Below are 66500 nucleotides of genomic sequence, written 5' to 3' on the forward strand. Positions count from 1 at the left end.
AGCGAGGAGGACGAGGAGCAACGGAGAGCCCGAGATCCAACTGGAGGGCGGTGTTCGCGTAATAGGAAGGCCAAACAGCTTCTCTTTCACTAGCGAAGTGCATGAGAACGAAGAAGAAGGAGCAAGGAGGACGAGGAACAACGGAGAGCCCGAGGTCCAACTAGAGGGCGGTGTTCGCGAAACCGGCCATCCGCAGACCTAAGCGTATGCTAGCGAGGAGCATAAACAGAGGGCGGTGTTCGCGTAATGGGCAGGCCAAGCAGCTGCTCTTTCACTAGCGAGGCATTTGAGAGTAATGTAGAAGGGGCAAGGAAGACGGGGAGCAACGGAGATCCCAAGGTCTTCACCGAAGAGGGTGTTCGCGAAACCCACCCTCTGCAAACCTAAGCGTACTCTAGCGAGGAGCGGGACAAGGATGTAGAGGGAGCAAGGAGGACGAGGAGGCACGGAGAGCCCGAGGTCCAAAAGGAGGGCGGTGTTCGCGTAATAGGCAGACCAAACAGCTGCTCTTTCACTAGCGAGGCGCAGTAGAACGATGGAGAAGGAGCAAGGCAGACGAGGAGCAACGGAGAGCCCGAGGTCCTCACTCAGGCCCATTTACGCGTAACCCAAGGCCCATCCGGCAAAGCGCTCACCTGCGAGGAGCAGGAGAATGGAACAGAAGGAGGTCGCAGGACTAGGAGGCAAAGAGAGTCCGAGGTCCTCACTTAGGCCGGTTTACGCGAACACTGCCGAGAAGGAGACCACGATGATGATGATGATGATGTGAAGTTGAGAGTTGTTTCCTCCGGCGGTTCGGGGTCCCTCCGGACCCCAGTGTTTGCCATCGTAACTTACGAATGGCGGTTCGGGGTCCCTCCATACCCCAGTGTTTGCCATCGTAACTCACGAATGTGTATTGGGGTTGCGAAATACCCCATCGTGGGTACGCTTTGACCCCATAGTAATCGTGGAGTAGAGAACATCCCTGCTCCTCTCGAAGGCCGTTTTACGCGTAACCCGAGGCCCATCCGGCTAAACGCTCCCCTGTGACGAGCAGGAGAACGGAACAGAAGGAGGAATGAGGACGTGGAGGCAGGGAGAGTCCGAGGTCCTCACTTAGGCCCGTTTACGCGAACACTGCCGAGAAGGAGACGACGATAATGACGATGATGATGATGATGATGTGAAGTTGAGAGTTGTTTCCCACGGCGGTTCGAGGTCCCTCCGGACCCCAGTGTTTGCCATCGTAACTTACGAATGGCGGTTCGGGGTCCCTCCAGACCCCAGTGTTTGCAATCGTAACTTACGAATGTGTATTGGGGTTGCGAAATACCCCATCGTGGGTACGCTTTGACCCCATAGTAAACGTGGAGTAGAGAACATCCCTGCTCCTCTCGAAGGCCGGTTTACGCCTAACCCGAGGCCCATCACGCTAAGCGCTGGCCTGTGAGGAGCAGGAGAACGGAGCAGCAGGAGGAAGGAGGACTTGGAGGCAGGGAGAGTTCCTCACTTAGGGCCGTTTTCACGTAACCTTGAACCCATCCGGCTAGGCGCTCGCCTGCGAGGAGGAGGAGAACGGAGCAGAAGGAGGAAGGAGGACGCTGAGGCAGGGAGAGTCCGAGGTCCTCACTGAGATCCGTTTACGCGAACACTGTCGAAAACGAGACGATGATGATGATGATGATGTGAAGTTGAGAGTTGTTTCCTCCGGCGGTTCGGGGTCCCTCCAGACCCCAGTGTTTGCAATTGTAACTTACGAATGTGTATTGGGGTTGCGAAGTACCCCATCGTGGGTACGCTTTGACCCCATAGTAAACGTGGAGTAGAGAACATCCCTGCTCCTCTCCAAGGCCGGTTTACGCCTAACCCGAGGCCCATCACGCTAAGCGCTCGCCCGTGAGGAGCAGGAGAACGGAGCAGAAGGAGGAAGGAGGACGCTGAGGCAGGGAGAGTCCGAGGTCCTCACTGAGATCCGTTTACGCGAACACTGTCGAAAACGAGACGATGATGATGATGATGATGATGATGTGAAGTTGAGAGTTGTTTCCTCCGGCGGTTTGCGGTCCCTCCAGACCCCAGTGTTTGCCATCGTAACTTACTAATGTGCATTGGGGGTTCCGAAACCCCCTTTCGCGATTACAAAGGGGTCACAGTGTACCCATGGTGTTCAAAGCACCCCCAGTCCTCGCTAAGGCCGGTTTACGCGTAACCCGGGGCCCACCAGCTAGGCGCTTGCCTGCGAGGAGCAGGAGAACAGAACAGAAGGAGGTAGGAGGACCAGGAGGCAGGGAGAGTTCAAGTTCCCCGCTTAGGCCGGTTTACGCGTAACCCGGGGCCCATCCAGCTAAGTGCTCGCATTCGAGGAGCAGGAGAACAGAGCAGCAGGAGGTAGGAGGATAAGGATACAGGGGGAGTCCGAGGTCCTCATGGAAGCAGGTTTACGCGAACACTGCCCTCTGCAAAGCTAAGCGTCGGACAGCGAGGCGCAGGAGAACCGAGGAGAAGGAGAAAGGAGGATGCTGAGGCAGGGGGAGTCCGAGGTCCTTGCTTAGGTCGGTTTACGCGAACACAACCGAGAAGGAGAAGATGATGATGATGATGATGATGATGATGATGTGAAGTTGAGAGTTGTTTCCTCCGGCCGTTCGGGGTCCCTCCAGACCGCAGTGTTTGCCATCGTAACTTACGAATGTGCATTGAGGTTGCGAAATACCCCATGGTGGGTACACTTTGACCACTTAGTAATCGCGGAGTAGAAAGCACCCCCGGTCCTCACTTAGGCCCGTTTACGCGAACACTGCCGAGAAGGAGACGATGATGATGATGATGATGATGTGAAGTTGAGAGTTGTTTACTCCGGCCGTTCGGGGTCCCTCCAGACCCCAGTGTTTGCCATCGTAACTTACGAATATGCATTGGGGTTGCGAAATACCCCATGGTGGGTACACTTTGACCACTTAGTAATCGCGGAGTAGAAAGCACCCCCAGTCCTCACTTAGGCCCGTTTACACGAAAACTGCCGAGAAGGAGACGATGATGATGATGATTATGATGATGATGATGATGATGATGATGATGATGTGAAGTTGAGAGTTGTTTCCTCCGGCCGTTCGGGGTCCCTCCAGACCCCAGTGTTTGCCATTGTAACTTACGAATGTGCATTGGGGTTGCGAAATACCCCATCGCGATTCCTAAAGGGTCACACATTACCCATGGAACACAGAGCGCCTGAGGTCCCCGCTTAGGCCTATTTACGCGTAACTCGGGGCCATCTGGCTATGCGCTCACCTGCGAGGCGCAGGAGAACGGAGCAGAAGGAGGAAAGAGGACAGGGAGTCAGAGAGAGTCCGAGGTCCTCACTTACAACGGTTTACGCGTAACCCGGGGCCCATTCAGCTAAGCGCTCGTCTGTGAGGAGCAGGAGAACAGAGCAGAAGGAGGAAGGAGGACAAGGAGAGTCCGAGGTCCTCACTTAGGCTGGTTTACGCGAACACTCTCGAGAAGGAGATGATGGTGATGATGATGATGATGATGATGATGATGTGAAGTTGAGAGATGTTGCCATGGTGTTTTGTGGGTCCGCCAGACCGCAGTGTTTGCCATCGTAACTTACGAATGTGCATTTGGGTTGCGAAATACCCCATCGCGATTCCTAAAGGGTCACACATTACCCACGGAACACAGAGCGCCCGAGGTCCCAACTTAGGCCTGTTTACAGGCCAGCAAGCGCTGGCCTGCGAGGTGCAGAAGAACGGAGCAGAAGGAGGAAAAAGGAGAGGGAGGCAGAGAGAGTCCGAGGTCCTCACTTAGGCCGGTTTACGCATAACCCGGGGCCCATCCGACAAGGTGCTTGCCTTCGAGGAGCAGCAGAACGGAGCAGAAGGAGGTAGGAGGACTAGCAGGCAGGGAGAGTCCGAGGTCCCCACTTAGGCTGGTTTACGCGAACACTGCCGAGAAGGAGACGATGATGATGATGATGATGATGATGATGATGGGAAGTTGAGAGTTGTTTCCTCCGGCAGTTCGGGGTCCCTCCAGACCCCAGTGTTTGTCATTGTAACTTACGAATGTGCATTGGGGTTGCGAAATACCCCATCACCATTACTAAGGGGTCACAGAGTACCCACGGAACACAGAGCGCCCGAGGTCCTCACTGAGGCCGGTTTACGCGAACACTCTCGAGAAGGAGACGATGATGATGATGATGAAGATGATGATATGAAGTTGAGAGTTGTTGCCGTGGCGCTTGGGGGTCCCTCCAGACCCCAGTGTTTCCCATCGTAACTTACGAACGTGCATTGGGGTTGCGAAATACCCCATCGCCATTACTAAGGGGTCACAGAGTGCCCACAGAGTAGAGAGCTACCCCAGTCCTCACTTAGGCCGGTTTATGCGTAAACCGGGGCCCATCCGGCAAGGTGCTCGCCTTCGAGGAGCAGGAGAATGGAGCAGAAGGAGGAAGGAGGACCAGCAGGCATGGAAAGTCCGAGGTCCTCACTTAGGCCGGTTTACGCGTAACCCGGGGCCCGTAAGGCTAAGCCCTACCCTGCGAAGAGCAGGAGAACCGAGGAGCAGGAGGTAGGAGAACTGGGATGCCGGAGGCGTCCGAGGTCCTCACTTAGGCTGGTTTATGCGAACACTGCCCTCTGCAAAGCTAAGCATCCCACAGCGAGGCGCAGGAGAACCAAGAGGAAGGAGGTAGGAGGACTAGGAGGCAGGGAGAGTCCCAGGTCCTCACCTAGGGCGGTTTACGCGAACACTCTCGAGAAGGAGACGATGGTGATGATGATGATGATGATGATGATGATGATGATGTGAAGTTGAGAGATGTTGCCATGGTGTTTTGTGGGTCCGCCAGACCCAAAGGTTTGCCATCGTAACTTACGAATGTGCATTGGGGTTGTGAAATACCCCATTTTGTGCCTTTGTCCAACGCTGTGACGAGACCCGCTATAGCTGGGGGTCCACCTGACCCCCATCCGCCCCCACCCCGAGCCAGGGCCCTGTTTCGCGACGAGACCTGGCTCTGCGCTGCCGGGGTCTGCGTGACCCCCCCCCCTCCCTTTTGTTTTTTTTTTTTGGTCCAGGCCGCACAAGGGTTAAGGGATCGAGCGCCTGAAACACGGACAGTTTGTTGATATTGTAAAAAAAAATTCAGCCACAGGGGGGCGTTTTAAAAACGCACTCCCCTGTTGCGCATGTCTCTAATGGTATGCCCCCCGTGCATCATCATTTCCCTCCGCGGATACCACGCCCATTTAAATTTTTCTCCTAGTTTCGTGCAGGCTCTATCATGTTCGTCCACAGGACGAACCGAGCGCCTGAAACACGGACAGTTTGTTGATATTGTAATAAAAAATACAGCCACAAGGGGGCATTTTAAAAACGCACTACCCTATTGCGCATGTCACTAGTGGCTGGCCCCAAATGTAACCACATGTCGCCTGCTTTCCAATCAACTATCTGAAAGTGTACGAATATACGCAGCGATACTTTCCTGATACCTTGTTTGCGTGAGTGTGAGAGTATGGATCCTTATGATTATAACCATGAATGTCTGTAACATCTTACAGAAAGTGGCCTATGTAGCTGATATGTTGAGCACAACACACCCTTTAAGCGTAATCGCTTTCAACGCATGGAATAGTTTTCATGTATCAAAGAATCTATGCGTAGTGTTGTACAGCACTGGTGATTATGAAGAATATGCATTCTTAACCTTGTTTGCTTGCGTGACCATATGTATTCTTAGGAGTATAACCACAAATGTAACCATATGTATTCTTACGATTATAACCACAAATGTAACCACATGTCGCCTGCTTTCAAATAAACTATTTGAAAGTGTACGAATATACACAGGAATACCTTCCTGATAACTTGTTTGCGTGCTTTGAGAGTATGTATTCTTATGTTTGTAACGTCTTACAGAAAGTGGCCTATGTAGCTAATATGTTGAGCACAACACAATACAAATACAGTGGTAATTGTGGCAGTGTAAGCCTTTATTTGAACCCTGTAATAAATTTCAGAAGCAAAGAATCTCAGTCTCATAATTTCATTTGGAAAGGTCTACTTCTGCAAATTCATCGCTAGATTACAAGAAAAAAAAACAAGCAAGCGGAGCTGTTGTCAGTCCAAAACACAGACCGATCCTCTGTTCGACGTCTCTGATGTTTTCTCTAGTTCAGAGCAATCTCTCTCAGCTGCAGAGAAACAACAAAACAAGAAAAATGAACAACCTCTAAGTATCTGGTTGTGTTTCATGAAGTACATAGGCTTTCTTCATCCAACCAACTTTTCCCTATCCCTTACCAATCATTGTCGGTCATGCCTTTGAAAGCCTGCCCTTCGTAATAAGCCTTGGATCACAGATGCTTTATTCCCTGAAATAGTAGCTGCTTGAAATTCAAAGTCACTAAATGAAGCTCCTCTTCCTCACAACCATACACATGTACATACACATGCGGTTAAGACATTACGAGCATCAGAATAAGGCATATCCAAAGTCATCGACGTGGTTTTGTGGCGAGCACCTTACTTTTTGTGCCTGTGGAAGCACCGGCTCGTCCTAACTCACATACACTTGAACCCAGAGGTGGTGCTGTCAAAAGCGAACGGTCATTTCTTGTTAAGCTGTTGGTTATTGTCACGATTTGAAACACTCTTCACTTTCTCTGAATGTATTCTCTACAAATTAACGAACGTTGCATCCAATGATTGTACAGTTTATTGTATTTTTGGAAAAAACACCACACATGCACAAAGAAAGACATTTTTATCACGAGTTTTATTGACAACAATAAAAGCGTACAAACAATATGTATCACTCATATTGTTTTTACACTTGGAGAAATCAGGGTTAAAGTGTCGTGTAACGTGTTGATTTCGTCGAGGACTTTTCGTGTTCTCAGGTGCAATACGCTGGTGTCTTCGCTCTCGGAGGTGTCGTCGTTCTCGGAGGTATCCTCGCTCTCTGCGGTTTCTTTGCTCTCGGAGGTGTCCGCATTCTCGGAGGTGTCTGCGCTCTCTGAGGTGTCCTCGTTCTCTGAGTTATCAGTCCTCTCACCGTTGTCGCCCCTCTCAGCTGTGTCGGCGCTCACAGCCGTGTCGGCCCTCCCAGTGTTGTCAGTGCTCTCACCATTGTCTGAGATCTCAGCGGCATCGGACCTCTCCTCTGTATCGGCCCTCTCAGCGGCCTTTTGAGCGGCCTCCAGGGCGCCTAGGCAGATGTAGCCTGTTATCTCTTTCATCATCTTCCACACAGGTTCTATATCCACAACACCTTCTCTCAAGACACGGGCGGTCTCGCTAGGACACTTAGCTGTAGGCTCGACCTTGGTCCTCACTGTGAAATAATGGTCCATTTCATAGGTGAACCACAGTTCGTATCCGTCCTCGGCTAATTCCACGTTGTCAGCATTTGCATATGATTTCGGATAAAGCGGCTCACCTGAAGCTTTGCATAACTTATCACGAAAGTCTACGATTGTATTAGCGGTGATATAAAGATCCTTAGCATTATCGCAGTGGTCTTGAGGGTATTTGTGCACATAATGAAGCATAGCCAGACACCAACTGCTTCCGCCACCAGTCATCAACTGTCTATACAGAAACCTGTTAGACATAATGACAAGTCACAGTGAACGGATCGGCCGTCTTGGTGAATTCTGCTGGGCTCGTTTTTCCACCGCAACCATCAGTTTGAGACCCAGGTCCTGTCATTGGAATGGTCCATGTACGGTCGCAGCTGAAGGTATACAAGGGTGTGATTCTCTCTGTAGAACGGGTCACTCGTCATGTGTAAGTTTCGCTCTGGGTTTGTGTGCAGATCGACAATTATACTGTCATGCTACGAGCAACATCAAGTTTTCTCCCGTGGAGATGGAGGGTTTGCATCTTTTTCCCCGGGCCTCGGCGATGAGCTCTGCTGTTTCGTAGGCCTTTCCGTGTAACACGTACCAGATAATAGCCTCTGAACCCTTACGGAAAACGCCGGCGTGGTCATCTATCACTTTTGCCAGTTGCGGATCCAGGCTGTCTAAATCGAAGTGGGAGTGTGTGAACAGATGGCAGAGTTTATGCCACGAACACATACTGTGCTTGGCATACACTACAGGAACCTTGTTCGCCCTGAACACAAAATCCATGTCAGCGTACATGATCGCGTTCCCCTCGTTGGTGTCCAGTGACGTCGCGTACTGTTCTTTACTGTCTTGGCACGCTTTACGCCAAAGTTCTCGTATTACCCCCGGGGCATGATTAATCACAGCTATACGCAAATGATCCATCAGGTTCAGATCCGCCGTGTAAAGGTGTTTGTAGCTGGCAGGAGGTATGGCGTCTGGTATGTCCTCCAAGCACAACATGACGACATTATTCTCGTCTTTGAAGTTGAACACCATCTTCGTCTCCTCGGTACGGGGTAGGTTCAGGTGAGAGTACGTGATCATGACAGGGATTCTCTGCACCTCCAACTCTGCAGCCTGAGCTTTGAGTTTGGATATATAAAGGTAAACTCCACCGAGCAGGATAGTTCCGTCTGGGATTCCTGTCTTCCGTGAAGACCTGATGAAGGCCACAAGCCGAAACGCGTTGGTCAATTATTAAAGTTGTTCATCTTCCCTCAAGTGTTGCTGGAGTTCCTGCTTTGTGACTTCCATACAGCAACCCACGTGTGACACACGAGGTTCGTAGTCAGCTTTCGATAGCTGTTGTCCAACCGAAACCCTGGAAAATTACGATGAAGAAATTCTTTAACCTGCTCAAAGTAAGAGGTATACGAAGTTGCCATTTCAGCTTTAATGTTTAGGGGGTTTTTTTTGTAGGTTTTGCGTGCGTGTGCACACCCAGAAAGGTACCGGAGAATAGGAACGCTGAGTGCACTGTTTATGGCGAGATGTTAGATAGTATTGCGAATAATACTAATATTTACGTTGCCTAGAATGCGGGTGTGCGTGCAGTGCCAATATATGTAGAGTTACTTATTACTCGTTTATGACTATCTCTGCAGGCACAACTTCACAGAGGATGAACCGCACAACCGACGAGCGCGAGCGCATCTGTGCCATGTCTGAGGATTACAAACCAGAGCTCAGGTGGAAGATTACTGCGGAAACCACTATAGATGACTGTCACGAGGAGCGATCGTCGTTCACAGTTAACGTGAAGCCACTGTGCCGCGCGGAGGAAGACTGTGATCGGCAGAAGATAGCTATCTCTCTAACCCAGCGTCACGCCTGCTTCGAATACAGATGGAGGGAAACCTGCGCTAAGATAGAAGATTTACTCGATCAACTACATGCCCTTTTGAAAGAGGCAGCAGATACCTATCATGACCACATGTCTGGTCACAAAAGCGTTCAGAGCACATGATACCCAAGAGACTATAGACACTGGAGAGCGCAACTGGGACCCATTGTGTATTTTCAACCGCATCATTGCGAATGGCCGATACACTGTGTCATATGTTCAATCCGATCGAGATACTCACTATATATAATATCATGTGAATACCTTAGTTTGTACCAGGATTACATGTAACTGTTGTGGTGAAAAGACTAATGTCGATGATTAAAGACTTATACAAAAGACACACTTGTTGTTCACATGTATTATATGGGGGCTGGTTTGGCGAACTGGGTTTCAGAAGTAAACTAAGGGAATCGTAAAAATCTCTCAAGCGAAAGACATCCTATCGGATGTGGTCTTGGGCAGTACGAGCGTTATTCGAATACATTTATGTTTTATTGGTATAGGATACCACAGAAGTGTTGGTATGAACTACCTAGTGTCAAGATCAAGGTCTTTTTAGGAATACAACTGTGGGTTCGCCTGAACTCATTTTCATGTTTCCTGTACCACATAGGTTGCATTTTGCCTTGAGGCGACTTTTGTTGTGATTTGGCGCTATATAAATAAAATTGAATTGAATTGAATTGAATTTCAGGAAATACCAGTATTTACAGCGTCGGACATCTGTATTGTCGTGTGTATCACTCGGTAGTCATAACAGTTAGGCGAATGGCTTCCCCGTTCAACTCTGGAACTCACAGCGGTTGAGACTCAGACATGCTCCAGTATGTGGGTAACTCAGTTGGTCCTGCTTTCAAATTCAATCCCATGTGCGAGCTTTACCGAGAATTCGCTTACAAGAGGGTAAAGGTGCCCTATGTAGAGGATAATTCCAAGCGCCGCCTAACCGTTATAGTAGATTTGGTTCCACCTTGTAAACTCAAGACAGTAAAACCAGATGGAATCTGTTTCTTCTGGGCTATCAGTCAGGCCCTTTGCCACAATGAGCACAGTCACGCTAAAATTAGGGAAGCGATTGTGTCATTTTTGAAAAGTAGGATGGACTCGAAACATGGCCACATTGCACCTGAGGGCATATCCAGCTCCGACTGCATCAACACCAAGCGTGAGGATCGATTGGGCGTTTGGGCGACTGAGGTTGAGATACAAGCATTGTCAGACATGTTACAGTTACCGGTATACACCCACTATAAAAACCGATGGTTGGGCTTTACTTCCCGAGACGTGATATGGGAAAAGGGTATATATATATATCTCAATAACAACGGTGCACACTTGGTGTTGTGCGTGAAATCGAAAAATGGTTGCGCTGCATGTCGCGACTCCTACGAAGGCGATACAACACTTGACTACAACGACCGGGCGGCCGAGCCGTATCGCTATCCTACGTCTCGACCACCCGAAACAGACACGGTGTTAGGAGTGCAGTACTCAACAGAAGTGAAAGAACAGACAGACACACGGTTTCATTTCCACGGTTCTGACAATCACGATTACAACAAACATCTCGACCCCAAGTACAATAAAGATTTGAGACCGTGGACTTTATTCAACGAGACGTGGTATCCTTTCATAGAACAGCTAGACGAGTGCTGGTGGGGTGACGTCTGTGTATCCAGTGTAGTGACTTGCATGCTACTCTACGGTACGGATGGCGACGTGGCTGTGACAGCAGGATTGTCTGGTGAACCTGGCAACGTGTGTTCTGTAACCGTACGTTCATCCTTTTCCACGGTCGCGTATCACATCGGCGATGGATGAAACGGTGGACCTTACAAGATTACCCATATGGTTCGACGTATCATGCGGCGAGTTTCCCGATTGTGACATGACACCACATAGTGTTCAACGAAAACTAGAAAAAGTATCACGTGTCGCTGGAGTCGCTTTGTATAACATTACCAGGGATGTACCCGGGTACCTATTTGACGTAGTTACAACTGAAAACATATTGTTTGTGACATTCGACCGATACGGGAACGTCATCTCCGACTGTAGCGACACTTTACGGTTTTGGAGTATGGAAGATGTTCTTTGCTGCATGTGTGAAAGTAAAGGCATTGGATTTGTATGCGTTGACAGCGTGTTTCCGTGTAACCTTAAATGAAATTGTGATTTGAGTTGTGTTATAACAGATCACCAAACACAAAACGAATAAAACACAGTCATTGTTCCATCATCGTTTGACATTAATTTGACATTGTACCACTTCCATGTTATTCTGACAATAAACAGTATCTTGCATTGCGTGAGCTTATACATTGCACAAAAAAGTAATGTAACTCCAACAACATTTTGTTCAATTGTCGTGTCACATTTATTTGACATTGTGTCACCTCCATGTTACTCTGACAATAAACCATGTCTTGCATTGCATGAGCGTATACATTTGCATGCAAACTCATCCAATTTCATCAACAATGAAATGCAGAGTCCCGTCTGTAGAAGTAATTGCGCCACCTGTTCAGGTCTATTTCACCACACACTGCAAAAGTCAAGGGCGATCATCTCAAAAACACGTCCTTTGTGAACTGAGCGATGTGGACAAGGGCGTCGTGTTGCCCCTCTTCGGCTACATTGTAAGGTCTTTCCTGTTTCAACAGCCCCTTGTATATGTCGCGGATGCTATTATCGTCGTAATACCTAGAGATCCTGTCACCAGACCTATGTTATCACAGGGGCTCTCTATCAGCACCTTAACGTGGGCCGTAAAGCCTAAAGCCCCTCTAAAGCCCCTTTAGCTCTGTCCCCAACCCACAGGATCTCAGACATCATGAATTGCAACACATTCAGAGTTGCTTGTTTGTTCGCTTCGTTGTACACGGACAGCGAACAGTTGAAGGGTTCGCTGTCAGTGCCGGCTATCTTGATGGTCAGCTCACTGTTTGAGTGTCGCTCGTCCAAACCGGCATGAGACATTCCAAGGTCCACAGACCACTTGGATGAAAGTTTGTTAGGATCGTACGTTATGGACCTTGTCTTGTTTCCGTTCAAAACTGTGAATTTGACAGGCACCTTGTTCCACGCTCCCTGCCTATAGGCCGTAACTGTCATCAAGTCGATCGTGAAAAGAGCGCTGTGACCGGCGAGCTGTATAAGATCCGTTAGATCCAAGGAGGAAATAACGGGCTGATTAGAATCGGTGGCCTTCTTCACAGTGTGAGAGAAAATAAAGTCGGTTAACTCGGTGGGTAACTTCATTAACGGGCACGTTGTTATCAAGAAGATCTCTGTAGAAATTTTTGCAACCTGTGCAGTGGTACCTAACCTAACCTGTTTGGTGTCACAACACAGACCAGGTTTTTTTTTGTCATAAGCCGTGGTTTTCACGACGAGATACTTTTTCTGTTTGAACTCATCTATCCATCTCGACATAGCCACCCCAGCAAGGGAGTAGGGGCATTTCTTATTTTATCTTATTACAGGTATCTGAAATGTTTTGTTGTGGTTTGTCATACACAATGATGATTGTGAGAACTTGTTCAATAAAAGATTCAGCTGTTAAACTTCTCAGTATGTCTTTGTATTTCATGGAATCGACATTTGTTTGCGCGTACATTAGAATGCTCAGCACAGGATCACAAGAGCTCTATGTACTTTCCTGACGGGGCAGTGTTGGTGGTGAGAATAATAAAAAAAAACGAAATCCAGCTTATTACTGTCAAATGTCATTTATTTCATTTACACTGTGGAGAATCCTTGAAACATCAGAGCTCCACATAACATGGAGTACACCTTTATGTTACATATAGCATGGGATCTGTGTTGTTAATCGTCCATGCACAAACCCAGCCAGTCGGATCAAAACAAACGAGTCATAACAAAACCCCAGCGACTTGGACCATAAAAAAATCCCAGCAAACTGGATAGTAACAAAACCACAGCCAGTCAGATCATGCAACTACCCTAGACAAAATAAGACAAACAGAAAAAGCCAGATACAAGTCCTGAACGCCACACAGGCATTCGTAGGAAATCACGGTCAACTTGTGTATGTGTATGGTTTCTAACATTGTAGAAGATGTAAAATGTAGATGAATGTGATGAGAAAAATAAACAATGAAAATCCAGCATTTTGCATTACACAGAATCCATGTCATTTATTTCTTTTGTATCATAGAGAATCCTTCAAAACAGTACACCTTTCGTTGCACCAAAGTTTTCCCGACCGAGAGTCCCGGCCGAGAAAGTTTTCCCGACCGAGAGTCCCGACCGAGAAAGTTTTCCCGCCCGGGAGCCCCGACCGGCAGCAGCTTCCAAACAGGCAGTATTTTCACAAATACATTTTCAGGCTGTTATTTTCAGACTGGCTACTATTTTCTTATTTTATGTTATTATGGGTATGTGAAATGTTGTGTTGTGGTTTATCATACACAATCATGATTGTTTATCGTCCACACACACAATAACACACATGGCCAGTCGGATCAAAACAAATGAGTCATGAGAAAAACCCAGCCACTCGGACCATAAAAAAACCGGTGGTTCGATCCCAGGCTGCATCCTGGTTGCATGCCAAATATCCTTGGGCAAGATACTAACCCCATGTTTGCCTACTGGTGGTGGTCAGAGGGCCCGGTGGCGCCTGTGTCCGGCAGCCTCGCCTTTGTCAGTGCGCCCCAGGGCAGCTGTGGCTACAATGTAGCTTGCTATCGCCAGTGTGTGAATGTGTGTGTGAATGGGTGAATGACTGAATGTAGTGTAAAGCGCTTTGGGGTCCTATGGACTAGAAAAGCGCTATACAAATGCAGGCCATTTACCATTTTTAATTTACACCAAAGTTCTCCCGATCGAGATCCTCGAGGTATTTCGCGACCCCAACCCACTGCACAAGTTACGATAGCACTGGGGTCTGGAGGGACCCCGAACCGCAACTGAAACAACTCTCAACTTCACATCATCATCATCATCATCATCATAATCATCATACTCGTCTCCTTGCAAACGCTTAGCTTTACAGAGAGCGCTGTTCGAGTACACCGGCCTCCGCGAGGACCTCGGACTCTCACTGCCTCCCCGTCCTCCTTCCTGCTTCTCCTCGGTTTCCTGCGCCTCACTGGAGAACGTTTTGCTGTGTAGCATGTCTATTCTGTGAACACCGGCCTACGTGAAGACCTTGGACTCTCCATGTCTCCTCATCCTTCTTGCTCCTTCTCCTCAGTTCTCCTGTGCCTCGCCAGTGAGTGCTTGGCCGAATAGGCCTTAGGTTACGCATAAACCGGCCTTCGCGAGCACCTCGGACTCTCCCTGCCTCCTACTCCTCCTACATCCTTCTGCTCCATTCACCTGCTCCTCGCCGGTGAGCACTTAGCAGGATGGGCCCCAGGTTACCGGCCTTCATGAGGACCGTGGGCGCTCTGTGCTCCGTAGGTAATCTGTGACCCCTTAGTAATCGCGATGGCATATTTCACAACCCCAATCCACATTTGTTAGTTACAATGGCAGGGACCCCCAAGCGCCATGGCAAACGACTCAACTTCACAACATCACAATCATCATCATCTACATCATCATCATCCTCTTTCTCCTCTGCCCTTCTGCCCCGCACTTGCAACCGCTCAGCTTTACAGAGGCCAGTGAGGACCTTGGACTCTCCCTGCCACCCCGTCCTCCATCCTCCTTCTCCTCGGTACTCCTCTGCCTCTCTGGCGGCTGCTTGACTGTGTAGCCTGTCTATTTTGTGAACACTGCCCTCTGTGAGGACCTCAGACTCTCCCTTCCTCCCTGTCTTCCTTCCTCCTTCCTTCCATTCTCCTGCGCCTCCCAGGTGAGCACTTAGCCGGATGGGCCCCGTGTTACGCGTAAACCGGCCTTCGCGAGGAGCTCGGACTCTCCCTGCCTCCCCGTACCTCCTTCCTCCCTCTCCTCAGTTCTCCTGGGCCTTGCTGTTGGATGCTTGGCTTTACAGAGGGCAGAGTTTGCGTAAACCGCCCTCCTTGAGGGCCTCAGACTCTCCCTGCCGCCTTCCTACCTCCTTCTGCTCTGTTCTCCTGCATTTTGCAGGCGAGCGTTAAGCTGGAATGGGCCCTGGGTTACGCATAAACTGGCCTTCGCCAGGACCGCAGGCGCTCTGTGCTCTGGTGGGTACTCTGTGACCCCTTAGTTTTTGTGATGGGGTATTTCGCCACCCCAATCCACATTCGTAAGTTACGATGGGAAACACTGGGGTCTGGAGGCAACTCCAAGCGCCGGGTCAAACAACTCTCAACTTCACATCATCATCATCGTCTCCTTCTCGTCTTTCTTCTCCTTGGTCCTTCTGCCTTTCGCTTGCGAACACTCAGCTTTCAGAGGGTAGTGTTCACATAAACCTGCCTAAGTGAGGACCTCGGACTCTGCCTTCCTCCCCGTCCCCCTTCCTCCTTTTCCCCGTTTCTCCTGCACCTCGCTGGCAGCCGCTTGGCTGTTTAACCTGTCTATTACACCAGCCTCCGTGAGGACCTCGGACTCTTCGTGTCTCCTCTGCCTGCTTGCTCCTTGTCCTCGGTTCTCCTGCTTCTTGCAGGCGAGCACTTAGCCGGATGGACCCTGGGTTATGCGTAAACCGGCCTTCGCGAGGAAAGTGGGCGCTCTCTGCTCTGTGGGTACACTGTGACCCCTTAGTAATCACGATGGGGTAGTTCGTAACCCCAATCCACATTCATAAGTTACGATGGCAACCACTGGGGAGACCCCAGACACGCAAGAAGAGAGGTGTGCGGGTTACGGTGGAATGACATTTGTATGAAATGCATCAGAAGCTTTCGAAAGAACAGTTTGTTTGTGAACTGAAGTTATGTGTACTGTTGATATTATTGTGTATGGATACAATGCAGTTTTGTGCTCTGTCCATGGTTGTAATAAAGTACAGTTGTAGAAATTATACTGTGGCTACCCGTGTAATTTCTGGTGTTCTGGCCATACATAACTACACTACACCCCACCCTGTGAGTGCATAGACAAACGATGACAACAAAAATATCAGCTGTATAGTGTTAATGTGATTTTATTTTTTAATCATACAAGCAACAAGGAAAAGCTAAGACGATTACATGACAGAAAGTTAGTCCATGGCCAACTTGTAATTTCTTTCAAGGTTGTAATCCGCTGCTTTGTTTTAACATCTTGCTTGGTTTCATTGGATTCCTCTCCTGGATGCATAATAACATAGCCCAACATGCCGGATACGGTGCACACTACAAGAGACACCGTCGATATTAACGGCAGAGGAGAAGCTGCAAGGAACCTGAAAGGGTGTCTTCTCACCAAAGATAGCATTCCGTGGTCAACATTCATTACGTGGCCAGGCGCTTGGAAAATAGTCGAACTTCTGTCGCTGTTTTCTTTCAACGGTTGAGGTTCGACATCGGTCTCACCGCTCCCATCGCTATCCTTCTCAGTAGACGCAACGTCGGACTTGCCATCGGTCTCACCACTCCCATCGCTCCCATCGCTTTCCTTCTCTGTAGACGCAACGTCGGACTTGACATCGGTCGCGTCAATGGCGGTCCCACCATGTCCGTGTCTCTCCTGGTCTCTATATTCAACACCAGTCGCGCTTTCTGCTTTTGTGCCCGCGGTATTCGAAGCAACATCGGCGTGTATTACTGCCAAAACCGTAGATCCTTTGATTGAAAAATGCGATATTTGAAAAGGAGTTTATTTCGCAATTGCAAACACCAAGCATGTCTGCGCAAACATGAAACGACCACATTATCGAGAATTGTATGTGATGAGACAATACAACACACAGGTTTATTTTTACAGGGATTGGGTGCTCTTAACAGTTACAAGTAAACTTCAGCCTTACAATCCAAAGAAGCAACAGTGTTGATGTGACACAATACAAGAAATAAATTCAAGTTAAAGTGGGTTTACTCTTTCCAGTTGCAAACACCAGTTATGTCTTTATAAGCCTGATAACCGTCATGTTGACGAAATGGTCAATTCTGATAGATCTCAGTCTCAGTCCAACACAATACGAATCTGTATGGTCCTTTCCACGTAGCGACCAAAAACTTTGTGGACGTGCTCTTTCTACGTTGTATTGAAAGGATCTGTCCTTCAGGGAGAGACATTTGATATTGAGGTTGGATAATTTCTTTTTTGACATGAAGTTTTGTAGGATCGTATGCGGTGTCACGGACGAGTTGACTTTAGCGTAAACCCCTTTCCTCCTTGACGGCATAGCCATCTTGCACCATACACCTGATGACTCTCTTGACCGCACACCACAGTGTCAGATCCAATCCGTTATAGTGCTGTTCTTCTTCTCCATCCTCTTCTTGTCCATAGAGCGCATGAAGTTTGTTCTCCAGCCAATGAATTTGAAACGTAGAGTACAGCTTGGGATGCAGGTCAGAGTTTCTGTTTCTGTACAGATATGTCACTTTGTCGATTGTGCCTTGAAAAGTTGTTAATGTGAACACTTCATAAGTGGGACACCTCCCCAGCCTGGGTATCTCGTAAAATTTAGGATGGTAGATTTTAGGTTTGTCCACGTGAAAGAAAAAATCTCGGGTTATATTCTTCATGGTGCCACCGCTGTGTCAGTTGCTCTTCTTTCTCTTTGTATAATTAGCTTCTATTTTGTAGCTCACGCATACATGTTATGACACACATCTCGGCGTACACCTGCGTTTGTTTGTTTGTATGTATGTATGTATGTATGCGAGACCCAACGGTGGTGTTGGTTTGTAATGTGTCAATGCAGGCGGTAAAAAGAAACAGAGTTCAATCACCAAGTGTGTTCACCGTAGTGGCAATAAAAATACAGAACCAAGACGAGTCTGAGGTTTTTGGTTTTTATTTGAACTTACAACACTGTTAAGGTAAACTGAATATGCTCATTACAAGGTCTCAGTGTGATTTACACTTTAAACCAGTGATTTGATTTGTAATACTTTAAAACCATCTCCATCTGGTCGGGTTTCACGGCATCTTCTCCCACCAGTTTCTCGTAAGCATCGGAGATAGCATCTAATATTTTCCTCTCCGATTTCAGCTCGTGCAACAACGTATCTGCCAAGATTCCCACCTTTGCATCCAATGCTTCAATCTCACGGTCGAACAGGAACCGTTTAATGGAAGGAATGAAGTGAGGCGTGATGAGTTTTTTCCTGATGCTGTAAAAATGGTCGGCGTAAAAGTAATCCTCCAAAACTCTCAGACACTCGTGTTGTCTCTGACTTGGGTGATTGGTCTTACACCCGTTGCATTCGTCAGTGCGGTAGAGGTTGAGAATGTCATCTAGTAGGTGATACAGCGCAGTTTTCATGGCATCAACGAGTAACGGAGAGGCCCAATCGTCATGTTCGTCGTCAGAAGACACATCGTCTTCTCCTGACGAATGGTCTTTTGCACGGATGGTTGTGTCTTTAGTCGGACTTTCTGCTTTGGTTTGAGTTCCAGATGGGGAGACGGAAGAACGATCCTCGTGTTCGCATCTTAGGGTCGAGGAGTCCATGGTTTGTTTGGTTTTTTTGTTTGTCTTTGCTCTTGGATAGGAGAATAAACGGTAAATGAGGCTCAGAACACAAGAGATAGCCCCCTTATTTTTCAAAAAAAAAAGAAATATGAGTTGTGCCTCAGGTATGGGTTTGTAGTACTGTGTACAATATTTTGTACAGTTCAATATCGACACCGCGCTCGGTCTTCCGACCGCCGTATGATTCTCCTGACCGACCTATGATTATATCGGGTGCGCTTGATTGCAATAAAAATAAACTGTTGTGGCATACTTGTAACTACCTTGCTTGAATAAAAGTGTTCACATTTCATGTTCGTGTGCGGTGTTGTGCATCACATTGGACACTTGGAAACACTCACCTTTTAGATGAATTTCAGCTATATAATCTGTGGCTGCATGTGTAAGGAAACACATTGACGCTCATTTGTCATGTATACACAAGGTGTTTATTTGAAATAAGTTGCACTTCACAATTAGCACACCTACGATAAGCCGCATCACATTTGAGTAATTCATCCACTCTTATTACTTGAAATTTGGTGCACATTCAATATGTACATGTAGTCGTTAGTTACAGTTGTACAGAGCTATCCAGAATGGGCCTTCTTCTGAAGTAGCTCCACACGATGTCACATAGACCAGGATCACTGGGGTGATGAGACCTGTTGGATGCATACTGGCTGGTCGATGTGATCAACAGAGGCTTCGCTTTGACTGAGTATGCTAAATACAACATATTAGCGACGTGGATTCTTTGCACCGTGGCCTAGTCGTGTAACCCGACGTCTTATAGCACGACGCCTCAAGGTGACCCGTTGTCGCCACTTTAAGCTCATTCGGACATTCTCGACCTATATTGGGAATAATGGTAACCCGTAGCTTGTTGGTTAGCGAACTAGCCTGCATGTATTGGTGATGTACCTTGACTTGTGAACTTTACCTAAATAAAGAAATGTAATACTTTGCCAGCACTGTGTCGTTCAATATCATACAGACAAAAGTGTAACATTTCACTTCTATCTTCACGTGTCTTCACAAACACTAATACAATGGGTGCGGGAGAATCAAGAGTCCGTGTCACAGCTGTGTTCTTACTCGTAGGGCTCACGATCGTTAATGCTACCCTTAGCTTTAGGGGTCCAGTAACGTATCTGATGGATTCCGGATCCTACAGGTGCTCCGTCTTCATGGCGGTTGCGTTTGACTGGATCTTGGTTCACTTCGGACTGTTGTTCCACGTTTTTCCCGTAGTTATAATAAGCTGCCAGCAAAGTGTAACCCTCCCCGAATCCGACAGGGTCCTTTCCAGATGAGCTGGTGTTTCTAACAGGCAGAGGCCGGGGTGTCGCTTCGGCGAAGAGTGTGGGACTGTCATTATTCGGCTTCAAGTTTCTGTGAACGACAGGTGGATTGTCTGACGCCGACCTCGGGAACACTGTCTTTATTGCACGTCCTGGGATTTAGATCCCTGTCAACAGGTGGTGCTCTGAAATCCGTAGGTTGTACAGCCCCGCTTCTGTGAACAACAGGCGGATTGTCCGACGCCAGCCTCGGGAACACTGTGTCTGTATTACGCATTCTAGGTTTTAGATTCCTGTGAACGACAGGTGGCCCTCTGAGGTCTGTACGCCGGTCTATTACCTCGCAATGCGGATCTGATCTCAGTTTTAAGCCTTCGAGCTTATCACAGAACTTGATCTGATCGGCGCTTTGAGTCTGGTGACATTGCAGTTCTCTGATCATGTCGTAGTCTTCTTTGCCATCTGAAAGCTTGCTCACATCCTTCATACAATAACGTACGAGCGATTGCATGTCTGGGAACGTAAGCTGGTGAGGCGACTGCGCGGTAGACAATAGGATGTATTGTGTGTATGTGTCGTCTACACCGATTGCGTATTTCAATGTGGTTCCCTTGCCTCTGATCAACAACAAGAAGTCGAATGCAAATCCTTGTGAACCAACTGTACTTGACACGTAAGGAAGTTATCGCTTCGTTGCGATCTTGATCGACTAACCACCAGGCAGAGCATCTCCACTCGATCTCTTAGTTCAACCGAGGTTTTTTCAACCGCAAGTATGCCCTGCTGCGCAGATCTCCAGCTTCTTAAGAAAAGCAAGTGCCTCACGCCAAAAAACTAGCTCATGTACACGAGTGTCACTTTGGGAAATGTAAAGTGAACCGCCATTCGTAAGTTACGATGGCAAACACTGGGGTCCGGAGGGACCCCGAACCGCCGGAGGAAACAACTCTCAACTTCACATCATCATCATCGTCTCCTTCTCGGCAGTGTTCGCGTAAACGCGCCTAAGTGAGGACCTCGAACTCTCCCTGCTTCCAAGTCCTCATTCCTCCTTCTGTTCCGTTCTCCTGCTCCTCACAGGCGAGCGCTTAGCCGGATGGGCCTCGGGTTACGCGTAAACCGGCCTTCGAGAGGAGCAGGGATGTTCTCTACTCCACGATTACTATGGGGTCAAAGCGTACCCACGATGGGGTATTTCGCAACCCCAATACACATTCGTAAGTTACGATTGCAAACACTGGGGTCTGGAGGGACCCCGAACCGCCATTCGTAAGTTACGATGGCAAACACTGGGGTCCGGAGGGACCCCGAACCGCCGGAGGAAACAACTCTCAACTTCACATCATCATCATCATCATCGTGGTCTCCTTCTCGGCAGTGCTCGCGTAAACCGGCCTAAGTGAGGACCTCGGACTCTCTTTGCCTCCTAGTCCTGCGACCTCCTTCTGTTCCATTCTCCTGCTCCTCGCAGGTGAGCGCTTTGCCGGATGGGCCTTGGGTTACGCGTAAATGGGCCTGAGTGAGGACCTCGGGCTCTCCGTTGCTCCTCGTCTGCCTTGCTCCTTCTCCATCGTTCTCCTGCGCCTCGCTAGTGAAAGAGCAGCTGTTTGGTCTGCCTATTACGCGAACACCGCCCTCCGTTTGGACCTCGGGCTCTCCGTGCCTCCTCGTCCTCCTTGCTCCCTCTACATCCTTGTCCCGCTCCTCGCTAGAGTACGCTTAGGTTTGCAGAGGGTGGGTTTCGCGAACACCCTCTTCGGTGAAGACCTTGGGATCTCCGTTGCTCCCCGTCTTCCTTGCCCCTTCTACATTACTCTCAAGTGCCTCGCTAGTGAAAGAGCAGCTGTTTGGCCTGCCTATTACGCGAACACCATCCTCCGTTTGGACTTCAGACACTCCTTGCCTCCTCCTCATCCTTGCTCCCTCTACATCATTCAGATGCTCCTCGCTAGCGTACGCTTAGGTCTCCGGAGGGCCGGTTTCGCGAACACCCCCCTTCGGTGAGGACCTCGGGCTTTCCGTGCCTCCGTGTCCTCCTTGCTTTCTCTCCATCATTCTCAAGTGCCTCGCTAGTGAAAGCGCAGCTGTTTGGCCTGCCCATTACGCGAACACCGCCCTCTGTTTATGCTCCTCGCTAGCATACGCTTATGTCTGCGGAGGGCCGGTTTCGCGAACACCCCCTTCAGTGAGGACCTCGGGATCTCCGTTGCTCCGCGTCCTCCTTGCTCCTTCTCCTTCGTTCTCATGCGCCTCGCTAGTGAAAGAGAAGCTGTTTGGCCTGCCTAGTACACGAACACCGCCCTCGGTTTATGCTCCTCGCGAGAGTAGGCTGAGGTCTGCGGAGGGCCTATTACGCGAACACCGCCCTCCAGTTGGACCTCGGGCTCTCCGTTGCTCCTCGTCCTCCTTGCTCCCTCTACATCCTTCTCAAGCGCCTCGCTAGTGAAAGCGCAGCTGTTTGGCCTGCCCATTACGCGAACACCGCCCTCCGTTTATGCTCCTCGCGAGCGTACGCTTAGGTCTGTGGATGGCCGGTTTCGCGAACACCGCCCTCTAGTTGGACCTCGGGCTCTCCGTTGCTCCTCGTCCTCCTCGCTCCCTCTACATCGTTCTCAAGCGCCTCGCTAGTAAAAGAGAAGCTGTTTGGCCTGCCCATTACGCGAACACCGCCCTCCGTTTATGCTCCTCGCTAGCGTACGCTTATGTCTGCAGAGGGCCGGTTTCTTGAACACCGCCATCGGTGAGGACCTCTGGATCTCCTTTGCTCCTCGTCCTCCCTGCTCCCTCTCCTTTGTTCTCATGCGCCTCGCTAGTGAAAGAGAAGCTGTTTGGCCTGCCTATTACGCGAACACTGCCCTCCAGTTGGACCTCGGGCTCTCCATGCCTCCTCGTCCTCCTCGCTCCCTCTACATCGTTCCCCTGCGCCTCGCTAGTGAAAGAGCAGCTGTTTGGCCTGCCTATTACGCGAACACCGCCCTCCATTTGGACCTCGGGCTCTCCGTGCCTCCGTGTCCTCCTTGCTTTCTCTCCATCATTCTCAAGTGCCTCGCTAGTAAAAGTGCAGCTGTTTGGCCTGCCCATTACGCGAACACCGCCCTCCGTTTATGCTCCTCGCTAGCGTACGCTTATGTCTGCGGAGGGCCGGTTTCGCGAACACCCCCTTCGGTGAGGACCTCGGGATCTCCGTTGCTCCTCGTCCTCCTTGCTCCTTCTCCTTCGTTCTCATGCGCCTCGCTAGTGAAAGAGAAGCTGTTTGGCCTTCCTATTACGCGAACACTGCCCTCCAGTTGGACCTCGGGCTCTCCGTTGCTCCTCGTCCTCCTTGCTCCCTCTACATCGTTCTCAAGTGCCTCGCTAGTGAAAGCGAAGCTGTTTTGCCTGCCTATTACGTGAACACCGCCCTCCAGTTGGACCTCGGGCTCTCCGTGTCTCCTCCTCCTCCTTGCTCCCTCTCATTGTTCTCAAGTGCCTCGCTAGTGAAAGAGCAGCCGTTTGGCCTACCCATTACGTGAACATGGCCCTCCATTTATGCTCCTCGCGAGCGTACGCTTAGGCCTGCGGATGGCCGGTTTCGCGAACACCGCCCTCTAGTTGGACCTCGGGCTCTCCGTTTCTCCTCGTACTCCTTACTCCCTCTACATCTTTCTCAAGCGCCTCGCTAGTGAAAGAGCAGCTCTGTGGCCTGCCTACTACGCGAACACCGCCCTCCGTTTGGACTTCAGACACTCCTTGCCTCCTCCTCATCCTTGCTCCCTCTACATCGTTCTCAAGTGCCTCGGTAGCGTACGCTTAGGTCTGCGGAGGGCGGGTTACGCGAACACCACCATTTTTGAGGAACCCAGTACCTCCCACACACACACACAGACACACACACACACACACACACACACGAGGCAGTGAGGAGGAGAAGGAGGTTGTTGCTACGCCTGCGTCGCGAAACCAGGGCTCATTGTGTGCACGCCCGGAGTAGCTACGGGGAAACACGTGGGACAACCGACCAGTTTGGGGTCATGGTTTATTCAACGCGTATTTTCAGTGTGGTTTAACTTGGTAATCTGATCTGAAAGACTTTCCCTGAATGTGCCTTAATTTCACCTCTTTTTCCTTTCTCCTTTTCTTAGCTTACTGAAAATGTTGGCGACCAAAGGCCGGATTCAGGGACGTGTGCTGCTTGTGCTACTCGCGTTACGTGGGCAAACTGCTCGCTGTCATCATCGATACAAAGGTAAAGTGCAATCCCAGGGTTGTGTGCTGCTTGTGGTACTCGCTTTATGTAGACAAACTGCTTGCTGTCAACATCGATACAAAGATAACAAAAGAATAGCCTAGTGTAACGTAGTGTTTCATTTTTTGTTTTGTTTTTTTCTAGAATGATTCAAATGTAACCATCGTTTCCCCAACCCCGCAGGCTCTGCGACCCGTGAAGAACTGAGACTCCTTCTGGTCGGTAAAACAGGCTCGAGAAAGAGTGCGTCCGGAAACACCATCCTGGGGGATGCGTACGCTTTCAAAGAGGACGTTTCGCCCGAGTCTCTCACCGACAGCTGTCTCAGAAAAGAGGCAGAGAGCGACAAACTGGTGGGAGAGGATGTGGTGAAAATCGGCCAGCTGCGGCTGGTCACAGAGTGTTACAAAGGAGATTACTGAGATTCGTTTGTAACAAAAGGCTGATTCTTTCAATGCACGCATCCTACGGTGAGATTTATATCATGTATTCACAGCCACCAGAGGCGCTGTACAGCACCGAGTGCCTGAAACACGGACAGTTTGTTGATATTTTTTTAATGTAAACCTTCTTTTTTTTTCATGTAAACCTGTTCTTGACATATCTACTGAGATTCGTTTGTCTTGAAAGGCTGATTCAACCCCGTTGTTGACTTTTATTTTGCCATCCAGATTGCCTCAGTTGTATCGTGAGTGTAATTTCAAATAAAATAAAATAAAATTCAGAAGCATCTGTGTGTTGTATTCTTCTTCTTCTTCTTCTTCTCATTATTATTATTATTATTATTATTATTATTATTATCATTATTATTATTATTATTGTGATTATGCTTCATTTTCATGTACTGGGGTATCAATGACCCCCATGGTGCCACAGCAGCTTCTGTGCGTGGTCCCCAAGTGCTACGTTTTCTTTCCCGATCCCCTGACGAACCCATTAGAATCGCTCTGGGGCACTCTTCGACCCCAAATGATCATTCTGGTTTTTTTTAACATTTTCATTCACCGGTCTCTACTGAGGTTGGGGTACTCTGGGACCCCCGGGGTCTGGGGCTGCCCCGAAGGGGAGCATGAGGGTTAAGGAATGAAATGAAATTAATCATCATGTCAAATCTTTTCTTGGCTCCATCCACAGCCTGCATCCTTGAAACGTCCTAGAAACAAAAACCTGTGTGTTAACCAGAACTTCACATTTCATACTCAGTTTCTCCCACTTATCATCCAACCTGTGTTATAAAAGAAAACTTAAAACAGAACAGTTATCAGTCATGTGTCCAACCTTAGTCCAGTCTTTTGTCAGTGTCCAGTCGGTCCAACCTATGGTCTGCCTGGTCCGTCCATCCACCTGTCCATTCCCACACATTCACTCACACCAATTAAGATCGGGTATTGGTAGACTTCCACACAAATAATCACATTTTCCACTTTCTGCAAACTCAGTTAATTTATATAATCATTTATTTTCTTTTTAGTTGTTTCTAGGAAAATAGTTCTTTATACTTTTGGACTGGATTGGCTCGCTGCAATCCTTTTAGACAGGGACTCACAATCTGATCCGATCCCCACACGTGGCCTCTTTCCTTCGCCCATTGTAATCTGGAAAAGGTCACCTTATTTTTTGTTCTCCTGAGACTTTTGTCAGCGCTGTTATTCATTCTTTTGCAGGCCTGCTTAGAACAAAAATGAGAAAAAAGAGAGCTGAGTAGTAGCTCATCAAAGTACAAAACAAAATCACCTGACAGGTTTTTTCTTTCTAAGTGCACTGTTACAAACCACCCTTAAACATGTCCATGTTTATTAAAACTCCCTCTATTAAAAATAAAACAACAACCTCAAAAATCTTCAACAATCTTAAATTTCACCCGTTCAACACACTAAAAACCTCGCCAAAAGCTGCACCGTTTAGTACACAACAATATCCCCCTTCAAGCACTTTACCATACTCAGATTCAGCCTAAGATATAAACACGTTATAACAATGTGTCAACACTAATTTATAAACCTCTTAATCAAATTTGCACCTCTGAACTGTCTACTTCTCCTTGAAGGCCTCAATCACACACACACAGCAAGCTCCTCTGTCATCACTCACATGAGCTCTCGAACTAATTTGCATACTGAGTCATATTTCAACAAGTTAACTTAACAAGAGAAATACATGTTTAAACCTTATCACATTATTCAATTATTTTCATTTTCTTTCTATACTAATCACTTGCTTTTATCAATCAGTGCAACAGCACTCCTAAGTCACCCTTTTTAAACTACTTTAATCACTTATCTTTTTCTGCATAACTCACTCCCCTGTCATATAACTCCTTTGAGTCAGCTTCAACTTCAAGCTTTAAGTCTACTTTATTAAACATTCACACCATTCTATCACTCATACAAGTAGCAAGCTGATCTTCATTGCGTATGTTTGTGTGTGCTATTTTGCATATATGGCTTCACAGTCTCACAGACACTTTCCCATTCTCCAGTTAAAGAGTCAGTTTTCTCCGTCCCCGAATTGCTAACCCAAACTTTAATTTCCCACCTTAAATAACAGCCCTCCTGGTCTTCCGCCAGCAGTTAGGGCTTGCTTTCAGGTTCCTGGACACATCCTGCTGTAAACAATTCAACCCGAAACTTGCCTTAACATATCCATTGATGTTAACCTATAATTTCTTCCGACTGCTGCATCTGGAGAATTGGTCCGGGTCTGCTTTACTCCTGAAAATAACAAAACTAAGACATTTTCATTATTATCACGGGTGCCTAAACGACCCATTTCTCTTTCTCTAGTCAGAAATACCAATTATGTCATGTATGTAAGCGTGTTCTTCCTTGCGTTATGTGGTCATGTAAATGCAGTGTAAGCTGTTTTCTTCATTGCATGCCTTCATTGCGTTCTTCATTACATTTTCCTATATTCATGTCAATATACACTAAGTGTAAGCTGTTTCTTCATTGCATGCCAGGTGATCATCTTAATTAAGTGTAAGCTGCATCTTCATTGCATAAGTGTAAGCTGCTTCTTCATTGCATCCTTATGTATTCATTGCATTTTCATGTATTCATATTTAATTTATGCATCTTTTCACTGAGCTCTAGATTCAAACTATCTCACTTCTGATTCGTTTCAAAAAATAATCTCACATGTGACAATTTGTGTATGTGTGTTTTCTATTCATCGATATAGTTGTCAGTTATTTTTATTATCTTTACCTTTTGTATTGTTTACCTCTTTGTTGTGATGTGGTGGACATCCCTAAACAATCATGAGTTCAGGCTTCAATTTCAATCCAATCATCTCCTATCTTCTCGCAGTCAAACTTCAAGCTTCAAGCTTCATCTCTCACTGGTCCTTTTTCATTCACAGTGTCCTGTTTGGGCTTCAGAGCCCCAGCAAACACAGTCTGTTTCTCCTCTGTTTTGATCGTTCAGTATTTCCTCTTCCTTCAGTCTTATTTTCATTTGCTCTGTTTTCTTCTCCATTCATCTTTTCAGTCTTCTCTTCCAAGATTGCTCCAAGCTTGGCAAATATAAGAGTCAGTGCCTTCAAGCAGACATATCACGCTGTTCTTCACCAGCATGCATGTTGCATCACGTGCTTTCTTTCATGCTGCTGGACTCATCAGTCGTTGTCAGTGTTACTGCTTTCGCTTGCACTGTCTTTTAGCTTCAGGTAATTCTTAAAGTTCACGATGTTCTGTCGGTCTTCATCAGGAAATTAACTGTCCTTTGCGTTTCTTCCCTGGGTCAAGGACAAAGTGAGAGCTCAAGCTGCACAATTTCGAGCCAAAGACTGGCTTATTTTCTCCCAATTCTGTTAATCTACTCTTCTGCCGCTGTACTCAAGGTCCCAATGTTGAGAGAAGTCCACCTGTATTGGCACACTAAAGCATATAATTAGTATCATATTCATTTTTATCTTAAAGCCTCCCTTTTGCTTCATCTGCCCAGAGTTAACTCTCTCTCTCTACTCTGGGTGCACACTTGTCACCGTGAGCTTCCCTTTTCTGGGCATGCATTTCCTGTCCCAGGCACACACACAGTTTCCTGTTTCCGCAGCCTCTGCAGAGACTTCCTGCAAGCAACAGGCAGACTCTGTCTCCCTGTGAATTTCACAGTCTACAAATAATCAGTAATTCTACTAAATCTTTATCTAAAAACAATCTGCCTTCATTTCACTCACACACATTTAAATAGCACTCTTTCACACATCAGGACAACTAACACTTCTCCACACACATCACCATTCTTTAGGTCAGTTTTGTAGCATCAGTCACACAATAATTTCTTGAGTGGGTGTACTAAGTGCATATACTTATGTGTTATCAATCAGAAAAATAAACTCAACCTCTCATAACATCACTCAAAGTCAAATATCTTCATAGACCCAAAAGTAAGCATATTATTTCCCTAGTCAAAAGTCAAACCGTTCCTCACACAGTACTTTTTAATCTAACAGCCTTTGTGTTTTGAAACTAAAAAGAGGAAGGAACAGCGCCCAATTTAAACTGCGCATGTTGTCACTCAACAACACACACACAGAAAATATAACTGTATATATTATCTCAAACTGAAACAAAACCCATCTAAAAATCCTAAAACATCTTACTTTGACACCAAAAGAGACATCAAACTGAAACAAAACCCATCTAAAAATCCTAAAACATCTTACTTTGACACCAAAAGAGACATCACTTACAGACATATTTATTAATTAAATTATCTCAAATTCAATTTCAGTTCTCAGAACCCAGATAACGGTCTTAAGTATCAACATTTTATGTATCCTATCTCAAAACCCAGCAAAAAGTCATACAGTCATGGCAAGAAATAAAACTTTACTTACATTATTGTAATAAACAAAACCAGCATCTTAAATACAGGCATTCAGCAATGTCTAGCAGTCTCTATAAACTTCCTCATACTCTATGCACCTCTCAGCTCCCTTATTTGCATTTTCACACACACACAGTCTAAAAATAATACCAGCCTGACTCACAGACAAGTCTCTTGTTATATTACACAGACGTCTTTTAGTTACACTGCACAGATTATCAGGCCTAACATTTCAAAACCTACACAATTTCGACAAAATTTAAGTTAACCCTCCAAGGGATAAACTCCAAGTTTTTTATCATCAATTTACCAGTCTCGGCCCCGGGCCGTGGTCACATATCTAAGACCCTACACAATTTAAAAGCGTCCAACGCCCAAGTTCCGAACTTTGCTGACCAAAAAAGTGCAAACCACCGTCCCGGACGGTAAACTGACCCAGTCAGTAGCTATTTTGGAGCGTCGTTGTTCTCCACACTTGCCAAGTGAACTATCCCTCCCCGAGGAAAATGCCGAGCGTCCCCGACAAGTTGGAAGCGTCACCTTCCGACAATGCACTTCTTAGAACTCCCAGAGTTCCGTTCTACAAAATTTAATTACTTTGAAGACACCCCACAAAACCACAAACCCACTATATTGGTGTCCAAGCCCGGCTTTATATTCAATTGAGACTTTACTGTCACAAACTTCACCAATTACCTATTATTCTAAATCCTCTTTATTCTAAATCCTCTTTGCTTAGCAGTCCAACTGCTTTTTCTTTAATCAGTACTGTCACTTAACCTTACATTATCATTACTTCAACTTCAATTCTCATGAGATTTTCACCAAAATCAAAACAGACCTTTACCAGTAATTTCAGTGAGTAGACTTTTAATTTTGTCAGAACCAATTCAGCACTGTTTGGAAATAATTCAACAGGTAGTGCCTTACCTTTGAATAAGCCGGCTTATGTCCACTCACTTCGACCACTGACTCGTGTCTGCCCGTTTGAGCACCTCGGACCCTCTCGGTCTCAATCTCCAACTTTCTCCCTCTCTCAACCCCGGCCAATGCACCAAATGTTACGAGTTCGAAATTGAGGATGAGAGTAAAACAATGATAGTCCAGAAGAGGTCGGTCAAACAATTGATTTTAATGAATGCACGCAGCGTGGAGAGGTGTAAACTGCAAAACATCAGTTGTACATCTCTACCCAAAATACACTCCAGATTGCTTTTATAACATCAGGGTATTGTAACGCCCCTTCTTGCGTTTACAAGCGCATAATTTGCATGTACAGAACATTCATGTATTTTAAGAATTAAATGCAAACACAGAGGTTCCTCCTTGTGGCATACTCTTCCGAATATGGTGATGATCTAAGGCCTTTGAGGTCACCACGGACTGGACCTCTCCTTCCGTCACCTGTAACTAGGCAAACTCAAATGCCACAAGAAGCTGAATACATTCAGGCCTTTGCTCAGACTAAACATGTTAATATGTGATTATGATAACACCTATAATACAAATTATAACATAATGCCAGCAGCTTCAATCAATGCTCTGATGAATGATAATTAATGCAATGATAAGGATGATGGTTATATACAGTTCAGCAGTAAACTAATTTCTTTGAATCTTACAACAGCTAAATACTATCATAGTGGAGGTGTAAAATTACTGCTAAAATAGCTCATATGAACCCTGATACTGAACTATGTATTTATGTATGTATTTTTCCAAACAAATGATCTGATATTACAAAGAAAACTAATGATTGCTTTTTACAGTATTAGCCCAGAGTGATGTAAGGCAGGGTGGTTAGTCAGCCATAACTTGCTAACAACTTGTATCTGGTAGCTTTTTCACATCCTAATCAATTTTGTTGTCAAGTGTGTCTCATATACACTATTACCTCAGTCACAGTACAGCATGCATGAATCACAGTAGATACACAGTAATGCAAAACAGCAGGCAGTCATGTATGTGTTGTCACTGTTTTGACTGAGGCTACATGGAATGCAAGCAAATGCTGCATGTGTGTGCAGATCCACACATGCACTGCTTAAACTTCCCTAGTTTAACAAAAGGTGAGCAATGAACAGAAGTTTAAGCATTTGCTGCAATGTCAACATTTTTAAAGACGCTGTACCTCCTCCTTCTCGCTGAGACTTCAAGACAAACCGTTCTGCTGCTGCCAAGGCCATTGATACTGTTTTGTCCCTCTCTGGACCCTGTAGACGAGCGCAACCACAGAGTAATAAATCAGAGGAATAAAATGTGAATGATATTGCTTACACTGAACAGCAACACCCAGGTGACGATTATCTAATGCCAAATTTTCCAAACAATGAAAAAAAAGTGCCCTTTTTCTCACCATGTCTAGAGTGTAGAGGTCAGCCAATGTCGCTCGGATCTGCTGCACAGCTTGAGGCTGGTCTGGGAAGAATCTGTCCAGGACTCCAGGTCTGGCGAGCACTTCCTGAACCTTCTTGGTACCAGCCAGGTGAGCGCTGATATCTGGACACTTCACAGCTCGAGAGGGCTCCATGAGGAGACGAGCATCCCAGCTCTGCAACTGAAAACAGACAATGAATTCTCTGCTTGTCTTTTTATCATTAGATGTATTTCAGTATTAAAAAATTCAGTTTATTGGGCCACTTTGTGCAAGAAGAATTTTTCCAGCCTCTACCATTTCACTAACTTTTGTAATCTTATTTCACTGCTACTAATGACGTTTCACAAACTGTCACAGGTTTTTTTAGCTTCGTTTGTACAAACTTTCTCGTGGTTGAGATTCCTGACAAAACAGCCAGCACACCGACCAGCAGAGCGTGACAATAGTTGGTTTCTATTATGCTGAGATTTGACAGACAGAGACAGAAGAATGAAGGAGAACAACACAGAGTCACGCTATCAAGGAGAACCTTGACGGTAGATTCAGCACTTTGGCTTGAAACTTGCAAACTGTTTTAACTTGTTATGTCCGATTAAGTTTTCCTTCCAGGATGCTCGGCAGTTTTCTTTCACTTGTTTCCTGTTCCTGCCAGCAGAATGCACACACAGCTGCAGTAACTGTCAGGGTCTGGGTGAGTGAGGGGTTTTTCCACTCCACTGGGCTCCACCTTCAGGCAGAGACTCCAATCAGCCTCCACACCTGGTTCCAATCAAGTCACCAGCATATAAGCCCAGCATGCGCAACAGACCTCTGCCAGATCTTCTGCTAACTCACGTTAGTGCTAGGCCGCCAAGCCCTTGTGAGAGCCCTTAACTACTGCTTTTCTCCTCACCGTGTTTTCTTTGTCATAGGACCCACCTGGCAGTCACAAGCCAAGCTACTCACATCTCCGCCTGGACGCTGGTTCTGTCATCTGGTTGCTTCCTTTCCATTACTGGACTACACCTGCCTGCCTCCCTGCCAAGTCCCTCACTCCAAGTATGTTCTGGACCCTCTCTGGACACTCCTCACCCGGAACCCCCTGGACATCCCCTCCTCGCATGACACTTTAACCTGCAACACATAAGCCCTAACCACCATAGTCTAATCCTTTAGCTGTGATTCACTAGACTGCCACTGACTACTTGTCTCCTCTCATTATAGTGACTGCGTACCTCCATCCAAGCCGCTGCCCCTTTTTCCGTTCCCAGGATCCGTCTATGAAATCTAGCACCTAGTCATAGCACTCAATTTCATGTTCATAGTTTGACCTCACAGTTCTCAGTTCATAGCTGCCACAGTTCATAGCATTCTCCGGTCATAGCATTCATAGTTTTCTGCTTTGTAAGTTAACTAGGCACTGTAAATAAAGCACTGTGTTCACGCCCGTTTTTGCCTCCCTCTGTGTCTGCATTTGAGTTCACACCCATAGCCTGGCCCCCTCGGCCGTAACATTAACTACACACAATGTTGCAGAAAACATGGAGCAGCAACAAACATGTGTTGGTCTCTAATCACCCATTCAGACTGACACAGCGACAGGTCTGTTGTCACTTATATCATCCAATCAGGGCTAGACTTGGTGTTGCTTAGCAGGGAAAAAAATAAACTCAATGATAATGATGTTCCAGTTTCTCATGAATACGAATCACTTTAAGCAAGTCTGCAGGTTTCATTTTAGTGTTTTTAACTAAACTCTTTGATGTAATCATTCTGAGTGCAAATCAAAAGTTGGACCTGTTCAGAAGTGTAGTTGTCAGGCATGTAACCATTCCTGAAATACACCACAGTGACCTGTTTGCTGTCCCTGAAGTGAAAGTGACACAAAAGACACATTAATCCATGTCGACACACAGCGACCTCCATCTCCTCTTCATCCAGTTTGGAGGCCTTCCTTGAAGTCTCTCGTGCTGCTGTCCACTGGGAATCCCCACATGTGCCTCTTCCCTGTGTCTATGACATGTAACAAATATAATAAAATAGCAAGAAATTATAAAGTAAATGACAAGATTTTCCATTTACTCTAATTTAACAGTAGTCATTATGAAGAACACAGTCGTTTGGTTACTATAGTAAAAAACTGTTATGTCAAATTAACCAAAAAGAAGAACAAAGTCAACTAAACTTGCATTTTTCACTGCCTTCTGTAAAGTGTCAACAAATGCAGACATTTTGCTGTCTCCAGCAACAAAAACACCATCATTTTTCCTTCTATTAGTCCGACATGTGATCGTTGTAAACTTGGAGAAGGCTCTCTCACTCATTTATTTTGGACTTGCCCCAAATTGCATAACTGTTGGTTGGACATTTTTAAATGTTTTTCTGATATCTACAATTGCACATTAGAGCCGGACCCAATTACCGCATTGTTTGGATCTTCCTCTTCCCTTTTACACCTCAGCTCTGCTGCACAAACTACATTTTTGTTCGGAATGGTAATTGCTAAGAAAATTATCTTGACTCTCTGGAAGTCGGATATTGTACCTCAATTCAAAATGTGGCTAACAGAACTGACTGCTCTGTTGCACGTGGAGAGGATTAGGTACACATCAGCGGAAAAACTTAGTAATTTCTTTGATGTGTGGCAGCCATTTTTAGATCATGTATTAAAACAAAGTTCTCTTTGATCGATCGCAAATAATTCAGCGTACCACCTCAGCGTTTTATTTCTGTTTATTGTCGGTGCTGAAGTAGTATTTTTGTTGTTGCAGTGTAATATTTTGCCTTATTTGTGTGTTTTTGCCCTTGCTGTTGTGTTGTCTGTTTTGTTTTATTGGTTTTTTTTGTTTGGGTTTTTTTTTTTTTTTGGGGGGGGGGGGGGGGTGTTTTTTTTGTCTTTTTTTTCTTATATCAAAAAATCTCAATAAACATACTTAAAAAAAAAACAGCATCAAAAAAGTCACGGTCATCAGAGCAACATCAGAGAAACAATAAAGTCTAATCATGGAAGGTTTTTATAAATATATGCATAAAAACACAAACACAAAGAACATCAACAATGAGCACCTTTCTTTTTGCTGAAAGTGATATAGCTTTCTGTTACCATCAACTGAAAGCGCCAACATTTCAGGTGTGCATGCTGGGCAGCTGAAGCTGACATCACAGCACAACTGGTCTTCCTCATCAAGAAAGCTGTGCTGCAGTGCATCGCTTTTGGCACGCCCAGTCTGTATGTACAGAAATATAACAGAGGAATAAATATTTGCATCTGCTTATTGAAAAACAATATCAAAGAAATACTTCACTCACCCTTCCCCCACACTTGCAGTTGCTTGCAAAAGTATTCGCCCCCCTCAGATCTGTGGCAAGATCTGAAAACTGCTGTTCACAAACACTGTCCATCTAATCTGACTGAGCTGGAGCTGTTTTGCAAAGAAGAATGGGCAAAGATTTCAGTCTGTAGATGTGCAAAGCTGCTAGAGACATACCCTAAAAGACTGGCAGCTGTAATTGCAGCAAAAGGTGGTTCTACAAAGTATTGACTCAGGGGCCTGAATAATTACGCACACCCCACTTTTCAGTTATTTATTTGTAAAAAATGTTTGGAATCATGTATGATTTTCGTTCCACTTCTCACGTGTACACCACTTTGTATTGGTCTTTCACGCGGAATTCCAATAAAATTGATTCATGTTTGTGGCTGTAATGTGACAAAATGTGGAAAAGTTTGAATACTTTTGCAAGCCACTGTAGTACGACGCTCCAACAGTTTTGCAAAAGCTTCCCTGGAGAATCATGGAGAAAATACTTTTTAGTTCCAGGAAGGAGCTCTGGTGCTTATTGAGATGAGACTTAATAACAGCAGGGTGAAGACAGTGGCAACACAGAGGATGGCCAACAGCTTCTGTGACAGTGAGACATTTCAGGTGGTGTGGCCGTGCTTCTTTCCAGCGCTCAGCAGCTTTCTGCTGCCAAAAGGACCGTGACACTGCCCTACTTCTTTGAGCCTCAGGAGAAGCACATCAATCCAAAACAGCAGACAGCCTTTTCAAATACTTTTCTCTAAAGAATGCAAATATGAAGTATTGTTGCTCCCCTTTGTTTCTGATAATGCCACTTTTACAAATCGTGTCCCATCAGCTCTCATGGCTGGTTTGGCTTTGAGGGTCGGGGAGGACAAAAAGCTATTTAACCCTTGGGGTTCTATCCTGGCCATTTGTGGCCACTTCACTTTTCTTTTTTCAACCATTTCTGTTCTGTTAATGCAAATGGAATGAAACTTTCCAAAGGTGTGTATTTTTTTGAGATTTTTTAATTTTCAACATCAGCTCCTTAATAATGTCAATAATATTCACTATACACTAAATAGTTCCTCTTGGTTCTATCGTGGCCATTTGTGGCCAATTGAAACCCATTATAACCACCTTTTTTGATTCCTTGTTACTGACAGTACTATATCATGCGATTTAGGTAAAATTGCTTTCATTCTAAACTCAACACATGAAAATTGTAGTTTTTAATGTTTTTCACCAAATTACATCATTTACCCATTTTTGGCCAAGCAAGCAATTTCATGTAATATTCTGAGTTTCTAGTAGCGGCCTTTGATGGCCTACCACACTCCAATGGACCAAAATAATGAAACAATTTTGACATAGGTTTGATCTTAAGGATCTAATAGTTTGTGTTTGTGCATGACATTCCAGTACAAACATTTATTTGCAAGATAGACTGGAATAAATTCAAACATTACATAGGCTGCAGTGAATTTCTGTGGATGCAGGATATTGAGCTTTGAGGTTCCCAGTCAAACTTAGCTTTGAAGCACATGTTAAAAGCACTTTTACTCTTGTATTTTTCATCAAAAGATACCATACCCAAAATATCAACTCTAGAAACAAAAACAAAAACCAAAAAAACCCCAATCACGGGACATTTTGCAGAGTTCAAACCTGCAGCTGCAGCTGGAGCGTAAACAACAACAAACACTATTTGCAAACGTGTCCTGGAGTTTATGCAGGTGCAGACAGAGCTACTGCTGTAAGTAAGCCTAACAGCTTCCAGATAATTTATTCTGGCAATATGGCAAGAAGGTCATCACTGCTTCAAGCACTGTCTATATGATCTGGTCAGAGAGCAAGGACAGCAAGCAGTCCTCTGCCCTTGAAGAAAATACATCTGCCCAAGATGAAGAAACCTCCTCTCCAGAAGATGAGGGGACAATCTTCAAAGAGGCTGACTGCATCACCACTGATGTTGAGTTCTAGCCAGTGCCCGAATCCTCTTCTTTGGGGGAGGATTGGGGTTGGGGGGCATGGAGGTGGAGCCCCCCCCCCCAAAAAAAAAAAGAACATAGGAGCATTTTCTGAGACCGAGGAGCTGGCGACTCAGTGGATCCGCCATGAAAGGAAAACCATGTGGGTCCCACTACTGAAGAGAGACTGCACCACAATCCATTTCCCCTTAGGGGTCACCCTAGTCCTGCATTAGCAGCCTGAGATCTACTTTTGACTTTTTTATAACAAAGGAGATCTTTTAGCTGCTGTGCACCCTTACAAACCTGCATGGGAGGCCAAGGTGTGAGGATTGGATGATTATAGATGAAGTGGAGATAAAACCTACACCAGAATAAAGCAATACATAGCATGTTGGATGAAAACACTGGAAGTTCTCAGGAAGTAAAAAAGGCATGGGGTTCAGACTCCAACTGACGGAGGAGCTCCGAGGACAACGTCTTTCCTTCGGTCACATTGGCAGAGGAACTCCTCAGATGAAAACCGGCACAGGGGAAACAACCCAGAGCTTCCTCCTCAGCTCCTCCAGTTGCAACAGAGGAAGATTTTGTTGTCTGTCTTTGGCTTCACCAAAACTACCACAGCAATATCCCACATGCCAAAGCAACGGAGGAATATGCTTCTTTTGACAGCAACACACAAGGAACCAGCAGTCGGTGATGGGGAATAAAGGATGCGTGAAAGGAACGGAACAGCAGCCCCTTGAACCAGGTGTAGAAAGTGTGCCTACAAAAACCACTCTAATGTGGTTAGTACATCTTGCTGCTAATGAGGATGCACACAGAAGCACACAGATACTGGAATATAAATTTTGATCATTTTATTGGTGATTGCAGGGATTATTTGGTCATTAAATTGCCTTTCTGGCCACTAACACACCATGTGTGACATTGCTTTTGGCCATTCATTCACCCCCCCCCAAAAAAAAGAAAGAATAAATAAATAAATAAATAAATAAAGTAACAGTTACTGTTACTGTCCTGCATTGATGATAAAAAACATATTAGGTTTCACCATTTATATGCTAAAAGATGTGAACTTTATTACTATTTTTACTATAATAATACATAATATGACTGGTATTCAAAGGGTATAATATCAGAATTTGAATTACATTTTGGTTTTTATGACTATAAGCGGTGCTAATTTAAAAAATCAAGCCAATGATAATAGAAAAATGTTTTAATATATATGAATTTTATAGCATTTTGTAAATGTAAACGGGGGGTGGCCATTTTTGGCCACGAACAAGCTGAGAGGGATTCTTTTTTGTTTTTCTCTCACTGCACAAAAAAACAAAGATGCATAAAACTCATTGATACTTTTAATTATTGCTATGCATCTAACCTCCATCATGGTTAGAAAATAAATCAGTTTGCATGTATTATTTAGAAAAACAAATGGGGATTTTATGATTTTATCCCTATGTAAATCATTACAATTATGTGATTTAACTGGTATTTAAAGGGTTAAAATTATGAATTTGATTGAAATTTTGGTCTTGATGAACAGCACTGATACTAATCTAAAAAATCTAGTCAAAAAAAGTGGAGATTTTTCTTAATATACATGAATTTTATAGCATTTTGTAAGTGTAAACAGGGGGTGGCCATTTTTGGCCACGAACAGTCTCAGAGGGAGTTTTTTTGTTTTTCTGCCACTGCACAAAAAAACAAAGATGCATAAATGTCATTGATGCTGTTAATTATTGCTATGCATCTAACCTTCATCATGGTTAGCAAATAAATCAGATGGCATGTATTATTTAGAAAAAAAACTGGGATTTTATGATTTTCTCTATTTATGAGTTGTTATGATTATGTGCTCTAACTGGTTTTTAAAGGGTTAAATTTCAGAATTTTAATGAAATTTTGATTTTCATGAACAGCCCTGATGCTAATCTAAAAAATCATGTAAAGAAAACTGGACATTTTTCTTAATATATATGAATTTTATAGCATTTTGTAAGTGTAAACAGGGGGTGGCCATTTTTGGCCACGAACAGTCTCAGAGGGAGTTTTTTTGTTTTTCTGTCACTGCACAAAAAAACAAAGATGCATAAATGTCATTGATGCTGTTAATTATTGCTATGCATGTAACCTTCATCATGGTTAGCAAATAAATCAGATGGCATGTATTATTTAGAAAAAAACTGGGATTTTATGATTTTCTCTATTTATGAGTTGTTATGATTATGTGCTCTAACTGGTATTTAAAGGGTTAAATTTCAGAATTTTAATGAAATTTTGATTTTCATGAACAGCCCTGATGCTAATCTAAAAAATCATGTAAAAAAAACTGGACATTTTTCTTAATATATATGAATTTTATAGCATTTTGTAAATGTAAACAAGGGGTGGCCATTTTTGGCCACGAACAGTCTCAGAGGGAGTTTTTATGTTTTTGCTCTCTCTGCACTAAAATAACAATGCATTGTAAACAATGTTGATGTGAATCAATTATATGCCCCAGACTCTACTATTAATAATACAAGAAATTTCAGTAGCAATGCAATTATATAAAATTGCGAGATTTGAGGTTGTCGTCCAGCTGGTGCAGTGGACAAACAAACTGGTGTTTAAAGGGTTAAAAAATAAAAAAGTAATAATCATTTTATATTTATGGAAAGAACTGAAGTTACTTAAAAGCTTTATGCAGAAAAAATGGCAAAAAAACCCCAAAATAATAAAAATTACAGACCTAATCTGTAGGTGGCCACTTTTGGCCACGAACAAGCTGAAAGGGTGGTGATTTTGAACAACCCCCAAGGGTTAAGGACCTTTTGATCTGCAGTCCAGTTCTCCTCTAAAGTATTAAGGAGGAAGCAACAGTGCTCCCCTTTGCTATTCTGAAATGTGTGTTAAACACAGTGTAGAAGGTAAGTAGAAGCTTACACAGCACCATCAGCCATAATGCTAAATTTGCATCTTCAAAAGTCAATGCAGCCAGACTCACACCTGATTCTAAATGTTCAGGAGACACTGTTTAATGTTTAGTGTTAACTTAAATCACTCATCATTTACAGTATTACAGAGTTCGGGGTTATGGGTTAGCACTATCATGTTACCCATAACTGTATTAACTATGGTAATAACTTAACTAGCAGTGTTGGTCAAGTTACTTGAAAAAAGTAAATCAGTAACTAATTACTGATTACTTCCCCCCAAAAGTAATCCCGTTACTTTACTGATTACTTATTTTCAAAAGTAATTAATTACTTAGTTACTTAGTTACTTTTTAAAAACATGATTTACAACCTGAATAGGTAATAAAGCAATAGATCTTTCAGCCCAATTCTATTTTTTCTGCATAATCCATCATACAAAATGTAATCAAATGGAAAAGTCTCTTTTTAAAACTTGTTTTATTAGTTTTGATCTTTTAACTTTATGCATCAAGCAAAAATTAAATTATATGCAACATTCTGACTAGAAGAAATTTGTTTAACATTTAAACCTATTTTCTGCACATTCCAGCACATAAAATAAAAGATTTTTGTGTTTACACTCAGTCTTTCAAATAAATGCAAGTGAAACACAGCAGAAAATAAATAAAATCAAAGACTCAGCGGTCCTGTTGCTCTATTTTCACCTGTATAGCAGGCGGATGTTTGCCCTGGGCCTGGTGCAGGTGTGCCGCAGCGGTCAGTGGAAGAATCCGCGAGTCTCTCTGTGAATTTCCAATCCCGTAGTAGCGTACTCGGTGCTTGCTGGGAAGTTATGGGTTTTTTTCGCTGTAAAAAGAAGTTTCTAAAAGTTTTTGTCACTTTTTGCGGAATCAAACTCAAAGTAAGGTCAGTACTTCCACGCTTTAAAGGCTGCACGGTCATACTCTCTCCGCACTCCTCGATAGATTATCCATTGTTGATCTGCACACAGCTGTTATTGTCATGAGACACTCTGGCAAAAAAATATACGGTTTTAGTAACGCAGTAACGCAGCGTGCTTACGGGAAAGTAACAGTAATCTAATTACCTTTTTTGCAATAGTAATCCCTTACACTACTCGTTACTTGAAAAAAGTAATCGGATTACAGTAACGCTAATAAAAAATGATTACCTCAAGTTTTTGCTGCTAAAGTTGGTTCTATCAGCTGCTGAATCACAGGATGTACTTGGTTATAGTGATTTGTGCATTTTGGGTTGCTTTAAATAAATAATGATGTGTTGTAATAATCCAGATCTAGAACCTTAAACTGCTTTTTCACGTGTCTGTAAATGAATTTCTTTCTTATCATTGTCCCGATTGGTGTGGCTTCTGATTTGTCTGTTGTCAAGGTCTCACCTCAGTGCGATTCCTCACGTTTTGTCATGATTAAAGGAGGAATGTGAACACGCTTCAGTCACTGTGTTCACTTCCTGATATGTCAGAACTGTGCTCACGTCACTCACTTTTTTAACAACACGACACACTGCTGTAAACAGTGTGTCACGTTACTTGAAAAAAGTAATGGGATTACAGTAACGCGTGGGCAGTTAACATCTGTGTTAACTAGTCATGATAGAAGCCAATATTTCTGTCCTAACATGGTTTGAATATGTTTGACTACAAGCTAACATTTACAGCATGACTTTAAGCTAGCACCATAAAGACGGTAAAAGACAGTGTAATATGTAGAAATGCATGTGAAAAGTGTTATATTAGCAGTGGTTGTGCTACTCCACACAGCCACTGTAACATTACTGCCACTCCATTTCTTACCTGTAAACAGTGGGTCCTGTGTGATAAAAGCCTGTGCAGAAACTAGCATGTGTAGACTGGCCCATCCCACTGTATGAAGTGATAAGATGTGAAAGGACATATATAGGGTAGGTAAAAGGCCGCCTTCAAAGTGTTTCCCTGAGCTTTTACTTGCGGCTTGTAATGTAAATAAATGTGAATGAAAAAAAGCGATAAAAAGGAGGTAGTCCGGAGCTTCGTCTTTCGCTCGTCCTACCGGCTGTAGCAGACGGACCTGTCAGAGACTCGAACTTGGTCGTTAAACTCTGTAGTCTAAATGCTGGCCTCCTTACGCCGTGCACCACACAGCCGGCCAGTCGACACGAGAAAAAAAAAGGACATTTATCTTTTGTTCTTCAACCATTTTTTTTTTGTTTTTCTAAATCTATTTGGCTTCTTGTGCAGTATTGTTCCACACAAATTACACATGGAAACCTAGCTATTTTTTATTGGCTTTCACAAAATGGGACTGCCAATGTTGTAGGTAGGTGTCGCTCTTGAGGGTTGCGTTTAAACAGCTGTGCAAGGAGAGATCGCAGTTCTTGGGAGTAGTGACAAGGCACAGGAGGGTACGACCCGCGAATTATCTTAAGAACCAAGTACCTCATGTTGTCAGCCTCAAACTGAGAATAAACAAATGCAAAGGCTCACACAGCTGTAACCACTGCATAGAAATTACTGAAGACAATTGAACTATATAGGGATTCTTAATGTGGGGACTGTACTGGATTACAGATTTAATTAGGAATTAATATACTGGAAATTAACTTCAGTGTATTATCTAACAGTACATTATCTAACTACAGTTATACATATAGAATATACAGGGAAGAGATCAAAATTAGTATGTGAGAGAACAGTAAATGCTGCATAAAACACCTTAAAATACTGTATAATAATAATTAAACAGCTCACACAGAATACTTACTGCATGCTTAAGAGTGCACATTTCATACAGAACACACCCTAGGGCCCAAATATCACTGCAGCAGGAAGGAAAAGCAAGGAAAATGAGAGGCGAGAACATACAAATGGGTAGGCAGGGATAAGTTCTGGGTTAAGTTTATCATTCATTTGATATGGTATCAACAGTCAAGTGCATGCCCTTTACTTTCCTTTTATAAACTGAGATGAAAACAAGACTTTACTGACAACTCCAGATCATTTAGACTGGGCTAAATTTACTTCAGTCATTGTAACTACAGTGGGTTAAATTGCATGTACACTTAAAATAGTTAAGGAGAAAAATCAATACCAGCTTCCTGCTGTAGATGTAAGCGAGCAAGTTTACTCAATAAAAAGGCGAGGTGACATCCTTACATTACACTGTAGCCACCACTTAATCCTGCAGACTCAAGATTCAGTGGGTAGACACCTTGTCTTATTGATTACTATTGAATTTGCTTGACAACTAGAAACCAATGTACGATATTCCAGAAGTCCAAGTACCTTTTGTTATTGTATGGTTTATTTTCACAGATCTCTGGTGACAGGTTATATGGTGTTCCTATGCATGTACTTGCCAGTTCTACAGTGCTGAAAAACAGAAAAATAGCACATTTTAATATTAAAGCTTCAATATTTCAAATAAGCACGGTCTAATGTGCAAAAATACAAACAATGACATAAAATCAAAGCAAAAACTGCTGTAAAAAAGGGAAAAATCAACATCAATAATAAATGCACCTAAGACCCTCAGAATAAAATGTATAAATACATAAAACATGTAATACAATATAAGATCAGATATATTTGATTTAACCAAAAGATATTTCTGTGTAACAACAGTTAAACATTGGATAAAATAAAGGCAGTGTACAGATAACAAACTTCAATAAAATAAACTACAATATTTTTTAAATGTAGTAAAACAGAATGTCTTATTACCAGAAATGCAAAGTGTTCTTCAACTTTTAGTCTGAAATCTATGCTTAATGAAAAACTGCAGGGCTATTTAGACAACAGTGTGCATACCTGTTCAGCACCCTTGCAATTCCAAAGTCTCCAAGCTGAACTGTTCCATCTTTTGTCAAAAAGATGTTCTACACAAAAGCATTATGATAACACATGTAAATAAACCAATACATGCAAACACACAACTTATCACTTAAAGGGAGGGCTTGTGATTTATGAAACAATACCTGTGATTTTATGTCTCTGTGGAGAATTTTTCGATCGTGTACATGCTTGAGCGCTAGGCAGATCTGCACAAACCAATCTAGGATCTCAAAAAGGGAGACTACAGTAAACCATACTTATTGTGATCAGTTTAACCCAATATGTGTATACTGTTTGCACAGTGTGTCAAGAGATTTACTCTAAATGACACTTCTTCAGCTAAGAGTCTAAGAGGAGAAACACACACAGACGCTGCAGCATTTGCTTGTATACAAGGGCGATCACAGAACGCTCACACCAGAGTGGGGGCCCTGCGATGCGCGCTCTGCTCTTGCACTTGTCTTTATTTATACACAAGAAAAATGAATACATTTGACGTGAGCATGTGCGTATGTGATTGTGTGTGTGTGTGTGTGTGTGTGTGTGTGTGTGTGTTCGAGGTCAGAACTGCTTGTTTGTCTTCTTACTATCGCTGTGAGAAGACTCAGATACAAATATCAGAACACGTGTTATGAAGAAGAATCAGTCCTGAACAATGAAAAGAACAATCAGTTCTAAGCAAGGAAATGATCATCATGCAGCATTCTATCACAAGCAAACTTATATCATTAAAAGCTTATACTGACTAAAAAATACAATTTTCTATTGACATTCCCTCCTGTTGTCAGTATAACCTTTAAGTGAGATATCAGTATGTAACATCTTGTTGCACATTTTCTGTCACATCATCATTAATCTTTCGTTCTTTCGTGTGTTTGCGTTCTTTCCTGCTATTTTCAATATGTCATCAGTGTCTAGTACTGCTCTGTGTTTTAGCCATTGTTTTCTGTTCTTTAGGTGGTGCTGCTTTTTGTTCGTCCTGCAGTACAGACAGTCGAATGGTCTGATTTTCACGAGTTGTTAATAAAACTGTGTTTTTTTTGGCTGCTGCTGTTTTTTCAGCTTTGTCAGCAAAATTGTTTCCCTTTCTAATTTCAGAGTCATCCTTCTGATGTGCTGAACATCAGAAGCATATTGCTAAACGTTGTATCACATGACGAGTTTTCTCCCATGTAAACAGATGTGTGCCATGATAAAATCTTCCTCCACACACTAGAAATAAGAAACTAATTTCAACCATTTTTACATCTTATTTACTTATCTTATAATCCAGTCATTTTTTCAAATCCAGTATCAATCAACTAATTTGCATATCAGCTCATAATGCGCTAAGTTGATAGGTCAACAGAAATGCATGTTCAAAATATTATCACAAAAGAGAATTTCCTTCATACATTAAATTACTTGTTTTGCATCAATCAAACAGAAAGCATTCCACAATTTATTGTATTACCAACTAAATTTATTGTCTGATTACTGCTTGGTCATACCAGACTCTCTCTCTGTCTTTATTTCCTCTTCTCTGTTTTCACAAAGGTGTCACCTATTGTCCAGCAAGCTGGAGAGTTAAATGTCAGCAGTAGATAAATTCAGCATTTGATAACAAAACTCTGTTAAGCTTTTCCTGCTTTAACACCAATGAGAGATATAGAGGCGCATGTATATAGTTTGTGCTATAGTGTAAGCTGTTCTTCATGTGTGTTAGTACGCTTGCATGCAGGGCCTCTGGGCCTATTTCACCCATAAGGGCATTTTCTTAACAGTTGCCTTTCTCTCGCGTGTGTTAAAAAAGGCAAATGTGCTATTAGCAGCTGTGATATTAATATGCTGCTATATATTACATTATACCTGTAATCAAAATGAGTGAATCATGACACTGCTGTAGGCCACATCATACTTCTTGTGTAATCAGTATGTAGTTTTAGTTTGCATCATACTTTTGAGTCAACAGAATGTGAAAATCATTAGATTAACTAGATAGGTTGGTATTATCCTATACTGCTGATTTACTGTGAGTGAGTTAGACTATTTCGTGACATTTCATACTGCTGAGTTATAAAGAGACTATTGTGTTCAGAGAGTCAGGGCCCTTTTTTTTTTTTTTTTTCCATTGTAGAGACAACAGAGCACATTGCACGGGGGCAGAAAACAGGGGGCCAAGGTCATAACTCAGGCTCACTGACAGAAAGAATGTAAATGCTCAGTTTTGTGGATGGCTTCTTTCTTTTGTTCAGTATATTTCTGCCTTCACCCAAGAGGGTGTACCCTAAATATGTGCCTTCAGGTCTCCACAATTAGAGTTTATTTAAAGATACCTTGTGGCCTTAACTCAGCCAAGTGACGTGACACAGCCATAGTATTTTGCTTACACCCTTCCTCTGTGTGGCCAGTCACTAAAATGTCATCTACGTAAAGTAGAAACTGTCCTCCTGCTGGCAGGAGGCAGGACATCATTGATTTCTTTAAAGCTTCTGCATAGAGAGTGGGGCTGTTTTGAAAACCCTGAGGTAACCTAGTGTAGGTGTATCTCCGTCCCTCAAAAGTGAAGCCAAACAGATGCTCTGAGTTAGGATGTAAAGGCACTGAGAAAAAGGCGTTTGATAAATCTATAACTGAGAACCATTGTTCTTTTGGGGTGACTTGATTTCATTTATTGCTCGTAGATCATGTACCAAATGATACTTTCCAGTATTAGCTTTATTCACCACTTAAACAAAACATCACTCCTTGTTTGCTCATTATTATTATTATTATTATTATTTTAAATTCTCCTTTCTCAAAAACAGAAAATGAAATTGTAGTTGTTCTTGGCTGAGAAACTCAAACCCCCTTTGTTTTTGTATTTTTATTGTTTTTTTCAGGACAAGAAACTAAGTTTTAACTTTTCTGCCTTATCACCTAAAACAAAGTAAACAACCCAGCTCTCAGCTGGCTCTGAACTTATCATCATCAAGGTCGCATGGTGAGAGCTACTACAGAAGTCACAGTACTCCTCACTCAAGCAACACGTCAAAACAAAAAACAAAAAACAAAATGCAGCACATTACACAGAGAACAACTGAAGATGTTGTTCTTGTTTGTTCTCCTTGGATTTTAGAATAAACTTATTACATCTGCATTAGTAAATCATATGCCTAATCATTATGTGTCACTGTGATCCCTGAGTGTGATCACAAATTTAATTAATTTTCAAAACAACAAAACAAAACAAAACAAAAAACAAAAAAAAAACCAAAACAAATAAGTTGCTGATGGTATCAACGTTTTATACACATGAGTCAGGATGCAAAAAAGGCTGCTGCCAAAGACAAATCAGAAGTGTGAGGGAAAAAACTGAGCCCACAGACAGCTGCGTGTTTGAGCTTTAATAGCTGCTTCCCTCCCTCTGATGTGTTCTCATGTAGCTCCTGCTGTAAAAAAGTGTAACCTGCTCATCAGCTTAGCAGTGACCACATATTTAATTCAGCTTCTCAATTTTGTAGCGTTAGCCATTGTATACAGGTTTTAAATTATTAGTTGTTAGTATAGGTGTGCTCTATATTTCAGCAATGTCTCATCTAGGATGACAGGTTTTCAAGCAGGTCAAGTGCCTCTATGCACTTAATTGGTTTAGATAATGTCTTTATTTTCATCCTCTCATATGTCATTGTACTGAATTTGAGCAACCTTAAGTTTGATGCAGACTACTTCTAACAATTATCCACCTCACATCATAATTGACTAAGGTGCCTCTTCATATTAATATTATTTCATTATTAATGTTATTATCTCTTTATATAACAGCAATAGTATATTACAATATTTATTTATATTTTATTTGTATCCACCAAGGGTGGTGATCTGCAGTTTCACCCTTTCCCAAGTTGGAGACATTTACATTTTCACACACTTTCCTTGGCTGAACAATGACACAACCTTAATATACCTTATGCAGTTCTCTAATTTCTAATATGTGTTTGTGTGAATCATTCTGTTCATTCAGGGCATGGTCTTCATCCCAACTATGTGTCATTGTTAATACCAGTTTACAGGTTGTTATCCTTGCTATCATCAACTTGAATACATTACAGTTAAGTTCTAAATTAATTTAGCCTTTTGTTTATTTTACTTTATTCCTCTTGTATCTATATGTATTCAGTCGGGTCTGTTTCCAGCCCTTTTTAAACTTCTACTTTGATCTTGAATTTTTCACTTGGTGAGGGATTATTATGTTCTTCCTGATCTGAACTATTCTCTTCACCTGGGCTGCTATCCTGTTCTGAGTCACTGTCTTCTTTGTTTGTTAATGCTTTTACTCTTTTTTGCCTGTCGTCCTCTCCATTCCTCTCCCCTTCTTTTGGATTATTCCTGCTCCGGTTTCTTGTTTTTCTAATCATTCCTCGTCAGGTGTTAATTTTGCTTGTTTATTCCCCATTTTTAAAGATTTTGCTGGGCCGTCACTGGCACACTCGACTTCAGAGTGGTTACTGATACGGCCTTCGACTTGACCCTAAAGGTCAAGCGGTATCAGTGTTACGAGACGACGCCCAACCGTTCTCCAATGTCACCAGTACGTGAGCCTCAGCAAAGAAAACAAAATAAAATAGAAGTAGTTCAGTAGCGTATTGTGCTGTAAAATCAACTTACTTCTAGACACATACACACATAGACATTTGCGCGCTTCTACAATTTGTTAAGAAGTAATTACGGCTACTTCTAAAACCTAAGTCTAATTCGGTTCATTTCGGCGAATCCTAACCTATTTTAATTTGTTATGAAGTAATTACGGCTACTTCTAAAACCTAAGTCTAATTCGGTTCATTTTGGCGAATCCTAACCTATTTTATTTTCCTATTTTGTTTGTTATTCGGTTCGTTACGGCGATTCCTAACCAAAATAGTGTTTCTCTCACCCTCAGACGTCTCACTGGTGGTTCGGATCGTCAGTGAATCCCACCGCCGTGGACCAGACTAAAAACACCGGCCTGGACCCGAATTTTAGCGTCCCAGGTCTTTCGGCCTCGTCTAAGAAGGCTGTGCACAGACTTCGGTGCTGGCTTCCCACGGCGTCAGGAATCAGTGCTGGATCCTGGAACAGAGTCACAGATAACAGTTCTGATGTTTCTGCCCCGGCTTCGAAGGACCAAAATAAATGTCAAGAGATTTACTCTAAATGACACTTCTTCAGCTAAGAGTCTAAGAGGAGAAACACACACAGACGCTGCAGCATTTGCTTGTATACAAGGGCGATCACAGAACGCTCACACCAGAGTGGGGGCCCTGCGATGCGCGCTCTGCTCTTGCACTTGTCTTTATTTATACACAAGAAAAATGAATACATTTGACGTGAGCATGTGCGTATGTGATTGTGTGTGTGTGTGTGTGAGTGTGTGTGTGTGTGTGTGTGTGTTCGAGGTCAGAACTGCTTGTTTGTCTTCTTACTATCGCTGTGAGAAGACTCAGATACAAATATCAGAACACGTGTTATGAAGAAGAATCAGTCCTGAACAATGAAAAGAACAATCAGTTCTAAGCAAGGAAATGATCATCAAGCAGCATTCTATCACAAGCAAACTTATATCATTAAAAGCTTATACTGACTAAAAAATACAATTTTCTATTGACACAGTGACTGCCTCGAGTAGTTGCTGACTTACTTGCTCTTCTGAGAACAGTACCCCTTTCTGAGATTTGATCTTTTTGGATAGGTCTCCACCCTCGCAGTAGTCCATCACAATGTACAGACAGCCACCCTCTGGGAAAAAAAATACAAATAAAATAAAAAACTTATAGTATGTAATTATCACACAGTGCACATTTGATAATATTTTCTTCACATAAACAGATGAGCTATTTGGATGGCATTAGTACCTTCAAAAGATTCCTTATACTGGACGATGTTTGGATGACTCATGCTGGCAAGAACAGCAACTTCCTTTCGAGATTCCTCCCTCTGTTTGCTGGACATCTGTCAAAGTAATGAAGAGGGTAACGAGATGAAGCGCAGGCTGAAAACAACATGCGAAGCTTGTGTAATATCTTCTGCCCTCAGCTGAATGTCCCTATCCAGCTTATGCAGAGAGCTAAACATTAACTGGCTTCAGTAAACACTCAGGAAACCGTGTGGCATTCTTCAGAGCTTTACTGATCCATATTTTTCATTTTGTAAAACTGTAATAACAGAAACAGAATACAGTGTATTCACTCTCCATACAAATACACAAAGATTACATTAAATATTGTTGACTTATGTAAACGGTCACTACACAATCTCAGTATCAACACTGTACCCGCGTAGCATTTCAAGAGATACAACTAACACCACATGCTGGTATGTTTCATGCTGGCAGGCTAAACAAAGGGCTAACAGCTAGCTTATGCTAGTAATGTAACAAACTCGCTAAACACACAACAAACTCATTACTTTGCTGAACAAGGTACTAATAAGTGAGAACAATCAATCGTTTTGCCACACTTACAGATTATGCCTTTTCAAGAGCGCCAGATGCAGGAATTTACAGAGACACAGAGAAATGGACCTTCCCTGTCAAGCGCTGGGAGAAAATCACTGCTTGCACTCAAACATGGCGCTACCCTGTCAACCCACTAGATGGCAGGCTTTGCCCAGACAAGATCAGGAATAAACATATTTTTTCTGACATGTTGCTACAATTAATTACAGAATGATGATTATGACCTGCTATATAACAAACTTATAAAAAGCATACCTTAGAAATAACAGGAGGGACAGAATACTCCCCGCCTGACGTCTGCAGGACGTCACACCAACTAAAGCTGAATCCCACTATTACAAAGGATATTAAGAGTCTTTCAGACTTAGCTCTTAGGTACCAGTAAGACGACTTCACTGATGGGTCTCAGGTACACTCTACATTCGCCACTGCGGATGATCTTGACTTCGATCTTCCTTACTCTGCCATCTTGACTGGGGAAGGTCTTTATGACTAGCCCTAGTGGCCAGTCAATCCTGTTTTCTTGTCCCTCTTTGAGCAGGACCACATCTCCAATTTGTAGATTGGGCTTTGGTGCCCTCCACTTGCGACGACCCTGTAGTCCGCTGAGGTACTCTCTCCTCCATCGTCCCCAGAAGACGTTGGCCAGATACTGTACACGTCTCCATTGCGCTCTAAACAGGTCCTGATCGTGGAACTGACCTGGTGGAACTGGGGGCGCACCGACCTTTTGTGTGAGTAGCATGGCAGGAGTGAGAATCTCAGGATGCTCTGAGTCAGCAGAAACTGTGGTAAGTGGCCTTGAGTTGACTATTGCAGTGACCTCTGCCATGTCTCCAAGATACGTGTTGATTTTGTCATTATGACAACCCTTCTTGTCGATTTGGAGTTCTCTGCAAGCACTCACAAAGTTTGTGCCGCAATCGGATCTGAGTAGTTTAACAGCACCTCGCATGGCAAAGAAACGGCGCAGAGCATTGATGAAAGATGAAGTGTCCATTGCTTCTATTACTTCAATATGTATGGCACGAGTGCTCATACACGTAAAGATCACTGCCCATCTCTTGGCCTCTGCTTGACCTCCTCGTGTCTTTCTGACTGTAACAAGCCATGGACCAAAAACATCTAGGCCCACACACGTGAAAGGAGGGTCTGTACACATTCTGTCTTCTGGTAGATCTGACATGATCTGCTCTTGTTGCTTGCCTCTTAATCTGTGGCATATGACACAGTTGAAGATAACACTACTGACGGCTCTTTTCCCACCCACAATCCAAAAACCTGCAGCTCTAATTGCACCTTCGGTGAAGTGTCTGCCCTGATGACATACTTGTGCGTGAAAGTGTCTGATTATGAGCTGGGTTATGTGGTGTTTACTGGGAATGAGCATGGGGTGTGTCTCATCTGTTGACAGTTGAGCTCTTGCCATCCGGCCGCCGACCCTAAGAACTGCATCAGCGTCTATGTAAGGACTCAGCTTGCTAAGTGGACTTTGTGTGCGAATGGACTCACTCTGCTCCATGCGCTTGATGTCATCCGCATACACCTCTTTTTGAACTGCACGAATGATAGTAACCTTGGCCTGCTGAAGCTGTTCTTCTGTAGCATAGTTGTTGCACTTGTGCCAACCACGACATGCGCTCTCTGTTTCAGCTTTAAAGGACTTGGCAATGTGCAGCAGTCTGGCAATAGTTTTCAGCAGACGAGTCCAATTTGAGAATCTCTCGAACCTTGTGGTCCTGAGCTCTTTTTTTGACAGAAAGGTGGCACAGGATACGATATCTGGGCGCAGCTCGGTGTCGTTTTCAGGGCAAACAAGGTCAAAAGGTTCTTTCTGTATTTGTCGTTGGCCCGAATCTGTAAGGAAGGCAGGTCCGCTAAGCCATGTAGAGTGAGACAGATGCTCAGCGGGCAATGCTCGTGTGGCATGGTCAGCTGGGTTTAGCTGTGTGGGTACGTAATACCATTGGTGGGTCTGGGTAGAACGCCTAATGCGCTCCACACGGTTATGCACATACACATAAAAGTGTCTTTTTTCATTGAAAATATATCCAAGGACCACCTTCGAGTCGGTGTAGAAGTTCACCTCATTGATAGTAGTGTCAAGCTCCTGCTGGACCATTTCCGCCACTTCTACAGCCAGCACAGCCGCACAAAGTTCCAGTCTTGGAATTGTGATGTCTGGTTTTGGAGCCAGCCTGGCCTTTCCAAGAAGAAACCCAACTTCACTGAGCCCATTGCCTGCTGTGAGTTTCAGGTAAGCAACGGCTCCAACAGCTTTTGTGGATGCATCACAAAAAACATGCATTTCTTTTCTCTGAGATTCGGATAGTGAGATGGATGTATACATGCGGGAGATCTTGAGCTGTTGTAAGTGCTTTAGGGAATCTTTCCATTGTTGCCACTTGTCCTGTTTCTCCCTCGGCAGCGGTGCATCCCATTCGCTAATGTCCATAGAAATCTCTCTCAGAATGGAGCGGCCTTCGATGCTAACTGGCACAGCGAAGCCAAGTGGGTCATACAAACTGTTGATGACTGACAATACACCACGTTTGGTGAAAGGCCTGTCGCTGATTTCAACTTGAAATGACAATTGGTCTGTCGACAGGTCCCAGCCTAAGCCAAAGCTGCGTTGCATGAGTGGGGCGTGTTGTCCACGTTGGAGTTCCTGCGGACCTGTAGCTAGATCTTCACTTGGGAAGGCACTGACGACTTCAGGGCTGTTGGATGAGATCTTGTGAAGGCGGATGTTAGACTGAGCCAGCATCCTTTGTGTTCTGTGAAGGACGTCAATCGCCTGGGTCTCAGAGGGAAATGACTTTAGCCCATCATCTACATAAAAATGGCGCTCAATAAATTCCCTTACATCACTGCCATATTCTTTCTCTCCTTCCACAGCAGTTTTCTTGAGCCGCATAGATGGCAACTGAGGGGGACGGGCAATTCCCAAAAACATGGACTGTCATGTGAAACTCGTCCACTTCTCCATCCAGGTCGTGATCGCGGAACCACAGAAAACGCAGATAATCACGATGGTCCTCTCTGACCATGAAGTTGTGAAACATCTGCTCCACGTCGGCCATCACAGCATGTGGGTCACCTCGGAATCTGAGAAGCACACCCACAGGGCTGTTATTGAGATCTGGGCCCTTACACAGCACTTGATTCAGGGACACATTTTCGAACTGGGCGCTTGAATCGAAGACTATTCTGATTTTTGCTGGCTTTTGGGGGTGGTAAACACCAAAGTGTGGGAGATACCAGCATTCTTGGTGGGGTTTGAGAGGAGGAGCCCTTTCTGCATGACCTTTGTCGAAGATCCTTTTCATAAACTCCACATAATGATCTTTCATCTCCGTCTTTCTCTTTAATGTCTTCCGTAGGGACATGAGGCGGGAGAGAGCCTGCTCTCTGTTGTTGGGTAAGCGACGTCGGGGATGACGAAAGGGCAGGGGGCGACCCAGTTATTTGCATCATCTTTAGCAAACTCTTTGTGCATAATGTTCAGAAACGACTTATCTTCTGCAGAGAGTGCCATTTTGTCATCATCAGTAGTTTGTTGAAAGATGTGTTTGCCCAGTTCATCTTTGACCTGTGTGCTCTCAAAAAGGGGGTATTCTCCTGTGATCTTCACCTTTGTGTAGATTCTGCTGCCACAGGGAGAGAGAAAACTGGGGCGGCCATTATCGAGTATGTTGGTCTTGTAGGAGTTCACTGTGGGTCTGTGAGCTCCCGAGAGACAAACATCCCCAACAATTACCCATCCAAGATCAAGCTTTTGGGCGTAAGGTGCTTCATTGGGCCCATTTGCCTGGCTTCGAACCTTGTGAGCCTGAATTACATCACGGCCTAAGAGGAGGAGAATATCTGCCTCTTGATCAAGAGGGGGTATTTGTGCAGCTATGTGAACTAAGTGATGATGAGCAGCTGCAGCTTCTGGGGTGGGTATCTCACTCCTGTTATCAGGGATCTGATTACACTCTGTCAGTGTTGGTAGTGGTATAGACACTTTCCCGTCAACACCCTCAATGACAAAGCCGTGAGCTCTACGGCCTGTTCTGTTTGTTGTGCCAGAACATGTTTTCATTGTGTATGGAAAGGCTTCACCATGTACATTAAACATGTCAAAAAAGGGAGAACGAGCCAGTGACACATTACTTTGGTCGTCTAGAATTGCATACATTTTCCTTTTCATTTGAGGGGCTGTGCTGTGATATACTTTCACCATGCAAATTTTAGAACAAGACCATCCTTGTTGTCCCTGTCCACATACCTCGGTGCAGTTAGATGTGGTCATTGTGGAGCTCGGGATGTCTGGCTCCCCGCCGTGTGCCTCTGGTGTAGAATCAGAGCTCCCACTTGTCCAAGGGGGTGGCCCAGCATGCATGGCGGAGATGTGGGTACCGCTATTGCACTCCAGACAACGAATGTCAGCTTTACAGTCTTTGGCCCTGTGTTCTGTTGATGAGAGACACTTGTAACAGATCAAGAGCCCTTTGAGCAGACTTTTCCGCTCATCCAGTGTTTTCATCCTAAACCCTCTACATTTTGCAAGTGAATGGGCCTTCATGTGTACTGGACACTGTTTTTCGGGATCGAGAGAGTGGGTGTTAGATTTGTTGCTGGGTGTGCCAACCTGTGTTTTGTTTGCTGTTAGCGGGGCTCTAAAATGTGATTGTCTCACCAGTGGCCTTTCTATCTTCATGTGTCCAGTGCTGTAATTTTGTAGAATGAAGCTGGGGTCAGTTTTCATTTCAGCATTGCTATTCACAAACTGCACCAAGTAGGAGAAAGGCGGATAGTGCACCCTGTGTTCTTTCTTATACTTGGACCCCTGTTTGATCCATGACTCTTGCAGGGTGTGTGGGAGTTTTTCCACAATTGGGTTTATGCCTCTTGGAGTGTCGAGAAAGCTGAGGCCTGGCAGGTATCCTTCGTTTTTTGCTGCTTCAAGTTCCAGGAGGAGATCTGCAAGTTCCTGAAGAAGGTGATTGTCTCTCGGAGTAACTCTGGGAAAGCTCTCTAGGCGTTTGAACAGGGAAGCTTCAATAACTTCTGATGAGCCATAAATCCTGTCTAGTCTTTGCCATAAACGCTGAAGACCTGTTTCTGGATTGTTAACATGGACAGCCCTGATTCTCAGAGCATGCTGGAGAGACTCCCCACTGAGCCACTTAGTGAGCAGATCAAGTTCTTCACTGCACTTTAGGTTTAAATCTTCAGTGGCATTGTGAAACATAGATCTCCATGCTAGATAAGTCTCTGGCTTGTTATCAAACACTGTCAGTCCTGATGTCAGTAGGTCACGACGTGAGAGGAGGGCAGCGAGGTCTGATACATCTGCTTGTCGTTGTGGTGTGGCCGCTCCAACATGGTTGGACCAATGGGGAGGTGGAAGTTTGGGCTGCCAAACGGGTGGAGAACTGGGGGGGTACCCGCGTGCAGCTGCTGCTGATATGTCTGGCCCTGTAGAGTGGGCGTTGTCTAAGTCACGGTTTTGCTCTCTACTGTGTTTTGACTCACCTTCCATTTTAGTGTTGCTGTGTAAGTGGGTATCTACATACTCTTGAGTGCGACTGACAGCCACAGGAACGTCTGGTGGCTTCACAGACTCTGCCTGGTCCAGAACTGCAGCCTCTAGGACCCTTGCGGCTGCAAGTGCTGCTTCTGCTTCTCCCTCCTGCTTCAGAGCATTTAGCGCTGCCTCCATCCGGGCCTTTTCGACCTCCATGTCTATTTGGCGTTTGGCGTATTCTGCTCTTGCTCGAGCAGCTTCGGCTTCAGCTCGTGCTCGTGCTGCAGCAAGGCTTGCTGCTGAGCTGTTTGACCGGCGTGAAGCTGCTGATCTGCATTCCGACCTGACTTCCAGCTGTGAAAGCTGCGAGGTGTCTCCGTGGTTGGACATGGTTGCTGTTGCTGGAGTGAAGTGTCTCAGGATCCTGGCAGTGCACTTGATGCGTGGACAATCTTTTTACTCTTCTGCCCTCAGCTGAATGTCCCTATCCAGCTTATGCAGAGAGCTAAACATTAACTGGCTTCAGTAAACACTCAGGAAACCGTGTGGCATTCTTCAGAGCTTTACTGATCCATATTTTTCATTTTGTAAAACTGTAATAACAGAAACAGAATACAGTGTATTCACTCTCCATACAAATACACAAAGATTACATTAAATATTGTTGACTTATGTAAACGGTCACTACACAATCTCAGTATCAACACTGTACCCGCGTAGCATTTCAAGAGATACAACTAACACCACATGCTGGTATGTTTCATGCTGGCAGGCTAAACAAAGGGCTAACAGCTAGCTTATGCTAGTAATGTAACAAACTCGCTAAACACACAACAAACTCATTACTTTGCTGAACAAGGTACTAATAAGTGAGAACAATCAATCGTTTTGCCACAGTTACAGATTATGCCTTTTCAAGAGCGCCAGATGCAGGAATTTACAGAGACACAGAGAAATGGACCTTCCCTGTCCAGCGCTGGGAGAAAATCACTGCTTGCGCTCAAACATGGCGCTACCCTGTCAACCCACTAGATGGCAGTCTTTGCCCAGACAAGATCAGGAATAAACATATTTTTTCTGACATGTTGCTACAATTAATTACAGAATGATGATTATGACCTGCTATATAACAAACTTATAAAAAGCATACCTTAGAAATAACAGGAGGGACAGAATATAATATATGCACAGAAGCTTACTCCAGATATGCCTCCTATCTCCTTGATGACATATTGGTGTCCATCATCTTTGGATTTGACCAGGATAGCCTCTCCGAATGAACCTTCCCCAATTTTCTTCACCTTTTCGTACTTGTCCATGTTATTGGATTGACTGGCTCCACATGCTGGATCTGCAAAGACATCAAGAACATGCTAATGCTATCCACAGTATTTCTGATTTCGCGCCATTACCCCGATTCATAGCGGAAGCCGGTTTTTTACTTCCGCTTGCGCTGTTGTTGACAGTTGCGGGGTTACACCTTCACTGTTGATAAAGATTTCTCTCACTGCAGTTTTACCTGGAGTAAATGGCAACACATCGAAGGTGGATACACAGTAGAGATGTTTTAAAAAGCAGCGACGACAGTTCAGTTGCAGTGCCTCACCCGTCACCTCTCACGGAGTGGGTAGATGACATGAAACTATGGCCCGATGTTAGCTACATCGACATTATTAATTACTTTGTATTTTCCGAAGGCGTTGATGGCGAGGAATTACGTAATTACAAGAGCACCGAGGCGTATAATTACCTGCACAACAACAAAATTGATAAAGTACTGCTCAACAAACAAGGTGACTTTATTTTTCTTAAAGCAGCTGTAGAGCCGAGCCAGAGTATTAATCAAGCGAAACACTTAGCATGGGTAATGCTAAGAGAAAGTGGAGTAGTGGAGACAGTCGGCTGTTCCTGTATCGCCGGATTAGGGAGATCATGTAGTCATGCGGCTGCTATTCTGTGGAAGGTATATCACTTATCTGGATATCACAATGTTTAAATCACTGAAACACAAAAACTGGACTGGTCAAAGGCTGTGATTAAGGAGTCACGCTACTGCCATCTAGCCAAGTATTACGTGGAGCACTGTTTACATGTGAAAGCCACTTGTTAACTTTGTGTGGGCTGTATGCTGTACAATCACATGAAGATAAAATATATAAAAAAATAAAAGACTGCACATTAAGGGCAGGACTATTAATATGAAATGGATAATATGGGTGACTTTGCCAGTGTTTATATCTGTTTTGGATATGATTCAGGTGTATTGACCCAGGGTCATATCTATAACATGCAGGACACCGACCGTGTACTGCTTTTGTTAGTGTAAACCTCCTAATTATGTTAAATCTTGAGTATTGACAGTGAGAAAAAACTATTAATGTTTGTTACAGGTGCAGAATGCTGCGATCAGTGGAAAGACAGGGCTTGCATGTACAGACGAGCAGGGCAGGTGGAATGCAGGGACAGCAAAGAACCTTGAACCTAAACGTCTAAGCCTGATAAACTTCAGACATCACAGGGCAGAGCAGCAGTACGATGTGAACTCCCGGACTGCAGTGACACAATCTCTCCCTAACACACCATATCACCTTACACATCAAGACTTTATTGACAGTGTTAGCAAAGCACCAGTGAAGCCACTTTTCCTCCTCAAGAACACATTAATTGGAAAGTGTTACAATGCCTCGCCATCTGCAGGTCCTCACCGCAACAGTAAAGTTGATGAGCAATTTTTTCAGCCACACCAAGCACACAGTTACAAACTAAGCTGTAATCCATGCAGGGCATTCTACCAGGCATACAAGTTTCAAGTTTCTGAAGAGCAAGCAGAACAATTACAAAAAGATACAAAAGAGCAAAGTGCATCTGATTTGTGGCACAACTGCAGGAAAATCAGACTTACAGCAAGCTCCGCTAAAAAAGTTCCAGTACGTGCCACTACAAAAAATGACAAATTTTTATCTGAGCACATGTACTCTTCCTTTCGTGGCAATTATGCAACAAACTATGGTAAAGAAAATGAAGTTAGAGCTTGTCATCAGTTGAAAGAACAGGGTATGAACATCTTTCACATGGGTAGTGTTATCAGCATCCAGGAGCCATGGCTCTCTGCGAGTCCTGACGGGGTCATTGACTCAGATGTGCTTCTAGAAATAAAATGTCCTGTGCCGACTTATCCTTCACTCATGGAGCAGCTTACCCAGAAATGCAGCGATATCAAACTGGTAGATGGAGAACTGCAGCTGCAGAAAACTGGCAGCAGAGGCTATTACATGCAAGTGCAACTTACAATGTTTTGCACAGGGCTCAAGACTGCCACACTTGTGATCTGGACACCTACTGAGCATGTTTCATTTACAGTGCAATATGATGAAGCATTTGTGTAAATGACCTTTAAATTTGGTAAATATTTTTACGTTTGTTTGAAAGGTACTTCGGTTTTATTTTGAAATCCATGCTTTTATTTTGAAACCGGAAACTGGCGCAAAACCATTAACACTAGATTTACTATCCTGCGCAAATTTGCGTAACTTCCCTAAACCCAAAACACCCTAGAATTACTGGCTTTTTTATTTTCTGGTGCAAGTCCCGAGGTGTTAAGCACCCCTGCTGAGATTTTCACAGGTCGTCAGCTTGTTTCTCCTACAGCTTTTGTTGTGCAAACCACCCATTGTCCTTGAGGCCTGGCACATTTGCATTTGCTCACTCGGAGTTGCTCAGATCCAAGGCAGGCCAAACCTCTGTGTTACAACTTTCAGAAATGCCTGGTAGAAATGCTTCAACTTACTCATGAGATTTTGACCACATTTTTTGCGGAAGTCACAACTATACTGTTGCCAGCTGCAAGAAATGCTTGGTAGGGAACAGCTGTTCCCTACCAAGGTTCGTTTCAAAGTTTGAAACACTTTGAAATAAAACAGACTTGTGTACCCATATATTGTGAATGTCTGTCTTTTGTATGTAGGTTGTAAGACAGAGGTTTGGCCTGCCTTGGATCTAAGTAAACAAATGCCAATGTTGCACAAACACACACACACACACACACACACACACATACATATATATATATATATGTGTGTGTGTGTATGTGTGTGTATATATGATATAGATGTGTCTGTGTGTATAACTAGACTTTATGCATATTATATAACGTGTGGCTATATAAATATATGTACAACTCTATGTATATATGTTTATGGCCAGGCATCCAATGTAGTGACAAGGATTGACAAGATCTAATATTGCATATGAGAAATATTGCACATAGAAACTACCATGGTGTATAGTACGCTGCAGGTAAGGAAGGAAAGTAGCCTTCCTGTTTGTAAGAGCAATCATGTGTCCTGTTGGTGCCATTGTGGATTGCTGGTCAGAAAGTTTTCTGGTGCCACTAATCAAAGAGACAATGCCCCGAGATAGATTCATTTCAATTATGCAACACCTTCGATTTGATGACAGGGACACGCGGGCAGAACGGGTGAAAACAGACAAATTTGCAGCGATCTCCGACATCTGGACACGCTTCAACGAGAACTGTGCTAAGAGTTTCACTCCAGGGGAACACATGACCATAGATGAACAGCTGTTCCCTACCAAGGTTCGTTGTCCATTCACCCAGTATATTGCAACCAAGCCAGACAAATTTGGGATCAAGTTCTGGATGGTCACGGATTTGGACACCAAATATGTCTGCAGTGCATCTCCTTACTTGGGAAAAGACCCCAGTTGTCAGAAAGGAGAGAGGCTGGCAGAGAACGTGGTCATGAAACTGATGGAGCCGTTTTTGGATGATGGAAGAAATGTCACAACGGACAATTTCTTTACTTCACTGTCACTGTCGCACAGACTGCTGCAGCGCAAAACAACATTACTGGGCACGGTGAATAAAGTCCGGCGTGAACTTCCTCAACTTGCAAAAGATACTGCAAAGCGAGAGGTATTCTCCACTTCAGTGCTTAGAAGTGGCAGTGTGTCCTTGACAATTTATGCACCTAAAAAAAACAAGACTGTGTGTGTTCTAAGTTCCATGCACCAAGACGTGATGATCGGTGACGGCAGAAAGAGGAAACCCAACACGATAACAGACTATAACCACATGAAGGTATGTGAATGTGTGTACAATTTTACACCAGTGCTACAATGTTTTCTGATGTGTGCTATACAGGCCTATAGAAAAAAACATATACTCATGACTCTCTCTCTCTGCTTTTACAGTGTGGTGTAGACGTGTTGGACCAAATGGCACCGATGTATTCTGTAAGATCAGCAACACGCAGGTGGCCAGTAGCGGTTTTCTACAATATACTGGACCTGGCGGCAGTGAATGCCTACATTTTGTACAAGGCATGTACAGGGTGGACAGGCAAAAGAAGATTTTTTCTGAGTCTTCTAGCTCAGCAACTTCGTTGCCGATTCATGCAGCACAAGGAAATCTTAGCACAGAGGCAGGCTGCTGCAGCTGCTGTGCCAGGGACTGTAAAGACAATGCAGTGCCAGGTGCAAGAGAGCTGCAACAGGAATTGCAGCAGATTTACCTGTGCAACATGTCAGAAATTCACCTGTACCAAATGCAGGGATGATGGACACTGGGTCTGCAAACGCTGTAAAGTTTGAAACACTTTGAAATAAAACAGACTTGTGTACCCATATATTGTGAATGTCTGTCTTTTGTATGTAGGTTGTAACACAGAGGTTTGGCCTGCTTTGGATCTGAGTAAACAAATGCCAATGTTGCGCACACACACACACAGCAAATCTGCATTTATTTGTCCCACAAGTGGAAAATCTGCATTGTCATTGCAAAAAAGTGGACAGAGCAAGGTATAGAAAGTGCACTATACAAACATTTTATGTATGTATGTATATATGTATATATATATATATATATATATGTGTGTGTGTGTGTGTGTGTGTGTGTGTGTGTGTGTGTGTGTGTGTGTATGATATAGATGTGTCTGTGTGTATAACTAGACTTTATGCATATTATATAAGGTGTGGCTATATAAATATATGTACAACTCTGTGTATATATGTTTATGGACAGGCATGCAGGCAGGTAAGGAAGGAAAGTAGCCTTGCAGGGAAGGAAAAACTTGAATCTCTCATGGTTAGGGGTTGGGGGAGGGTGTGTTTGCACAACAAAAGCAGGAGAACAGTGGAGCTGAAGACCTGTGAAAATCTCAGCGGGGTGCCAAGAGGTGTTAAGGTCGGGGGGAATTTACGCAAATTTGCGCAGGCCAGTAAATCTAGTAGTAGGGACTTGCACCAGGGAAAAAAGGCTCAGTAATTCTAGTGTTAAAGGGCTTGTTAGTAACGTTTCTTTTAGGATATGGTAAATAGTGTGCCTTAAAGTGAAAAATATGTACGTTTCCTTTGCCAATTAGTACCTGGCTGACAGTGGCACAAGGTTTGTTAATGTTTCCTTTAACGAAATAAGTTATTTGCAATCAAAATGTCGTTTAATAGTTTATGTGTTGTTGACCTTGACCTTGACCTTTATGTGTAGTTGTAAGTTAGTGAGGTGATATAATGAATTGAGTGATGTAAATTTGATGTATATGCTATATGTGAGCAGGAGAAATTTGTTTCCTTTGATGTTATGGTATTAATATTGCTGGTTTTGTTTTGTTCCTAGCTCTTACGGTGTCTTCACTGAATGTTTCAATAAAAACCTTTCCATTAAAACCTCTGTGAAGCATCAGTATAAGAGACCATCATTCAGCCAGGGATGCTACAGTAAGAGCTTCAGCCTCACAAGTTTCACCTGACTGCCAAAGTCTATGATGAGAGAAGAGGGATTCATTGTGATGATCTAAATGTGACACTCGCTCAAAATGGAAGCATCTCAGATATTAACTGCAGAAGCAGAAGGCTCAGATCAGATAAAGGACATCTGTCAAGCAAGCAAGGATAAGGAACTTCGCAGATCTGATCGCCCAAGAAATCCCACAGAGAAGATGCTTGCATTTCAGAGAGAGGAGGCACACAAAAAGGAGAAGCGGCTCATGCACCTTTATGATCAATGTAAGATCCAGGCACGTAAGGCAAGAAATCAGCTAAAGCTAGACATTCCAGAGACTGAAATCGCAGCTCTCATTGATAGCTTAGAGAAATGCATGAATGATGTTACGGACATTTATGTACAAATCAGAGATCACCTCACACCATCCAGTGAAACGAGACGTCGTGTTGATGCATGTGAGGCCGTAACAAAGGACATTATTAAAATTGCATATGAAAGAATATCAGGCATAGACGAAGACTATGACAGTGAAGTAGTCAAAGAACGCCTTCGCGAGCTCCTTAACAGAGACTATGCTCATTCCATATATGGATCCACAGTTTCACCTCCAAGTCAACACACTATAGACTCCATTGTCGCAGTAAAAAGAGCAGATGCTGCAGCAGAATTAGCAGCAAAGGAAGCGGAATATGAGTTGTTATTGGCCGAAGGAAAACAAAAAGAAAGGATCCAGCTCTTAGTAGAGCAACAGAAAAGGGATCTTGAAGCTCAAAAACATGAACTAGAAAGACTAAGAGCTGAAAAGGATATAAGAGCAGCACGAGCAAGATTGTCAATTTACAACCAAGAAGTAATGCAGGAGGGCAGCTTGTGCTCTGCTAACAGCAAACTAAGGAACCAGGAACATATGCACCCACATCAAGCTGTGTCTCCGGCCCCAGTTCAGCATCTCACAAGATTTCCAGCTTCACCTCCACAGACAGATGTGTCCCACTTAGCTCAAGCAGTACAAGACAGCATAGCCATGAACAGACTTCCAATGCCAGAGCCACCTGTATTCACCGGCGACCCAATCCAGTTCATTGAATGGAAATCTTCATTCATATCCCTCATAGATAAAAGGAACATATGTTCAGCTGACAAACTGCATTATTTGAAAAGATATGTGGGAGGCCCTGCACGAAAGACACTTGATGGTATCTTTTACAGGGAGGATGATGAAGCGTATAAGGATGCATGGGATCGCCTTAATAGCAGGTACGGTCAACCATTCGTCTTGCAGAGAGCTTTCAGAGAAAAACTAGCTAGCTGGCCAAAGATCCACTCAAAGGATGCAGAACAACTCAGAGCATTCGCCGACTTCCTACATGCATGTCAGCAAGCCATGCCTCATATTAAAGGGCTGGACATTCTGAATGACTGTGAAGAGAACCAAAAGCTGGTCCAAAAGTTACCTGAGTGGGCAGCTTCAAGGTGGAACCGCAAGGTGACCCAGTTTATGAAGGACAGACAGGAATTTCCAGCCTTTCAGGACTTTGTCAACTTCATGTCATTAGAAGCAGAGATTGCCTGTAACCCAGTAACTTCCCTCCATGCATTACGTTCATCAGACTTACCTGCAGAGAAACATCATCTGAAAGAAAGGAAAAATAAATCTACTGTTCTCCATACACAGACACTTACAGAGAATGAGAAGAATGTACCATCCAAGACAAGCTTAAAGCCCCCTTGTACGTTCTGTCATGATAACAAACACCGCCTACATAGTTGTCCAGAGTTTAAAGGAACGCCTCTGGAAGAGAAAAGAAAGTATGTAAGGGAAAACAAACTCTGCTACGGTTGTCTGAAACCAGGCCATAATGTTAAAGACTGCCGCCACAGACACTTATGTGATATCTGTAAGGGACGACACCCAACTTGCCTTCATGACGACAGATATTCCAACATGAATCCTGTGTTAGCCCCTAATCAGAACACAGACGAAGCAGCTACCACATTGTCTCTCAATACAGAGACTGAGCACACATCTACGACTACATCCATGATTTTGCCAGTCTGGGTTTCCTCTTCCAACAACCCAGGAATAGAAAGGCTTGTCTATGCTCTGCTTGACACCCAGAGTGACACTGTGTTTGTTGATGAAGATGTTAGTCGTAGCTTGACAACCAAGACCTATCCTGTAAGGCTAAAGCTAACCACCATGATCGGACAGGATACAGTAACACACAGTGAAAGAGTCCCAGGTCTCAGAGTGCGTGGTTATACCTCCACAAATCTCATTGATCTCCCTCCTGCCTATACCAAAGACTGCATACCAGTGAATCGAAGGCACATTCCTACCAGTGAAACAGCGAGGCATTGGAATCATCTCAAAGCAATAGCAGATGACATTCCGCCACATTTAGACTGTGAAGTTGGTCTTCTAATAGGCTATAACTGCTCACAGGCACTAGCACCAAGACAGGTCATCCTAGGAAGAGATAACGAACTTTATGCAGTCTGCACAGACCTAGGATGGAGCATCATAGGCTGCTCACCACCTCACCTTGAATCTCCTCCTGTTGCCAACATATGCCATAGAGTAACTGTCAAAGAGCTTCCTCCAGTGACGCCATCCGATGCCAGTAAAGTACTTGAGTCTGACTTTAAGGACATCAGCAAGGACAGCAGAACAGTGTCTCAAGATGACATCCTCTTCCTGAATATGCTAAAGGAAAGCATTTACATGAACGCCCATGGTCACTATGAGATGCCTCTCCCTTTTAAAGAGAGACCCTACCTTCCCAACAACAAGCAGTTAGCTATCATCCGGCTCAACCATCTCAAACGAAAGCTGCTGAACAACAAGAACTACAAGACTCACTATGTAACGTTTTTGAATGAGGTAATTAAAAACAATGATGCTGAAGAAGTTCTCTGTGAAGAGAAGGAAGGTGAAACATGGTATATTCCACACCACGGAGTTTATCATTCCAAAAAACCAGAGAAGCTCAGAGTGGTTTTTGATTGCTCGGCTAAGTACAAGGGAACTTGCCTAAATGATCATCTCCTGTCAGGCCCAGATTTGACAAATACTCTAACTGGTGTTCTTATCAGATTTCGACAGAACCATGTTGCTCTGATGTGCGACATCGAAAGGATGTTTCATCAGTTTCATGTGCGCGAAGCGGATAGAGACTACCTACGTTTCCTGTGGTGGAAGGATGGAAACTTCAGTGTGGAGCCGCAGGAATTCCGTATGAAAGTTCACCTTTTCGGTGCTGCATCTTCACCGGGATGTGCCAACTATGGGTTGAAACATCTCGCTAAGGAGAATGAGAGCCTGTTTCCTCTGGGCTCTCAATTCATTATGAGGGACTTCTATGTGGATGATGGTGTCACAAGCATAGCAGATGTAGATGAGGCTATTCAGCTTGCAAAAGAAGCCCAAAGGCTCTGTGCTATGGGTGGTCTGCGACTACACAAATTTGTGTGTAACAATGCAAAGGTGCTTGAGAGTATAGCACCATCTGAGCGTGCCACTGAAGTAAAGGCTCTTGATCTTGCCTTTAGTGATTCATCGCTGGAAAGAGCCTTAGGAATCCACTGGCACATTGAGTCAGACAGTTTCAGGTTCCATACCCGTTTGAAGGACCAACCAGAAACCAGGCGTGGTATACTATCCACTGTTGCCTCTCTTTATGACCCACTTGGGCTTATTGCTCCTTTCCTGCTAACTGGGAAAAAGGTGCTTCAAGAAATGTGTAGGCATGGTACAGGTTGGGATGACCCACTCATCAGTAAACTGCAACCAGTCTGGAGATCCTGGAAGAGTGATCTGGCAAATTTGGATAAAATCACCATACCCCGATGCTATGTACCAGCTGACTTTGGAAAGGTCACAAAGAGGGAGCTACATCACTTCTCTGATGCAAGCACGTATGGTTATGGCCAGTGCTCATATTTGAGACATGTGAATGAAAATGGAACTGTTCATTGTGCTCTGATTATGGTAAAGTCCAGAGTTGCTCCAATCAAAGCTGTGACCATCCCCAGGTTAGAACTGACTGCTGCTGTTGTATCAGTTGCAGCAAGCAATACTCTAAAGGAAGAACTGGGAATTTCAGGGATTGATGAATACTTCTACACAGACTCCAAGGTTGTACTGGGGTACATTAACAACGAGGCACGTCGCTTCCACACATTTGTATCAAATAGGATTCAGAAAATACATCTCAGTACAACTCCTCAGCAGTGGCGATATGTTTCTACTGACAAGAATCCTGCAGACCTTGCATCGAGAGGTTCTAGTGCAAGCAAGCTTCTGACATCGAACTGGTTTACTGG

The 66500-nt window shown here is 44.1% G+C and overlaps 1 protein-coding gene across 1 annotated transcript; it reads right to left on the reverse strand.

Moving 5' to 3' along the window:
• Positions 1 to 19836: 19836 nt before the first annotated feature.
• On the reverse strand, positions 19837 to 56751 carry LOC134630574 (serine/threonine-protein kinase Nek1-like). The gene is made up of 11 exons (XM_065471463.1): positions 56632 to 56751; positions 49316 to 49412; positions 49102 to 49199; positions 43610 to 43693; positions 43443 to 43510; positions 42918 to 43004; positions 42397 to 42451; positions 41942 to 42091; positions 31457 to 31657; positions 31232 to 31313; positions 19837 to 20093 (listed from the first exon to the last, which is right to left on the reverse strand). The coding sequence occupies exons 1-11, from the start codon at positions 56749 to 56751 to the stop codon at positions 19837 to 19839; spliced, it is 1299 nt and encodes a 432-aa protein (XP_065327535.1).
• Positions 56752 to 66500: the final 9749 nt, after the last annotated feature.

This window comes from Pelmatolapia mariae, linkage group LG7 (genome assembly GCF_036321145.2).
Source record: "Pelmatolapia mariae isolate MD_Pm_ZW linkage group LG7, Pm_UMD_F_2, whole genome shotgun sequence".
Taxonomy (NCBI): Eukaryota; Metazoa; Chordata; class Actinopteri; order Cichliformes; family Cichlidae; genus Pelmatolapia; species Pelmatolapia mariae.

Bases quoted from the DNA above. Each gene is read 5' to 3' on its own strand.
- LOC134630574 (XM_065471463.1), bottom strand. From the start codon at position 56,751: ATGGACAAGTACGAAAAGGTGAAGAAAATTGGGGAAGGTTCATTCGGA. The intron at 49,200-49,315 runs GTACTAATGCCA...TTTTTTTCCCAG, and splicing joins GTATAAGGAATCTTTTGAAG to AGGGTGGCTGTCTGTACATT. The intron at 31,658-41,941 runs GCAGTCCCATTT...GTCTGTTTTCAG, and splicing joins GACACCTACCTACAACATTG to TTGCAGAGCTGGGATGCTCG.